We start from the raw sequence: 52,738 nt of genomic DNA on the forward strand, positions 1-52,738 counted from the left end.
AGAAAAGGCCTTTGACAAAATCCAACACCCTTTCCTGATGAAAACACACAACAAAATAGGATTAGAGGGGAATTTCTTCAACATAGTAAAAAGTATATACACAAACCTAAGAGCCATTATTGTTCTCAATGGAGAGAGGTTAAAGGAATTCTCTTTGAAAACAGGAACTAAGCAAAGATGTCCCTTATTACCTCTCCTATTTATATTGTATCAGAAGACTTAGCAATAGCAATAAGACAAGAAAAGAAAAGGAAATAAGAGGTATCCAAATGGGCAAAGAGGAGATAAAGTTATTTCTATATGCAGACAATGTGGTGGTACACTTAGAAAACCCTAAAGACTCAGAAAGAAAATTATTGGACATAGTGGACCCATTCAGCAAAGTAGCAGGATACAAGATCAACATACAAAGATCAATTGGATTTCTGTACAGTGACAAAGAGAATACAGAGCTGGAGCTAAGAAAAACAATACCTTTCACAATAGCTTAAAGATTAAATACTTGGTAGGTAATAAATCTAACCAGAAGCACAAAGGATCTCTATTCAAAGAAAATTACAAAGTGTTACTACAAGAAACAAAGACCTGGAGAAATGGAAGAATATTCCTTGCTCATGAATAGAAATACTCAATATTGTGAAAATGATGAAACTATCAAAGGTAATTTTCATGTCCAATTCAATCTCAATACAAATACGAATTCTATTTTTCAATGAGATAGAAAAGGCAATCTCCAATTTCATTTAGAATGGAAAAAGGCCACAAATAAGCAAAGTATTCCTTAAAAAGAGAAAAAAGGTAGGAGGCATCTCCCTCTCTGATTTCAAATCCTACTACACTGTCATGGAGGTCAAGACAGTGTGGTACTCATACAATGACAGACACACATAGATCAATGGAATAGAATTGAGAACCCAGAAATCAGTCCATTACCTATGGACAACTGGTTTTTGATAAGAAGATAAAATCAGTTAAGTGGGGAAATGACAGCCTTTTTAACAAATGGTGCTGGCAAAATTGGAAAACTATCTGCAGAAAACTCAAGCAAGATATATACCTCATTTCACACACAAAAACCAATTCAAAGTGAACCAGGACCTGGGTATAAAACCAAGGACTATAAACTTCATTAAAGAAAAGCTTGGAAGAACTCTAGAAGTCCTAATTCATAACATAAACAGTCTCCCAAGCATCCTGAAAAACCTACCACCAGGAGAGGATAAAATAGACAAATGGGACCTTCTAAGAATCAAATCCCTATGCACATCCAAAAAGTTCTCCAACAGGGTAAAGAGGGAAGCCGCAGACTGGGAAAAAATAATTGGCAGTGACATGTCTGATAAGGGACTTACATCTAGAATTTATAGAATACTTGAGCACCACAAGATAAAGGAAAACAACCTAGTTGCAGAATGGGAACACAATATGGACACTTCATCAAAGAAGACATTCAGATGGTGAACAAACACATGAAGAAGTCTTCAAAATCCCTAGCTCTAAGAGAAATGCAAATAAAAACAACTATGAGATATCATCTCACCCCAATAAGAATACCAAAATTCAACAGAGCAGCAAACAACAGATGCTGGTGAGGTTGTGGAGAAATTGGAACCCTTATTCCAGTGGTGGGAGTATAAAATGGTGCAACCACTATGGAAGTCAGTATGGTGCTTTCTCAAAAAAGAGTTGGAAACAACCTAAGTACCCACCAACAAATGAATGCATAGAGAAGCTGTGGTATATTTACACAATGGAATACTATGCTGCATTGAAAAACAAGGAACTCATGAAATATTATGCAAAATGGGTGACCCTGAAGGACGTTATGCTGAGTAAAATATCTCAGTCACAAAAGCACTAATACTGCCTTAGTGACACTGTTGTAAAATGGGACTGACATCAGTTGGGGGGAACCTAAGAAAAGAGGGGATAAATAATGTGTACTGCATTGAAACATATGAGGGAGAGAACTGTTTTAAAGGGATATAGGATTAGGTATTATTTTCATGACAAGATTCCAGATAAAGAAATGCATAGTAAAGTGGTCTGTGGACATGGTGGGGGTGGGGTAGGGTTGTATAACAAAGAATTTTTTTTCTTTTCAAAGAGAAAAGTGAACTCGGGGAGAGGGATGGGCAGGGAGGAAAATGTGCAACAATGAATGAATGGGGGCAAATTAAAATGGGAAGAATAATATGTGTGTGTGTGTGTGTGTGTGTGTGTGTGTGTGTGTGTGTATATTTCATTCAAAAAAGAGTGATATGAGTGTGCCGCTTCTTAGATGCTAGTAAGTTTTCTCACTTGTTAAAACAAAAATCCCATAAATTATTTTCTTCAAGACAAATTAATATCAACACAAGAGTTATGTAATGACTTTTTTTCTTTTCTTTCATGGTTTCCCAACTTAAAAGTATCAGTATCTGTACTATCTGCTTTAATTGCCAACATCTACGACCCCCTTCTACACTATAGCATGCCTCCAATTCAGAGCTCATATGGCAAGAGCGCAATACCATTTTCAAACATTTCTCTGATACTTTCAGTAGTGTAATGATACTCAAAATAAACTTCGCCGCTTTTTCAATGTGATGGCATTTTTATAAAGGAATATTTAAAACCTGCATTTCCATTGGAGAGAAAAAACATCAAACAGAAAAATAGGGAAACCAAGGGAGAGCTGGTGGCCTAGTGGCAAGAATTTGCACTGCAACCCCCTATGCATGCGGTTCAAATCCACCAAATGCACCACTGGAGAAGGAAGGGCAATCTCCTCCTGTGCCAATTAGATCTGACTAGAAGTACACAACGAGAAAGGAGAAAAAAAGAGAAAAGAAAATATGAAAACAGTGCATCCACCTTCTAGTCTGGAGAACTGAAAACACACAAAGAGCTTCCAAATAATTTTTATTGCTTTTTACAAACAAGTCAAGAAAAAAAAAATAGATGCATATTTTACCTACAAATTATAAAATATTCATATTATTTAATATTTTTCCATAAAGGTACTGATAAAAAGACAAATTTAAAGAAAGACATAAACATTGAGAAAGCAATTCAGTTTTACAATACCATTCAAAAGAATAAAATATGTAGGAATAAATTTAAACAAGGCAATAAAAGACTTACTGAAAATTACAAAGCACTGCTGAAAGTCCTTTTTAAATTGAATGATATCTCATATTCATTGATTTGAAAAATTAATGTTGTTAATATGGCCAGACTTCCCAAAACAACCACTATCAAAATTCCAATGGTCTTTTTTAAAGAAATAGAAAAGCTGATCTTTAAATTAATACAAAATTGAATAAGACCCAGAATAACTAAAGATAAAACAATCTTTTCTTTCACCCTTAAAGATTTCAACTACTTTATTGAGAATCCTTCTCTTGTCTGAATTTCCCAATGTGTAGTTAAAAGACAGAGCAATTAACAGTTTTCTATTGGAGTTATCTAAAATGGAATGCTCCAAGATAAAAATTTTGTCATATTTCCATAAAACTAGCCTAAAGATTTACTTCTTCCTTTGCGCTTTTAGATCTGGCCATTGATGTCACCCATCATCACTCCTGCACTGGAATTTCCAACTCAGAAGAGGCTAATTAGCAGTGAACATGTTCTTTATTTTTAAAAAAGTCCTTTAGAAAATGGAAACCACTTGTCAGCGTTCCTTAAGAAGTGCAATTGCCTTTTTTGTCATTTGATTGTAAGGTCAGTGATTCTGTTTCTAACAGTACAGTTTAAGTGAAACCACACGAGTAAAAGGGGAGAAATGCTGGGGAGCGAGGGCTTGACATAGGGAGTGCAGGAAGCTGTTCATTTTGGATGACATTAATTCACAAAGTATACTCACTTGAGTTTCTCAAATAGCCCTCTGAGGAAATAAAGACTTTAGTGTTGATTTAGATGAATGTTAAAATAAAGCTTTCCTCTCTGAAATTAGATTATGGGGTAAGCCAAGCCAGACCATCTTAGCAGATGATACAAGCTATAATTATTTTGGGAGGTTTCAATCACTGTTTTGGAATTGAGACCTAAGACTTTCTTCCTTTCTATTCTTTATGAGGGCTTTTTATAAGATATTTTGGAAGAGATGTTTTAGGTAGGAAATATCAGCTTTTGAAAGAGAAAAGTGTAATTATCTTTAGAATAAAAAGCCCATTAAAAGAAGAGTCTTAAACAGAAGGGTTTTCTTGGTATATTTTACTATGCATTGTTTTCATATGGGCAGAGAAAGAGAAGAGGTTCCTATAATATCTGTAAGCTTACCCTCACATTAGCCCACATAAGAAAGAAAAGAAAGGGCTGGGAGGAGAGGTGCTCAAATCCTCTCCAATGGAGCTAGTCTAGCGCCAAACCCATAATTAACTTTACATTGATAATCACTTTCTTGGTCTAGATGAAATAGAACAGCAGCCTTGATTCTTAGGGTTCAGTCAGTGTCCCCTCTAAAACAACCTTGGGATTTTTGGACCTCTATGTAATTAAACATCCATGTTTCAAAACATATTTGTGTGATGATACAATGTCTCCTTCCACTTATCACCAAGTTGGGGTTGTAGCATGCTCTTACCATAGCCATCAAGTTGTTTTCTGACTCACATTGACCCATGAGTAGAGCAGAACTGTGCGCCACTGGGTTTCAGTGGCTGATTTTTTCTGACTTAAAAGGATTACTAGGACTTTCTTTTGAGGTACCTCTGGGTGGACTGAAACTACCAACCTTTATTTAGGTTAGCAACCAAACACATTTACTGCACTATCTGGGGCTACTAGTTTGTAACATGCTCAACCATACTGAATTTAATTCTTCCTACTATGTGAGGATGGTACAGGATAGGGCAGTGTTCAGATTGCCTTCTCGAGGGTCACTGTAAATCATACTCGACTCAACAGCACCTAACAACAACATGTGCCAAAAAAGGAGCTCCTGTGGTGTAGTATATAACCTGTACGACTGATGACCAAATGTCAGCAGTTTGAATTCACTAGCTGCTCCACAGGAGAAAAGATGGGGAGTCTCATCCCATAAGGATTTACACCCTCAGAAGACTGATGGAAGGGTGCTCTGAGTTCAAATTGAAGGGACAGCAGTGAATTTTGAGTACTATGAGCCAGGCATTGAGTGGAGTACTAGGGATCCTTCTGATACTCTTACCAATTTTAGATATAAAATTAAGAAGAAAATGGTAGGGTAGAGAGGGAATCTTGGAGGTTGATGGTGAGTGGTTACTAGGGTTAGTAAATATACATACTTCAGAGGGTTTTTCTGATTCTCAAGTTATTACTAAGAACCTGAAACTTAAAATGTCCCTTAAAATGCCACCACAATCAGGAAAGACCTTGACCCCTACCCCATGGTAGACAGGCCAGAAGCAGTTCTTTCCCATCTCCAGAGCCAATGCTGTTCAACAGTCAAGATGCTGAAGAACAAAAACAACAACATGATTCACTCTGAAACCACACCAGCTCATCCCCAAATCTCTCACCAAGACACTGTTTTTGCTTGGTTGTTGTGGGTATTTTTTTTAGTGGCAATAGCCATTGTCTTTTTATGTGTACATAGAGAAGACAGGAAGTCGGAGGTTCCCATATCTCCAAGACATAGTTTTAGAATCAAGGAATCAAGACGGGCCCGGGCTTGTTGGCAGTGGCAGAGCGCCCATGCCTTATTTCCACGCTGGCCCCATTCCCTAGTTATTTGGGATCTTTGCCTTGAAAAGAAAGTTTGAAAAAGTATCCAAACCCTTCTAATAAATGCCCTGATATTCCTGCAATTGGTAAGTGTAAAAAATTAGTATAGAGAACCAAAACCAGCATCATGAAATTGTAAGGATCATCGACTCCTGAATCATTGCTCAGTTTTGACTCAGTTCTACCACTTAGAAGCTGAACCACACCTTGGGTTAAGTTACCACCCTCTCCATATCTCAGTTCCCAAATCTCTAAAATAGGGTTAAGACAGTAACTACCTCATAGGATTTTTCTAGGAATTAAATGAGCTACTATATAAAAAGGGTTTAGTATTTTAAGAGTAGAAACAGAAACCTAGGGAAAAGTGCCCTTTGAAGTTTGCAAAGCAGTTAATGCTGTTTCAGCACTCAAGTCTACTCTCATTCTAGGTAGGTTTGAACTCTGGATCATAAAATACACCAACCTCCAGGAAGCTTTGAGACTATATTGGGGGCTGTGCTCCAAAACACCCTAACGAAAGCCTGCTCTCAAAGCTGAGCCTAAACCAGATGGAGTGGGGAAGAGGGTGCAGGGAGCTGTATTTGCAGTTATTTGCCTAGCTTGGTTTCCTGTGTTTTATTCATGATGTCTATGTAACATCACAGTCTAAACCCTGTTCAGATTTCCATGACTTGACTCTAACTTTAGTATGAGCTCCATATAGCTCTCAATTTAATGGGCTCCCTCCCAGGCAATGACCACATGATGTTTATGTTTCCAGTTCACCAAATGAACCAACCTACAGACACAGATTGAGCACCTGTTCCATATGGAACTGTGCTAAATACTTTGGTTCTTAATTAGAAAAAGGTAACCTAATCATAATCTATATCTTCTATTATTTATATTGATCATGTCCTTTCCAATTCAGGTATGTTCATAGGTTTCAATCAATACAACCTTTCAAAAACTGCTACATTTTGATTAAAATATATATTGACACTGTGTAGCTCAATGGTCTTAAGCTATATGGGAGAAGCAGTGGTTAAATGCTTTGCTGGTAGCTGAAAGGTCAGCATTTGAACCTGACCATCTACTCTGCAGGAGAAGCTGTGGCAGTCTGCTTCTGCAGAGTACAGCCTTAGAAAGCCCATGGAGCATTTCTCCTCTGCCCTACGGGGTTCCTAAGAGTCAGAATCAACTAGACAGCAGCTGTTTTATTGTGAACCTGCAGTTTGTAATAGTGGCTACACGTTCTGGCACTTTACATGGTGGATCTCTGTCCAGCATCATCGAGGGCAAAGTTTCTTTTCCTTGCAGCTGCTTCGCTGTTTAACTCTGAATCTGACTTGTCCATGTTGTGGCTCACGCTTATGGCTGTGGAGACATCCACTTTCTCTGCAGCATCTCCATTCGGCTGAAAAAGGATAGGAGTTGATTCTGGAGGACGTTTCCATTGTGGTCTTGTGACGATCCAAAAAATGAGGGCTCCAAACACCAGAATCAGAAGACCCAGGGTATTTGTGAAAACCCCTTCGGGTGGAAACGAACTGTATGGAGGATTGTTCCTAAGCAAAATGAGAACACGTCCAATTAGCATTCAGATTGAGCAGCAACATTCAAAACACTGAAACAAATGTACCTGCTTAAACAGCACACTGGTAGACCTGGCACATAAATTCTCTTAATGAGATGGTTAAGTTGTAATCCAATCAATAGAATACTAGGAAAAGGTTTTAAAAGTCATAACTGTGGTAATATATTTATATAATATTTAAATATAGTATCTGGAGCACCTATGCCACAGAACTGAAAAAAGATGAAACAAAAATTACACGATTACAATTAGAATAAAAATATGTACTTCAACAAGGCTGAAAAGGAACATTTAACTTCAATACTTGTTTCAAAAGTGTGGCAAATATTTTGCGGGTTTTGGACTTTCTTCCACACATTTAGTAATCATTTTATATGTGTGATATTTTTAATTATATATAATAACATAACAAAATGTTTAATGGTCAGAATTTTTCTTTTAAATTTTAATGACCTTGAAAACTGTATTTCCCAAAGACCAAGTATTTAACACACCATAGCTTAAGTATCACAATGAGGAAAATGGTGCAACTTACAGGGAAAAAAGCAGCTTTTCTGTAAATCCCATAAGTGCTGTTGCAATCACTGTTCCAAATAAGATAAGTCCAGAATAAACATGTATGGGCATCAGAAAGGCTCGGAGAGAAAGTGGTGCAAAAGGAAGCAAAAAAACGAAGAAACCTAGAAGAAGCTAAAAACACAAAAAAGGGCAAAATATTATCAGTGAATTTTAAATTGTAACTTTATTTTAAAATTACTGTTATAAAAAACAATGTGTACCATAGGTAAATAAGAGTATAAAATGGAAAGTAAGTTTCCTAATTTCTAGCTCCACTATCCAATGGCACACTTCTTATAATTTTCTCAGGCATCCTTCTAAACATAAAAGCATAAACGAAAACAAATCCACTGACAAAGAGTCAATCAGGCTCACAGTCACCTGGTAGGACAGAGTAGACCTGCCCTCATTGGGTTTTTGAGGCTGTATATCTTCATGGGAACAAACTGTTACACTGTCTCCCATGGTGGGTGGATTTAAACCTTTCAGTTATTGACTGTACCATCAAGACTCCTTGTTATTCAAGTATCTACCAAAATTAGATCTTACTAGATCTTATTAAATCTTCTGTATCCTGATATTTTTCTTTAACAGTATATCTTGAGAATCTTTCCTATCAACATCTAACAGCAGTGGGTGAATTCAAACCACGTGCTTTTGGGTTGACAATGCAACTCTTTACCACTAGACCAATTGGATCATTTTATTCTTTCTAAGTGACTCTCTTATATGCTATCTTAAGGATGTAGTATAATTTCTTTATTCAGCTTTGTATTTATAAACATTTCTGTTTCCAGTTTTTGGTTATAACTAACAAGATTACAGTGAACACTCAGGTTCTTATATATTTTTATCTATTTCCTAAATAAGTTGTTGTTGTGTGTCGTCAAGTCTGAACCGACCCAGAGCTGACCCTCCGATGGGTTTTCATGGGAGGATTTTACCCATCTTGTTTCCACAGAGCATCTGGTGGATTCAAACTGTGTGGCTTTGGGATCGCAGTGCAGTTTCTTACTACTATTTACTCAGTTCAATATGAAATGTTAAATGGAAATAAATTGCCAATTCTGTTTCATGAAGAACAAATGAGTTCTCCAGAAAAGTTATCACGATTTCCTTGATAATTAAATTATTAGTAGGATACTTCTTGAAGTAATGACAGGAAGATTTATTTAGAAACTGAAGTCACATTTATTATACAGTCAAAGCTTTTGTTTTGTTGCCCAAATTCCCTGTCATTATGAGCTTTGTCTTCAGGAGAATGAATATGATTTAGTAGCCAATTACCAACTCCATAATGATGTCCTCTACCCACTTCTTCCACATTTTGATTTGCTCCCTGGGTGGTGCAAATAATTTGTACATGGTTACTAACAGAAAGATTGGTGGTTTAAATTCATACTATACCACACCCTTGAGCAAAGATCTACCTCTATATACAGTAAAAAGTCAGGGGGTGGGGCTATAAGCAAGCAAAAAATCCATTGCCATCATCAATCCCAATTTATGGTGACCCCATGTATTGCAGAGCAGAAGAGTTTGACTGTTTTCTTGGCTGTAATCGTTACAGAAAGAATTCACTGGCTTTTGTTCCACAGAATGCTAGGTGGGCTCAAACTGTCAACCTTTGGGTTGCTGGTTGTTGTTATGTGCCATTGAGAGGAAACAATTCATAGCTGATCCTTCAGTGGGTTTTAGATGCTGGAAATGGCATGAGAGGAAATTTCCCATTGTTTTCCTGCAGAGCAGCTAGTGGATTCAAACCGCCTGCCTTTAGGTTGGCAATGTGACGCCTTATCCACTACACCAAATCACTTGCACTGCACAAAATCCTGTGGAGTTCAGTTCTACTTGATACACGTGAGTTACCATGAGTCAAAATGGAGTTGATGCTTTGTTTTGTTAAATTTGAGATCTACCATTCCTACAAAAAAAAATTACTGAATAAAAGAATAGAAGGAGGAGAAAAATATTAATATCACACTTCACCTTTTCCAATTGAAATAAAAAGACAAAAGGGAATCTAAAAAGGATAGACACAGAAGGAGGAGTCCAATGCCTAAAATATATTCAGAATCAATTTACTGGCAACCAAATAAATGGATAGAAATGAAAACTGAAGGATAGGGTCATTTACATATTTTGTTGTGCACTTAATATCACAACTGCTTGAAAGCATGAGTAATGGCTCAGAGGGAGCCTCCTTGGTGGCTCAAGATGTTCCTAATTATCTTTCCCTGAATTTGGTGATTATGTGATAAAAGGAATATTTCCTGATGTACTTGCCTTACTTTCTATAGAAAAATGTGCCTTGGATAAGTCACTATAAAGAATTTAGCAAAAAGATATTTCTGTGAATAAGTTACTGTATCTTTTCTGTGATTTATCCATAGAATGTATATATCCCACAATCCTGTGCTTCCATCCCTTTCCATCGCTAAGATTCTTACTGTTTTCTCTTATTTGCTTCATGATTTTTTGTGTCTGTCTCCTATAATCCTTTGTGGTTCAATGATCTAGGTAGATAGAACATGAGAAAATTCCTTACAGAATGCTCATGCTTTCAACACCTCTAAATTTTGCTTTCACTGTTAAATGATTTTGTTGTTTTTGTTTTTTTTACTGCAAAAAATGCTTCCATTTTAAAGTAAGATTTATTTCTTTATTTTTAGAAAATTACTTTTAAAAGGAAAGTTAAAAAGTCACCATAGAATGTTTTATTTGGGGGAGAACCAAGATGGCGGCAGCTGAGGAAACAGTGTAAGGAGCTGGAGGAGCAACAAGCTGCATAGAAACGGGCCACCATGGCCCTCCACAGTCCCCAGTTTATTGATAACTGAACAATTAAGTAGTTGATTACTGGTCTTCAATACGGATCAAGGCTCAACATCGAGAGAACAAAGATTCCCAAAAAAGAATGGGTGAGTCCCATGGCTCCCAGCCCCCACTGCCAAGCCCATGCTACCACCACAGCTCCCTGAGGCCTCCATGGCTGGACCCCAAGGATCCCCTCACCTGGGATGGATGACAGGCACCAGAACCCGAAGCTGGTACAATGGAGCCTCCACACTGCTGCAGAATAAACTTATTCTAAAATAAAATCTCAGAACCAAGATGGTGGCAACAAGAGACACAATGTGAGGAGCAGGAGGTTCTGCAAGCCGCACGGAAGCAGGCCACACAAGTTATATTTACCAAAACAGCCAGACAGTTGATTGCTGGTCATCAGCGTGGACTGAAGTGCAACATCAAGAGGATGGGGATTCTCAAAGGAACATGGGTGAGTCCCACTTCCTCCCACTGCCTGCCACCGAGCCCGCATTTCCGCCACCCCATGAGACCACCATGGCCAGGGCTCACAGGTCCCTTGGCCTGAACCAGTTGGTGAGTGTTGGGCCCCAAGGCTGGTGTGACAGAGCTCTGGCACGGTTGGGGACTGCTGGTGCCAGAAGCCGTGGGCCTCCAGCACAGGAGGCGGGGGCAGCAGCAGCACCATGGAGCTGTGGGAAGTCAAGGACTTGATAAAAGGAAAGCATCTTGCTGTCAATGAAGAAGATTTCCTTGGACAGGCTGGGAAGAAGAAAATCAACACAATGGATTGATAAGGGGTATGCTATGGGTTGTCTATGACTCATTGACACTTAACAATATATCAAAGGTTGCAGTTCTCCTCAATACACCACATCTTTTGATTTCTTGACTACTGCTGCCAAGAACTGTTTAGACCTAGGGCGGGTCTGTTCATCACTCTCAGAGCCCCTTCTCCATTTGTGAAGGGGGAGAGTAGTGATGTCTACTTTGAATTCCACTTGGTGGAGGGGAGGGGGTCAATGATGGTGCCACTGGAACTGGGGACACTTTCCCTAGCTAAGGTCTACAGTGAGGTGCAGGGTCCAGACCTGGAGGAGGACTTCGGTAAGGGGGGAGAGGTGCCTCTTGGGCCATGGGGTATACCACTCGACCTCTGGGGAGAGCTATTCAGTCCCCGGGGTGTGCCATTTGGCCCTTGGGGTGTGCTGTCCAGCCCCTGAGAAAAGCCTTCAAGTCTCTGGGGGAAATTGCCTAGGGTACAAAAAGAATTTTATCTAAGCGACTTTCCTCTACCTTCTCCCCCAGTACACCTGTAAATAACAACTCCAAATCCCTTTTATTTTTAACCCACAAGTTTGTTCTCTCTAGGTTTTCTCCCTTTCCTATAGGTAACCTTAACACTAGGTTATACACCAGACCTGAACCCTGAACCCAGTTCCAGAGACAAAAGGGAAATAGAACTGCCAGCTAAGGAAGAAAAGGAGGATGGAGCCTCAGGGTTCAGCCAGCCGTCCCTACTGGATCCACCTTGACAAACACTTTGTAGTCCAGAGGGCAGTAGATATCAGGAAAATATCTTCTAACTTAAGAAGAAGGCATGTAGCTTCAACCCAAGACCACTAATAAAGTGTTAAAGTGAACTCCCATTCCCCCTTCACATCAACGCTCCTGTTCAGCATAAAGAAGCCAGAGAGTCTGTGCCCCAGTCCCAAATGAGAAACCCACAAGTGAATAAGACAATTTCTTTGTTGGGGGGTGGACAAATCCACCAAAACAAAACACAAACTAATCACCTTTGGATTATGCTTATCATTAGTCTATCTCTGCTGTTCCCCTACAGATCTTTCTAATTTCCTTCACCTACTCCCCCCACCCACAAAATTGTGCAGCCCTGTGATTTCATCCCTGCCAATCCTCAGTCTTCTGCTCCCAACCATCACCCCTGTGGATCCCCATACATGTTTTAAAAACAGGAAAAAGGAAAAAGAATGTTTTATTTTGATTAAAGATACTCCAAATCAACTTCCTTATAACCTCCTTATATTTTCTTCTGTTCAGCCTCTAAATAAATTCCTATATTTTTTTAATCTTGGAATATTTTTAAAGCAAAAATTTTATCATCTAATTAAATTATTTAGCATGTTCCAGGACTTTCCACTATTCCTAGACTAAAGTTTAGATTCCCAGACAGGCCTCCCAAGCCTGCTATCCCTCAGGGTGTGTGCTGGAAGGATACATAGCATATGTGAACTCTTTTACAGAAGCCTTAGTGGCATTGTGGTTACAGCATCTGGCTGCTAATGAAAAGATCAGTGGTTTGAACCCACAAGTACTTCTATGGGATAAAACTGAAGCAGTCTACTTCCATAAAGATTTACAGCCTTGGAAACTCTATGAGCCATTCTGCTTGGACACAGGTATAATCTATTGACTAGATAGCGGTGGATTTCTATACTCCTGGCAGGAATATAATTGGTGTCAATATTTTAGAAAACAATTTATCAGGATCTTGTTAGATTGAATATAGAATTCCACTCTTAAGTATATACCTAGAGAAACACTACATAGGAGTACCAAGAGACATATATATGATTGTACAACGCAGCAATGTTTGTTCCTGAACACAATTAAAATAAACCAAATAGAGGATTAATAAATTTGTGGCATAGACATACAGTGGAATCCAGAAGGAAAATAAATTAGTTACAAGTAAAGGAATCAATGTAGTAGAATCAGTAGAGCAGAAAAAAATGGAGGACAAAAAAAATCACAATGTACTAATAGATAAAGCATAGATAGTATGAGGTAATTTTTAAAAAATCTGTTCAAAATATCAAGTCTAAATATAATGCATCCATTTGGCAAGTAAAGAGCATAGTCATTTGTCAACAAAGTTGGGTCTCAAAAATCAGGGTAGATAGATAGGGCTGTTTGTATATAGGGTTGCTATGAGTCGCAGGCAACTAGACGGCACATAACAACAACAGGCACAAATGGCTAAGCACCCAACTAATAAACAAAAAGTTGATGGTTGACATCCACCCAGAGCACCTCGAAATAAAGGCGTGATGACCAGCTTTTGGAAAGTCTCAAATGTGAAAACCTTGAATTGCAATTCTTTCTGCATACATGGGGAAGCCATGACTTTGAATCAATGGCAATTGGTTGCCAATTGTTTTGGTGGGTTTTTTTTTTAATTAACTGAAGGTATTTACAGGTGATGAAACCACAGATTACTCTCTATAGCATGGGTGGGCTTCATTCATCTAGTTGAAAGCTCTACAGGCAAAATTTAAGATTTCTGAGGGGGACAGATTCTTCCTCAAGATAGTTAACAACTATCTTGCTAATTTTCGTGTCTACTTTATGGATTTTAAACTTGCCAGTTCCCAAATCTTATGAACCAACTCTAAAATTATCCAAAATCTCTTTCTACCATATGTATATACACCTTACTATTCAGATATGATATGATATGATATATTTTTTTTTTACTGTGCCTTGGGTAAAAGTTTACAGAGTACATTAGTTTTTCATTAAGCAAATATATGTATTTTATTTGCAATATTAATTGAAAATCCATCAATATAATAGCATTCCATTAATTTAGGTTTAAATACATGCTTACAGTAGACACACCTACAAGGTGAGTAGTAACACCAGAGTGACACTCAGACCTTAGAACAATCAACCATACAAGAGCAAAGATAGTTGCCCAAGCATAGAGCTCAAAAGAGCAAGAAGGGAGAGGAAAGAGAGAAGAATGGAAACAGGAGTCACAAAGATGGTTATAATGTGGAAATTATAATCAGTGTCACAAAACAAAAATATGGGGAGTAATCAAAGTGATAGATAGGGGAGGGGTGGGTTAAAGAAATGGGAAAAACAATGCGTACAAACTTTGTAAACAAACTAGCATAAAATGTTGTTGTTGTTATGCGCCATCGAGTCGCTTGCGACTTATAGCGACCCTATGTTCAAGAGCTCTAGACACTCTTCTATCCTGTGCCAACCTAGCCATCTCAAATGCACTTATTCCCATCTCTCTAGTCACCTAATCGATCCATCTCATCAAAGGTCTTCCTCTCCTTCACTGCCCCTCCACTCTGCCAAACATGATGTTCCTCTCCAAGGACCAGTCCCTCCTTGCAACATGCCCAAAGTATGTCAGATGAAGCTTCAGATTCCTTGACTCCAGGGAACATTCTGGCTTCACCCTCTCCAGGACAAACCTGTTTATTCTCCTAGCAGTTCATTGTATATTCAACACTCTTCTCCAGCACCACAGCTCAAAGGCATCAATTCTCTTTCTATCAACCCTAGTCGCTGTCCAACTCTCTGATGCATAGCACGTAATTGCGAAGACTATAGCCCGGATCAGGCGCACCTTAGTCTCCAGCCTGATGTCGTTGCTCTTCAGTACTCTTGAGAGGTCCCTCACAGCCGACTTTCCCAATGCAATTCGTCTCTTGATTTCCTGGCTGCTGTTACCAAGAGTGTTGACTGCGGAGCCAAGTAAACTAAAACTGTTAACTATCTCAATCTCTTCACCGTCCATACTGATGCTGCCAATTGGCCCAGGGGTGAGAATCTTCGTTTTCTTGATGTTGAGCTTCAATCCATATTGAAGGCTGCAGTCCTTGACCTTTGGCAGCAAGCACTTCAGGTCCTCCTCAGTTTCAGCAAGCAGACTGTGTCATCTGCATAATACAGGTTGTTGATGAGTCTTCCACCAATCCTGATGCCACATTCCTCTTCGTATAGCCCAGCATCTCGGATGATCTGTTCTGCATACAGATTAAAAAGGTATGGAGACAGATACATCCCTGACTAACTCCCTTCTTGATTTTGAACCATGTAGTGTCTCCTTACTCTGTTCTGACAACTGCCTCTTGGTCCGAGTATAAGTTTCGCATTAGCACAGTCAAATGTTCTGGGATTCCCATTCTTCTCAGAGTCAGCCACAGCTTGTTGTGATCCACACAGTCAAAAGCCTCTGCATAGTCAAGGAAGCACAGATACACATTCTTCTGGTATTCTTTGCTTTCTGCTAAGATCCATCTAACGTTAGCTATAATATCCCTAGTACCACGACCTCTTCTAAATCCAGTCTGCACATCTGGCAGTTCTCTGTTGACATATTGTTTCAAACGTTTTTGGATAATTTTCAGCAGAATCTTGCTTGCATGGGATATCAATTATATTGTTCAATAATTTCCACACTCTGTTGGGTCACCTTTCTTTGGGATGGGAACAAATATCGATCTTTTCCAGTCAGTGGCCCAGCTGGCTGTTCTCCAGATTTCTTGGCAACATTTTATATTACAATAACCCAACCAAAATACATACAGAAAGTTGAATGAAATACCAGTTTGCTCTATAAAATGTCCTTCAAATCATAATTAAAAGATCTGTGAGGGTTTTCTTTTCTAAAGAGATTTTTTGTTAAGTGAAAGGAAAAAGAACTAGTGGACCAAATGACCCTCAACCATGTAACTCTGAAACCGAAGAACTAGATGGTACTTTAGCTACCAGCCCTGGTCACTCTCAAAGGGATCACAATAGAAGGTCCTGGAGAGAATGGAAGAAAATGTGGAACAAAATGAAAAAATATAAAAAGGGCCAGGCTTATGGTTTATTGGAGACCGGTGTAACCCCTAAGTGTATAGCCATTCATCACCCTTTAAACCTGGAGCAAAATTTACCCCTGTGGATTAACTTTTAGTCAGACAAAAGACAGGTCTATAAAGTGGCCAATACCACCAGGGAGGCACATATTCTTTAGAATACCGATCACAAAAGAGCAGCATTTGTCCAAGGTGAAAGCCCAGGGAGCAAGAAGGAGCAGGCTAGAAGGATTAAGGGAAAGGAGAATTAGAGGAAGGAAGTAAAAAGGACAATTTTCTTGTAACTGTTTCGATTAATTACTTCATTACTTAATCTTTTCAAGTACATCTTATTCATCTGAAAGTTGGACAATGAATAAGGATGACAGAAGCAGAATCTATGCCTTTGAGTTGTGGCATTAGAGAAGCACAGTGAATATCCCATGGACTGCCAAAAGAACAATGAGTCTGACTTGGAGGAAACATAACTGGGGTGCTCCTCAGAGGCAAAGAGGCACTTCATCTCACATACTTTGGACATTTTGTCAAGAAGGGGCTGATCCTTGGAAAATTACATAATACTGGGAAAGGTCAGTGAAAGAAAGAAGACATCCAGCAAGACGGGTTGACACAGTGACTGCAACATTGGATGTTAGCATATCAGAGATTGGGAGGTTGACGCAGGAGAGGAAAGAAAAGCTCACTTCTGGTGATTACAGAGTTGCTATGAGTGTGGTCAACTCAATGGCACATGACAACAATGATAACATTGCAATTAGGTTATAAAACAAGATGCATAGAAATGGTTACATAAAAAAAAAAACCAGTTTGCGTTGTAAACTTTCACTCAATTCGCACACTAAAAAGCAGGGGTGAGGGAAGCAACACCACCATCATCACCACCACTCTCCCCTCAAAACTGCGTGTCATTATACATGTATCTGTATGTGAATATATGCATATTGGTCTATATATGTATATACTTAGATATAATGTAGTGAGCTGTGCTGTTAGCTGAAACTTCTCTGGTGGTTTGAATCCACCAGCAGCTTTTTGGGAGAAAGATGGACAATATCCTCCTGTCTGACTTACAGTCTCCGAAAAACTCCTGGAGGGTCAGCTCTGAGTCAGCTCAAACCTGACAGCATGACCTTGACTTTTGATAAGTATATATGCAGGAGCCCTAGTGGTATGGTATATTATGTGTTGGATCACTAACCAATCAGCAGTTAATGACCACTAGCCACTTGAAAGGAGAAAGATGGCCATGAATTGGAACGGGCTCATCAGCAGTGTGTTTGGAATTTTTTTTCAATGTGTTTATAGATATTGTGGTATGGGTGCGTGTGTTTGTGTTATTTATGTATATATAAACCATAGACATTATATAAACCACAATTATGGATATTTCTAAGACATAATCAAACACTTTATGAGCGTTGGTTTTCTGGATTTATGGGATAATTCAGTCAATTTACATAATAGAGTTCATAAACTTTATGCTGTACATCATAATTTGGCCATTAGTATCTAGGTTCTTAAAAGCTTGTGAGAAGCCATCAAAGACACAACTACTGGCCTTAGCTTGGCCAGAAAAAGGGGGCCCTGGTGGCATGATCTGTAGTGAGCTGTGCTGCAAACTCAAAGACTCCAGATGCATCTCCAGAGGTTTGAGTCCACCAGAGATTTGAATCCTCCCAAGAAGAAAGAGAAGACTCTCCTCTGGTGCATTTATGGCCTCAGAAACCTGATAGAGGGTCAGCTATAAGATTTATCTTGCAGGCAAATGAATGAATAAATGTCCAGAACAAAAAGAGAAAGCAAGAAAGCAAAGCCTCAGAGAAGTAGAATCGACAGAAGTAACAACAGTCTACATAAAACATGGCCTCATTTATCATGAGACCAGAAGAACTAGATGATGTCCAGCCACCACTGCTTCCCATTTGGGACAAGGCCACAATAGCTGGATCTAGGTAGAATGGGAGAAAAATGTGGAACAAGTCAAACTCTTAAAAAGTTCCGACTTATGGACTTGTTGAGATTAGAGGACTCCCTGAGAACATTGTACTGGGATACTCTTTAAAGCGTGAAACAAAATGAGCCCTTGAGGTTATCTTTTACTTCCATAAGATAATGGCTAATAATAATTAAGCCTATGAACTATGAGTATGGTGATGCTTAAAAATAAAAAACACCTATATGACACAAAATTGTAATAGTGACCCTAAAGCAAAAATGAGAAAGCAAGAGGGTATAGAAATGAGATTACTGGAAGCTAACCAACCATGAAAGAATGGATGATAATGTTGACACATTGTGAAAAATGTGCTCAATGTCACTGAATAGTTTGCAAAGTTGTTAAAAGGAGACCTAAGCTTCTGTTAAGGTTAAGGATTTCTGTTACATGCTCACTGAAAACAAATTTTTAAAAATAAAAAAACAAAACTGAAGGTAAGATGAAGGAAAAATAAAAAAGATTATTAAATTTTTTCACTGTATCATAAAAATCTAACAAAGAAATGAAGTTCATATCTTCACACATAAAATGAAACCTAGGAAATGGAAGCAACAGAGAATGTTGGATAGAAATGTATAGTGTTCGCCAATGCTAGTTCTTTTAGCATATGGAACTTAAAAGTCTAAGAAATGTCAGTCTAAGAGGTTAAGATGAAAATTTCCCTGCAGACATTTGTCAAAATTTAAATTTCACATTCAAGTTCTCAGTCTGTGAATTCTGCAATGCCAGTGGCTCTTCCAGGGAAATATTTATAATGTAAACAAATTAGCCCCAAGGAGTCATAGGACCATAACACTTCCAGGAAACTTGATCTTTAGAGAATAGTTACAGGATTTTTCTTCTTTCTATCTTGTTTATAAACACACTGATTCACCAACCTGTAAGACGTAAAGTATGATGACCGCCAGTCCAACCCAGCTGTGCAGACTGTACATATTAGGGATTTTCATGGTATTGTGGAAATCAAAAGCTGCCACCACAGCAGTAATTGCAAGAATGGCAGCAATGGCGTTTAAGCTTGCATGAATTAATTTCATCAGGAACTTGCTGCATTTCCAGGTCCATGGCAGTCTGTATACGATGATGGCTAAGGAGAGAGGGAAAAGAACAGAATGTTTTTGTTGGTTTGTTTTGGGTTTTTTAATTTTGTTTTACATCAACCCAAGATGACCAGTTACATGAACTGGACATTACCTTTCTTAAAGACTTTCCTCGTGGCCTCTGCTTCCCTCCACCACCCCATGTCACCCTGTCTCTCCAGTGTCTCCTGCCAACTTTTCTGTGTGTTCATGTGGGTGTTCCTCAGGTTCAAGGCCACAGCACTTCCTCCTTCTGTACCCTTGATGAAGGTGATCTCATTCACTCCCCCACTAAGATGATATCCATATGCCAGAAACCCAAGCCCAGAACTTTCTGCCAAAATCTAGAGCCACATTCTAACTGCTTAACTGACAATGCCTTATAATGCCTCCCAAATACCTTAAACATAATACAGCCAAACCTATTTTTTTAAAATGTTTTAAATTTTATTTTATTATTTTTATGTGAACCACCAAGTCAGATCTGACTGGTACAGGAGGAGAATGCACCCTCCTTCTCCAGCAGAGCATCTGGTGGATTTGAACCACTTATCTCTGGGATTGCAATGCAGTGTCTTGCCACTAAGCCACCAGAGCTCCCTTAAACCTAAATTTTTTATGATCTATTTTCCCCCGTCCGACAATACAAATCTAGACAAAAGATTGAAATAGATATTTCACAGAGGATTATATCCAAGTGGTCAGTAGGCATAGAAAAGGTAAACAGCTTCATTATTCTTTAGGAAATGCAAATTAAAGGGTAAAGACAATAGGTACCACCCACCTGAATGGATAAAAACAGAAAATACCAAGTATTGGAGAGGATGTGATGTAATCAGAAAGCTCATGCTTGCCTGATGAAAGTATAAACAAGAGCAAACACTTGGAAAAACTGGCAGTACCTACTTAAGCTAAATTTATGCATCTTTACAATCCAGCCACTCCGCTTTGGATATATGCCGTAAAGAAATAGATACATACATACATCAAAAGGCCTGTATTGGAATAATATTAATAGTACTATTTATAGTAGTCCCAAATTGGAAACTTCTCAAATGCTCATCACCAACCAGAACAATCAATCAATCAATCAATGGATATTTTCATAACAGAGAACAATATACAGCAATGAATAACATATAAGTATACATAAGGATGCAAATCAACACACGACAACCCCAAGAAACCAAAAACAGATAATTATCTCCTAGATGAGCAATCTCCTCCTGTGCAATTAAATATTTCTGAAAAACCGCCGGAGGGTTCAACTATGGGTAGGTTCTGACTTGATGATACACAACAACAACAACATGATTAAATTTATATAAAGTACAGGTAAAACACATCTCATAAGGTTGTTGTTAGGTGAAGTCGAATTCCTAAGTGTTCTGGTTTCGACTAGATTTTTTTCTTTTTAGAATTCCATATATTTTTTTAAATAAAATTTTTATTTTATACTGGTTTACTTACAAAGTTTGTATACATTGTTTTTCACACTGGAACTTTCCCCTTCCCTCCACCCATTAATTGTGCGACCATATGATTAAAAAAACCCCTTCTGCTCCCCTCCCCGCCTTGGAACCTCATACACATTCTACAATAATGGTCTTACATAGTATTTGTCTTTATGGGACTGAGTTAGTTCCCTCAGCATAATGCTCTCCAGTCCCTCCCTAGTTAGGTAGTAATTTACAAAATTATTACTGCGTAGTATTCAATTGCGTGAATGTACCATAATTTCTCAACCTATTCCATTTTAGTTGGACATTTGGGCTGTTTCCATGTTCTTGCTATGGTAAATATTGCTGCTACAAACATTGGTTGACAAGTTTCTGTTTGTGCCTCAGTTCTCATTTTCTCAGGGTATATTCCAAGCAGTGGAATATTTGGGTCATAGAATTCCTATGTTCGGCTTTTTGAGAAAACACCAAACTGCCTTCCAGAGTTGTTGTTCCATTTTACAATCCTACCAAAAATGTGTAAGAGTTCCCATTCAACATTATTTGATGCGCTGCTAAATTTTGCCACTGTTACTGGGGTAAGATGTTATCTCATTGTGCTTTTGATTTGCATCTCTCTTATTGCCAGTGATTTTGAGCATTTCTTCATTTGTCTGTTGGCCCCCTAAATGTTTATACTACATAGCATAGCCCCTTCAATCAGTGTGCAATTGATTTTCATTCTAAAGATATTTTTTATTAATATTAAGGAAAGTTTACAAAGACTTTGGATTTCCATTCATTCATTGTTGCACTTTTCTCCCTGCCCACCCCTCCCCCGCAGTTCACTCTTCTCTTTGAAAAGTAAAAGAAAAAATTCTTTCATTGTTATACAGTCCCTCCCCCCCGCCCCAAGTCCAATCCACTGGGCAGCTGTAGTTCTGGACTCCTGTCATGACAATAATACCTAATCATATATCCCTTTTAAACAGTTCTCTCCCTCATCTGTTTCAATGCAGTTATTGTTTCAATACATTATTTATCCCCTCTTTCTTAGTCTCCCCTCAATCCTGATGTCAGTCTTGTTTTACAACAGTGGCATGATGCACTATTTGTCCTTTTGTGACTGAGATATTTCACTCATCATAATGTCCTCTAGGGTCATCCAGTTTACATAGTATTTTATTAGTTCCTTATTTTTCAATGCAGCCTAATATTCCATTGTGTGAATATACCACAGCTTCTCTATCCATTCCTTTGTTGATGGACACTTGGATTGTTTCCAACTCTTTGCTATTGTGAACAAAGCTGCAATAAACATGGGTGTGCATAAAGATAATATTCTACTCACCCTCAACCCTCTTCTCTATGTCAGAAAAAAATCTGGATATTTGCATTGTGGACAGAAAAAAATTTAAATAATTCTTCCTTAGAAGATAGATTCAACTATATCGTCAGTACTCTTCTTAATTCCTAGCAAGTTTTTTGGGGGGAGGGAAGATAAAAGCTTCTCTCTACCAAAAATATCCATATTTGTGTACATAAAACATCGTAGTATCAACACCATTTTGACCTCTGCACGTGGGCACTTGGCATCCTTCTCAGACCACTCAACAAACAACTGTTTCTTTCTTGGGACTAGCTTCTTTCTCTATCAACTCTTTTTGCTATTTAACAACAGCAACAAACCCACCCCCCCAAACCCTATCACAGTATCACTTTAAGGAATTATTCATGCCATTTCAGGTAACTGTTGTGAAGTGCCATCAAGTTGAGTATGACTCATAGTAACCCTATGAATGATAAACTTGAACCCTATCCTATCCTGTGCCGTCCTCATCATCTCTGACACATCTGAGGTCATTGCTGCAGCCACTGTGTCAATCCATCTTATTGAGGGTCTTCCTTTTTTTTGCTGACCCTCCACATTTCCAAGCATGATATCCCTTTCCAAAAAATATCCTCTTCTACCAATATGTCCAAAGTATGTGAGATGAAGCTTTTCCATCCTTGACTCCAACAAGCACTCTGATTTCACTTGCTCCAAGACATATGTTTGTTCTTTTGGCAGTCTATAATTTATTCAGCACCACGCCACAATGCAAAGGCATTGTAGATTCTTCTCCTATCACCCTTATTCACTGTCCAGCTCTCAGATGCATAACGGCAAGTGATTAGAAAGGCTATGGCCTAAAGCAGGTGCACTTTAGTCTTTAGACTGACACCAAGGCTCTTCAGAATTTGATGAGATCACTGATAGCAGATTTTCCCCATGCTACTTACGAATGCACTAGTATGCATGTCTTTCTAAACAGATTATACTTCAGGTGGAATCATAGCTAAGTCCACCAAAATGAAATGTGAACTCTGCTCCTTTAAAACTTTCAGTACAAAATGTCAGTTTTCCAATATTTTGATGCTGTTCCAATGCTTAACAGTAGGGTTTAAAAAGTGTTTTCCCAAATACCAGATTATTTTTGTTGTTGTGTAACATCGAGCCAGAACCGACCTGTAGATAATACCATGGCACGTTTTCAGAGGCAGCTAATTGCATGGGAGGAGATTGCCAATCCCTCTCCAGCAGAGCAACTTGTAGGATTCGAACCGTGTGCTTTTGGCATTACAGCACAGTTTCTTGCCACTAGGCCACCAGACTGGAACCTTGCAATATGACCTAATTTGTAAATAGTCTTACCAGATAAAATCCGTTAAGATGAGGTCATACCAGAGTAGGGTGGCCCCTAAATTCAATGTAACTGTGCCCTTTATAAAAGGAAAGAGGAAATATAGGCATGCACAGAAGGGAAGGTCATGTGAAGAGAGATAAAAATTAGAGTGTTGCAGTTACAAGCAGAATAGCCAGCAAATAGTATCCTTCCTTCAAGTCTTCTGACAAAGCATGGTCCTGCCAATACTTTGATTTTGAACTTCTAATCTTATAATTATGAAAGAATAAACTTTCATGTTAAGTCACTAGTTTATGGTAATTTCTTCACTTGATCTTAGCCAAAAGGCTGAGAAGCGATTATGGTAATTTCTTATAGAAGGAAGCCAGGGAAAATGAATATAACAGTTTTTACCATCCAGATATTATCCCTTTTACCTAATCCACTCCTTCCAGGATTAATATTTTCTAATTTTAGTGCTGTAAATCACACAGGAGGAGATTGCCATCTTTCTCCCTTAAAGCAGCTGGTAGATAAAAACTGAGTACCTTTGAGTTGGCAGTACAACTCTTTACCACTAAGCAACCAGAGTCCCCCTACACAACTGGAAGTCAATTAATAAGGATGCAGATAAAGCAATGCTTTTGAGTTGTGGTGCTGGAGAAGATATTGGATATTCCATGGACTGCCAAAAGAACACATAAATATGCTAAGAAAGAGCAGTGAGAGCGTTCCTTAGGGACAAGGATAATGAAACCATGTCACTTACTTTGCTCATATTTTCGGGTGGAACCAGTCCTTGAAGAGAGACAACATGCTGGGGAAGGTCAAGAAAAGAGAGAAAGATCCTCAAGGAGATGGATTGGTACAGTAATGATGACACAATGGGCTCACGCATTACACAGATTGTGAGGATGGCCCAGGCTAGGGCAGGGTTCAGATCTGTTGTTCATAGGATCACTATGAGTCACAGTCTATTTAAAGGCACCACAACAAATTGTGGCTAACTTTGAGAACAATGGGAATCCCAGAACATTTGATTGTGTTTAATGTGAAACCTATCCTTGGTCCAGGAGGCAGTCATCAGAACAGAGCAAGAAAACACCGCATGGTTCAAAATTGGAAAGAGTGTATGCCAGGGATATCTCCTGTCTTCATACCTTTTCAATCAATATGTGAAACAGATCATCCGGGATGCTGGCCTTTATGAAAAGGAATGTGGCATCAGGATTGAAGGAAGACTCTTCAACAACTTACATTATGCAGGTGATACAACCTTGCTTACTGAAACTGAGGTGGACCTGAGGGATTTTCTTCAGAAGGTCAAGGACGGCAGCCTTTAATATAGATTGAAGCTCAACATCAAGAAAACAAAGATTCTCACCAATGGGCCAATTGGCAGCATCATAATAGACAGTGAAGAGATTGAGATTATCAACAGCTTCAGCTTGCTTAGCTCCACAATCAACATTTTTGCTACCAGCAGCCAGGAAATCATAAGACAAATTACATTGGGGAAAATCTGATGACAAGGACCTCTCCAGAGTACTGAAGAACAGCAATGTCAGTCTAGAGACTAAGGTACAGCTGATCCAGACCATGGTCTTCACAATTACTTATTATATATCGGAGAGCTTTGACAATGGCTAGAGAGGATAGAAGGAGAATTGATACCTTTGAGTTGTGGTGCTGGAGAAGAGTATTGAATATACCATGGACTTCTATAACAGTTTCATCCTGGAAGAAGTGAAACCAGGCTGCACCTTTGAGGCAAAGGTTTTGAAGAACCATCTGACCTACTTTGGGCGTGTTGTCAGGAGGGACTACTCCTTGGAGAGGGATGGGAAGGGTGCTTGGAACGTCATACTTGGAAGAGTGTAGGGACACAACACAAGAGAGGTATATCTTGGATAAGACAGATTGACATGGTGACTGGAGTAATGAGGGTAGAAATGTCAGAGACAATGAAACTGGCTCAAGATAGAGCAGCGTTCAGAACTGTTGTACATAGTGTCGCTATGAGTTGGAGTCAACTTGATGACGTATAACAACAACAATAACAATAATAATTTTAGTGTAGATAATGGTGTAAATGGTTAATTCCCCCAACTTCTGAGTCCACTTAGAGCCACTTTAGATTCTTCTGGCAAAATACTTCCTCCCAAAAACTCAGTCATTGAAAATCCGATGGAGTGCATGTCAATGGCAGTGCACACCCTGACACACATGTCCATCATCAGTTGGAATCAAATCAATAGCAACTGGTAAATATTAATGTGTATTTTATAAATGTTTATTGATTTCTTGGAGACAAGAAGACTTTGTATCATCTCTATACTCATTGCATCTTTTCAAATCATTTACTGCAACAAGAGTTTGCTTTTTAAAGCTGTAACTTTTCAAAGGGTAGGAAATGTGTCTTGGATCTATTATCCTCAGAGCCTAAGACAATTTCTGACTCAGTCTAAGAATATATTTTATAATTTCTTTATTTTTAAATAATTAAAGGTTCACTCTCAGTTCTAAGAAATTCTAAAAATTCCATATATTCTTCACCCAGTTTCCCCACAGTGACACCTTAAAGAATAGTATATCACAACTAGAAATTGACAATGATACAGCTGACCCTCCTCATTCAGACTTCATCAGTTTCCTGTGCACTCATCTGAGTGTGTATGAGTCATAAGTGGTTTGTTTGTTTTGTTTTGTTTTTACATAAGTGAATGGAAAGCACTTTCTACAGAATTATCAAAAGTCTGGAAATTAACTTGATGTCAACCCCAACATTGCGGTTCCCCAGCCCCACTGCTCCTCCCCTTGTGCTTTTGCTCATCTGATGACTCAGATGGCCCACACCCTTATGAGTCTCTGGGGAAGCAAAGGCCTCCTTACTCAACGCTTTCTTGATTTTTTTATCCATAATAAAGTGCAGTTTTTGAAGTCTGTGTGATCAAGCAAGGGTAAAATATAAATGTACTATATGAAGGTCTAGTAACAAAGTCCTAGGTAGTAGCATGAACACCATAAATGCTCTATATGTTACATTTTAATTCTTACCTCAACTCTGTGAGGAATGTGATACATGTTTACATGTTATCACTAAGAAGAGGAAGCTGAGGTCCACTAGGGTTAAGTAACTTGCCAGACCTCAATTACTGTTTCTTAAAATCATATTATTATTATTATTTATTATTACTAATAAGCCCGGGTGGCACAATGGTTAAGTGCTTAGCCACTAATTGAGAGGACAGCAGTTTGAACTTATCAGCTGCTCCAAAGGAGAAAAAACCTAGCGGTGTGCTCTGTAAAGACTGTTGTCGTATACTGTCAAGTTGGAACCCACCCAGAGTTGACCCTCCAGCAGGTTCTCAGAGGTCGTAACCACAAGAGAAGGGATTGCCCATCCTTATCCCATGGAGCAGCTGGTGAATTTGAACCATATGCCTTTGGGATTGCATTGTAGTTTCTTACCACTAGGGCACCAGAGCTCCCTCTGTAAAGATTACAAGATTACTTTCATGTGGAATCAATTTGGTAACATGTAATTACAACAAAACATTATTGTTATCATTGTAGATGAGTGAACTTGAACATTTACATATTAAATACTTGAAGAAATTCTCAAGATGTGTGTGCTTCCGAATGAAGTTATGAACAATAAATCATAATTAATTTTTCTTCCTGACCGGGGATCCTATTAAAGGAAAAATTTCCAAAATCTAAACCAACTTCTGAGGTTAGGAGTCAGGAGTGATCACCATGACTGAAAGGGGTTACATAGGATTTTAAGGGCAATCCTAGGGCATCAGGAACATTGTGTCTTGATGGAAGTGCTTGTTACATGAGTGTGCTCAAAACACAAAGGCCCTGTTCCCAGGGAAGAATTAATACTGTTCTGAATGCTACACGCATCAAAGAAGAATATGACAAAGTTTCCATAAAATTAAAAGCTTTGAGTGCTGAAACTTGATTCTAAAATCTTTTTTTGTTGTTGTTGTTTCTTAGAATGTTTTTAAATTGCTTGCACACTAGCTTGCTTTCTCTAGCAGTATCAGAAATGAAACAATGTGATCTTTTATTCACAATTAATGACTAATAAAGTCACTGATAAAACACCCTCTGTTGTCCTACCACCATGAATGGGAGGCCCTCGAGGGATGTGGAGCAGGCGAGGCATTTGTCTTTGATCCAGATGGGCCTGTCATGTTGGTGTGTACTTGACCAGCTCTAGTACTTTTACCATTTCTTCTGACAATTCCTTGCTTAGGTCAGAGTTCCTGCTCCAACTTCTGCCATCCATAACCTTCCCTAAACAGAGCCTCTGCTTTCTAGTTTATGAATATTTATGTTTGCAGAAATCTTAACGTTTTTAAATGTGGGTAGTGAGTGCATGAGGAATTTTCTGATGGTTCAAAGAGTTCATGAGTATTTTAAAGATAAAATATTTTGTACACTTTAACTAAGGAGGCACCTCGTGAAGCTTGGAGGGACGCTCTCGTGAGTGAGGTAGTTGTTGTGTGGAGTTGTTAACATACTTTTGCACACAGCGCTGATGAAGAGTAGAGTGTACTTGAGTATGCTCTCTGGAAAAATGAATGGGAACTACAAAATATTACAACTGCATAATATTTGTTTAAATGCTTAAAAAAATGTATAAATAACCTTACTGGTGGACTTCAGGAGGAAAGGGCAGCCAGCCATAATGAGTCAAACCAAGAAGCTTAAACAAGAAGCTTTTCTCAACAGTTAAAAAACCTGCCTGGAGGGTTGAATTTAAATATTTCTTGCTTCTTTGGTTTGGCACTTACCTACACACCATTCCTGAGGTTCAGTGAAAAGGAAGAAAAGGCCTCATAAGCCCGCAAGGAGGAAAAATGGTACAAAAACAGCTACTTCTGACTAAAACAAGAGTTTTCTGTTAAAGGTTCTAACTGGCAAGGCCATGTACTCCAGGACATCAGGTGAAATGTGAATACATACACTGAGAATATATTTTAAATCCTTTAAAGGAAAAAACCCTGTTGACTGTATAGTATGTTAGTGTTATCAACAACATACCAGTATATGTACAGTTTGTCTTTTGACAATAATCAGTACCAGGAAAATACAGTTGCTTGGATTTGACTTGCATTATCAGAAAATGTCTCAGCTCCTTACTGAATAATGAAAATTTAGAATATGTGAAATAACTTATTCTCAAATGTAATTAAACCCTTGTTTGATACCAGCTTTCCATGCTTATATCGTTGCAAAAATATTTCTAGACAAAAATTTGTCTTAGAGCAGGGCCATGTAAATTTGGAATTTGACAAAGTGTATATGTGGAGGTGAGCTGGGTAGATATGAAAAATGTGCCCAAACATGTTGTTGTTTTTGTTATGTGCTGTCGAGTCGCTTGCGACTCATAGCGACCCTATGTACAACAGCCCTAAATTCTGCTCTGTCCTGTGTCAATCGCACTGTCTCTGACACTCCCATCCCGATTACCCCAGTCACTGAATCAATCCACCTCATAGAGGGCCTTCCTCTCCTGCGCCGTCCTTCCACCCTCCCAAGCATGATGTCCTTCTCCAAGGACCGGTCTCTTCTTATAACATGTCCGAATTATGTTAGATGGAGCCTCAGAATCCTTGCCTCCAAAGAGCCACCCAGTTTAACCCTTTCCAGGATGAATCTGTTTGTTTTCCTAGCAGTCCCTGGTACTTTCAATATTCTTCTCCAGTGCCACAGCTCAAAGGCATAATTCTCCTTCTGTCCTCCCTGGTCATTGTCCAGCTCTCTGATGCATAACAAGTGATTGCAAAGAAAATATGCCCAAACATAGAAACTATTTTTTTTCCTGTATACATCTTGCCATTTTTGAGGAAAGGAGCATGTTTGATTCATAACCAACACATCCCCAGCACAAAACTTGGCACACAGTAGGCATTCAGCAAGTCTACATTGGGCAAATAAATATTAACATAATAATGTGTTCACTATTCCTCGGGAATTAGGCAGATTTATTTAGAAGGCACAAGTAAAAAACTCAAGATAATTTTTACCACTGACAAAACATTAGCTAGTATAAGACTCAATGGTCTTTGCAAAGAGTAAAAAGTATTCTACACTTGGACCCACTCAGTATCTCTAGGTAATGTTTAAGAGACTGCAAAAAAGAAAACATGTTATTTAGGTTGAAGTGCATTGGGATTTTAAAATACCTGCAAATTTTACTTTAACATAGAGCACCACACACTTTGTGTCACTTGCTGGGTAGGTTTTGCTTTGTTTTCTTTGGTAGAATGTTCAGAACAGGATTGACAACCTTTATAACTCAGTCCTGTATGCACCCAAGAGTTAACCAGACTCTATTCAAAAGACCTCAGGTCGAAATGAAAGAGCAGAGAGCTTGCTTAAATAAACTTTTTGAAAAGATTCCTGCAGTGGCTATCAAAGAGAATCTGGGCTTTGAAACACGTCTGCACATTCGAACTGCCCCACAGCATGAATATCATGAAACTGAGAACCTTTGGAGAATGAAAATGAAGGAAGTGATTCAGAAGACTTGTTTTAGAATCTTGAGACTAGAAGCATCACTCTTTGAAGTGACTGAAATCCTCAGAAAGAGGACTACTTGATACGAGATGCATATATATAAAGAGAAAACTTCAACATTTATAAATAGCAAAAAAATGTGTTATTAGAGAAATTAGCTGTATTTTTGTGCCTCATAAATACATTGTGACTGTACTGGCTCTGATACTACCTGTTTGACCTTAGCCAACCATTTGATCTCTAAAATGAAATAAGGAGTTGGAACTTGAGATTCCAAACGAACTCTAAATATTTAGAACCCAGTGAAATTTATATTTCTTGTAAAACTATCATAAGCATTTGCTAACCAATTTAAGTGGGAACAGCTTGTAGGCAGGGATGCATCTTATTCATTTGTTTCATAGGATGTACAAGCAGTGCTTACTTATTGTTTGCTAAAGAGCAAGGTAAAAAAGAAAATAATTGAAAGAATGAATGCACACATGAACAAACTTAGACAAAGACAGTCAAAGTTTGTAACTTTAAATTATGTTTTTAATTTTCCAGAGGCTTTTCTCTTCTGTCTATAGCAAGGAAAAAAAGTTCTAAAAGACTTTGGTTTATCTTTCTTGAAAGGAAATCATCCTACTTTTTGAGGGAAAATTTAAGAACTCAACATAGTCAAAACAGAAAAACTTAGCATAGTCATTTCCAAGCTGGAAGATTATGAACTAGATTTGGTTTAAAGTTGTATTTTGTTTAATCAGCACAATGTTTTGTGAGGTTGTTGTGGTTTGTTTTTTTTAATGTGGGTTGCTTTCTTTTAATTTATTTGAATGCATTATTGAGAAATGTGGATTCTCTTGGAAAATGGGAAGATCTGGTAAGCCCACACAGCAACAATCCTCTGCAGCAAAGTAGAAGTTTACTGTTTTGCCAGAGGCAAATTTCCAGGAGTATTCACCCCTCCAATAAGACACAAACCTACACTTTTTTGCACAAGAAACAGGTCTTTGGTTAACCGTCTGTGTCTGATCCTAGTAACCAGGTGGCTTGTCATCAGTGTGAACAGGCAGCAATATTTATGACAAAAAATGACCTTTGATTCGTAAGCATTTGAACTGGGAGGAACAGTGAAAAATCTACAGATACTCAGGGGGGATGCCATATTTTGAGCTCCCCAGAAAGCAGGAACACTGATAACATCAGATTGCTTACAAGGTCCTTCCAAACAAAGCTATCGTAAGAGACACTGGATCCTGTGGGTATGGAGATTTGAAGCACTGTCCCACCTCCTCCTCACGCTAATGTGTATCTGCTCTCCTGGTACCTGAGCTGTCTTCAGGCAAGAGGCGAACATCTGAGGAGACTGCTTCTGCTAAAAAACTGCATGTGATTCTGACTGCTCAACGTGTTCCAGTTCCCACTCTGGTGCTGCCAAGAAAGGTCTTGGTAGTCTCACAGGTCTGAACTCTCACAGAAAATTCATTTTACCTATTTACTTTAGAGGGAGCTCTGGTGGCCTAGCGGCAAATTGCTGTGCTGCCATCCCAAAGGCACACGGTTTGAATCCACCAGCTGTTCCACAGGACAAAGACAGACAATCTCCTCCTGTGCCTCCTTAAACTGCCTCTGAAAATCTAAATCTTGAAGATCAGCTATGAGTTAGTTCCAACTTGACAGCACATAACAATGTACAAGAGGTAAGCTTTAATGGTGTAGTGCATAACATATGGTGAGGTTGGGGGTTCTAATATCCAGCAGGCACTCCTCAAAAGATGAACAGTTTTCTCTGCTAAAGATTTACAATGTGATGGGAGGTCAACAGGAGTTGGAATAAGCTGGGTGGCAGCAATTTCTCTGCTTTAGAAGGTGTTCTTGTGGCACAGTTGTTTCATAGTGTGCTAACTGAAAGGCTCACAGTTCCTGGAAAGATTTCCAGACTAAAATCCTGGTGGAAAGTCACCATGAGTCAAAATTTACTTGATGGCAATGAGTTTGGGATTTTTTATTGAATTTAATTTTTAAGTTCAATTCTTGACAGTGTGATCTTTGGCAAAGCACTGACTAAACCTAGTGATATAGTATATAATGTTTTAAATTGTTAACCAAAATTTCAGTGGTTTGAATCCACTACTTGCCTCTTGAGAGAGAGAAAGATGAATTGTCTTCTCCTTAAAAGATTTGCCGCTTTGGAAAGCGACTGAGGGTCCCTATGAGTCTGCATGGACTCAATGGCCAGGGAGTTTGGTTTTATGTGCTTATCTCTCAGAACTGTGACTCCTGGAAAAGAGCAGGCTGAATTGCTAGTAATTTCAGAAGCAGTTTATGAAGTGTCTATTATGAACTATATACTGTTTAACAGGTGATCTCTGGTGGCAGAGTCAGCAAGGAGTTGCTCTGCCAACCCCAAAGCAGGTAGTTTGAATTCACCAGCTTCTCTGCAGGAGAAAGATGAGAAGTCTCCTTCCATGTGATTTACAGCTTCTAAAAATCTGCTAGAGGCTCACCTATTAATTGCTTCTGACTTGATCACATTAAGTGTGTGTTTTACATGCTCTGGCTACAGTGATAAAGTATGAAAAAAATTTTCCCCATAGGAAGTTTATTTTGAGGAGGAGGAGACAGATACATTAAACTAAAACCAAATGTTCTGCTGTAGAGTCAATTTCATCTTACAGCAACCTGTAGGAAAAAGAATTCCCATCAGGTTTCCAAGGCTCTAAATCTTAATGGAAGCAGACTGTTGATATTTCTCCCTGGGAATGGCTGATGGAATTGGACTGCTGAAGTTAGTAGTCCAACATTTCATTCACAATGCCACCAGGGCTCCTAATAAGTTAACAAACCATTGCAAATGCCAATCAGTTGTCTGTATTTGGATAACATTGTATTTTTAATTAAGACTCTAAGATTTTCTAATGACTTAGATGAGAGGTATGAAAGAAATAGTAGATTCAGGGATGACTGTAAAGATTTTCTACTGGAAGTCAAGAAGGATAAAGTTTGCCATTTATGAGAAAGAAAAGGCTATGGGAAGGATGGTTTGAAGAATGGGAAGATGATAGTTGAGATTTCGGCTTCTTGGTTTGACATCCCAGTAAAGAGTTTGAGTAGGCAGATGGGTATTTGGGTCTGCCATTCAAGGGAAAAGATCTTGAATGGAAATAAAAATATGAGTAAGTTCAGTGCATGTATGGTCCTTAAAGTAAAAAAGTCTGAATGAACTTACAAAATGAATATGTAGGAAAAAAAGGAGAGTGGTAAAAAGACTGAACCTTTCAGGGGCACTCAAACCTAAAGCCATTAGAGAGTCAAGGAGCAACCAACAGAGATTGAGAAGGAATAGACAGCGGGAAAAGAGAAGGACCACATTGGTGAAGGGTCCTGGAAACCAGATGTAGAAAATGTCCTACAGCAGAAAGTGATCCCTCATGTCAAACGCTGCTCTCTTGCTAGCATCTCACAACAACAGTCACACAACATGAGGACTGAGAATGACCACTGGAATTAGCAGTGTGGAGGTCATTGGTTATTGTGTTAAGAGGAACTGTGATAAATCATGGGGAAAACTCCTTGTTGGAGTGGATCCAAGAAAGAATAGGAGAGGAACTGGAGACAGCTGGTGCAGACTTGTGAAAAGTTTTATAGTAAGAGGAACACAGAAATGGAGCAATAGCTGAAGGAGGATGCAGGATCATGCATGCAGTTTTTGAAAGATAAAAGAAATTATAATATGCTGCAAATAATCCAAGGGAGGAAGAATTTAATGATGCAAAAGAGGTGAGAATTACTGAAGTGATGTCCTTGGGTCAATAAGAGGAGCCCAGAGATTGTGTGGTGGTAGCCTTCTACCAAGCCTTCCAATAAAGATGGCTTTCCGGTGCAATATATAATGGTCTTGGAATTTGGTCATAAGACATAATTATAGGATTTTGTTGTTGTTAAGTGCAGTCAAATCACCTGTAACTCATAGTGACCCTATGTACGATGGCTATGAACCCTGCCCTATCCTGAGCCAGTCTCACTAACTCTAACACACCTAATCCCACTGCCCCAGTTACTGTGTCAATCCATCTTATCTGGGTCTTACTCTCCTGTGCTGTACCTCCACCTTTCTAAGCATGAAATCCTTCTCCAAGGACTGGTCCCTCATGGCTGCATGCCCAAAGTATATAAGATGGAGTTTCAGAATCCTTGACTCCTAGGAGAAACTTGGTTTCACCCTCTCCAAGACAGACCTATATGTGTTTTCCTGGTGGTTCATGGTATGTTCAATACTCTTCTTCTGCACCACAACTCAAAGGCATTGATTCTTCTTCTGTCCTCCTTAATCACTGTCCAGCTCTCTGATGAGTAGCAAGTAAATGCGAAGACCATGTCCTAGATCATGCACATCTTTGTCTCTAGATTGACATCATTGCTCTTTAGAACTTTGGAGAGGTTCCTGATAGCATATACTTCCTCAATGCAATTTTTCTTTTGATTTCCCGACTGCTAGTGCCAAGAGTGTTGACTATGGAGCCAAGCAAGCTGAAATTGTTAACAACCTCAATCTCTTCTCCATCCATTCATCCATCATGGCAAATTGATGATCCATTCATCCATCATGGCAAATTGGTGAAAATCTTTGTCTTCTTGCTGTTAAGCTTCAATCCTTAAGACTGCAGTCCTTGACTTTCAACAGCAAATGCTTCAGGTCTTCCTCAGTTTCCACAAGTAAGGTTGTATCATCTGCATAATGCAAGTTGTAGATAAGTCTTCCTCAAATCCTAATGCCACACTTCTCCTCATAAAGTCCAGCCTCCTAAATGATCTGTTCTGCATGGAGATTTTAAAGGTATGGAGACAGGACGCATCCCTGACACACTCCTTCCTAATTCTGAATGCAGTGTTTCCTTACTCTGTTCTGACAGCTGCCTCCTGTTCCAAGTATAGGTTTTGCATGAATATAAATGTTCTGGGATTCCCATTCTTCTCAAAGTTAGCCACACAGTCAAATGCCTTTGCATAGTCAATAAATACCCAACTGCTTTTAAAAACTACTCTTAATTTATCTTCTTTTAAATGTTACTTAAATGTAGACATGTTCTTTCACAAAACCAATCTGAGGTTATTATATTACTCAATTTCTCTTCCTTCAGTTTATATAATAGAAGGTCTACATGTGGGAAAAATAAGAAGTGCAGAGTTGCCAAGATTTCATTTGCTAAATTTAGATACCTGAATTTTCTACCTTTTACTAAAGAACACATTCCATTTTGTAGAACCTTTTAAAAGGTCAATTGCCACTTTGAGTGTCTTTTCTGTGGTTTTCTTTTCAAGATTTGTTTCTCTGATTTCCAGGCAGTATACTTATTTCATGTGAAACATTCTTTTCAGAGAAGCACAAAGCCTCTCCTAAAGTTCTCTTTGAAACTCTTCCTCATTCATGTCAGTCTGTTACCTAGATTTCCAGATCTTAAATTTTAGTGTAGTTTTGGATTTCCCATAGTGTGTTGTACCTTTTTTCCTCCTGAAGTAAACTTGGGGCGGGGGGTGTGCAAGCATGTGTATGTGTAAAGTGAGGGAGAGATAGTTTCTATTTTGTAAATTTTTACATTAGGTTTCCTTACTTCTTAAAGATATTTGGAATTTCTTGTCCTCAGAAAATTTCAAATACTGATTGTGTATTTCAATAAAACTGTAAAGCATTTTAGGTGTATGGTAATAACTGTTATTTTAGCCTCTCCTCATCTGCAAATATTTTGTATATTCAGAATCCCCCCCCCATTAGAGCATGATCTTTAGTAGAGATCTGAAATAGCACAGCCTTAATTTTCCTCTGGAAGCATTTACACACAGCAAAAGCTAGTGTTCTTCCCTCTCAGCCTGTAAAATCAACTATTCACTCCGAGTTCTGGTAATGCAATGGTTAATCACTTGCTTGCTAACCGAAAGGTTTGTGGTTTGCATGAAACAGAAGAGGAAAATTTCCAAAATAGCCACTTACATATTCATCCCTAAATGTGTATGAACAGAATAAGAAAACTTGAAAGTTCAGAGAAATGGAGAAACTTTGTAGGAACACAAGTAATGGGTTCTAAAATACATAAAAAGTTTTAAAGTGTATTTTAGAAAAAGTTTTTTAACTGTGCTTAAACCTTACCTTAGCTTTCAAGAACAGTGCTCTTATATAATATCTATCCTTTTGTAACTGACTTATTTCACTTAACAAATGTTCTCTAGACATATTGAGGTTATGCAATGTTTTGTAATTTTTTTTTGTCCTCCATTCTTTGAATATACCATAGTTTCTTTATCCATTTGTCGCTTAGTACATACTTGCGTTGTTGCTGTCTCTTTGCTATTGTAAGTGATACTGAAATGAACATGGGTGTACGTATGTCTGTTCATGTGGCTACTCTTATTTCTTTGACATATAATAGTGGGATTGCTGGATCAAATGATACTTTTATTCCCAACTTTCTGTGGAAGTCTCAAACTCTTTTCCATAGTGGCTGCACTATTTTTAATTTCAGGGATGGAAAGCAAAGGAGAGGGAGTAAAAACTAATCAATATATAATAGGCACAATATATAATAGGCTCTGGTAGCCTAGTGGCAAGAAGCTGTGATGCAATTCCAAAGGCATGCTGTTCAAATCTACAAGCTGCTCCATGGGAGAAGGATGGGCAATCTCCTCTCATGTAATTAGCTGCCTCTGAAAACCCACTGGAGGGTCAGCTATTGGTTCACAATGGTACACACCACAACAACAGACACATAATAAAATGGGTGAAGTGAAAAGTAATATCACATGAAGGACAATCAGCACAACATCACTAAAGAAAGGGAATACACAGAAAGTTTTAGAAGGATTAGTGAAAATCAGAATCACAGGGAAGAAGTGGGGAAAGTGCAACCACATTGTGGGTACTGGAATTAATCTTCAAGAACAAAATGTGTATAAATGGTCAAAATTGGAATTTGCTTTGTAAATGTTTATTCAGTTCACAATAGTAATTTTTTTAAAGCTAAGCTAAGCTAAGGTTTAAGTGCAGGTAGATTTGTCTTGGAAGGCTACCACAGATAGGAAGGTAGGCAGAGGAGAAGACATGTTGGGCTGTAAATGATGAGAGATTTCCCATCTTTCTCCCGCAGTGTAGCTGATGCCTTTGGGTAAGCAGGGCAGCTTCTTATTCACTAGGCCACCTGAGTTCCCTAAATAGATAATAGACTCTTGGGGGTGGAGAGAGTAAAGAAAAAGGGTTTTTTGTGCCTTAAAAAAATATTTTGCAGAGAAGTAAGCATCTTGCTATAAAAGCAGAGAAATGGGCTTTGAAAATAAAAGTTGCTGAAAAGACTCCTTACTCTGCCTAAGTTAATCAACTGCTTTATGCTTCAGTTTACTCTTAGTAACACCTGCGAGATAATGTACATAGTGGACATATTGAAAGCACTAAGGAGTGTTAGCCAATTCTGTGATTTTGTCTCCTTTGGTGAGTCAGGCAAAAAAGTACTGTCACCCTGATTTCCTTTACCCACAGTTATGAGGGGAAAATATTCCATAACTTCTGGAAATTTTCTTGGTGTTAGAAAGTGCTATAAAGAGTTGATTGGAACAAATGAAGACATTGTTCCTACTACTGTGAGCAAATAGATGTGTTGATAGCTCTGGCTATGCTCAACGGCTCCATCAGGAAAGTGTGCTTCTGGTGACAAACTTTTGGAACTTGAGCCTGTTTTTCTCATTCTTGTCTAGTGGCGAAATTGGTGGAAATTATGCAACATAATAACTTGGAATGACAGCAGTGTCCTGATGCCAATCTCGTACCAGAGAGAAGCCTTGAATCAACCTCTGGACATTAGTAATGCCTTCAACAACATCCTAAAGCCGAAGAATGAAGGCTGCCCCACCTGTAGTCTGCAGTACATATTTTAATTGGTAATAAAATGGCTTTCTGTAGGAATTTGTTGTTTGTCTATTTGGGGTGAATTAAATACTGGCAGAAAAAAAGGCGGCCTGCTTAGGGGCGAGGCTACAGGTCCCAGCCAGTGGACACATCTTCCCTAATACACACCACTTTTTACTTCTTTCTAAATGCATTCTTCTGCCAAGGCCTTGGCTTCACTCTTTGGAAAGTGGTTATAAACAAATAGTTCTTGTACCACTACTTCTAAGTTTCCTCCAGCCAAACAGCAGCCGAAAGAAACAGTTAAGACATTCTGAGAGGACTCATACAAATGACAACAAAAACTGCCATCCACCAGGCTCTTTCCTACCCAGGCTAATCTCAAAGAATGCAGGCGGAGGAGGGCTCCTTGCCAGCCAGGCACCGCCCGAAGCAGAGAAGCACAAGGGAACTCGCTCCTGGACAAAAGCACACTTGGAGCCGTGCTCCTTTCCCTCTGGGCATTTTGGTGTACCTCAGGCACTACAGGGCTGGAATCCAGGCCAGCGCCCCACAGGAAGCACCGCACCGCAAGGAACTTCTCCAGTCAAATCAACAAGTTGGATCCGAGACTATCCCATGACCAAGCAGGGGAGCTCGACACCCTTTAGAGTCCAGGTCCTTAGGAGTGACAGACAACTGGAGTGGCTGCTTCACACACCCTGAGTATTTGGCTGACCTGCTCTTCACCCGGACAGATCTGAAGAGGTTACCAGACAAGCCTCTGGGCCCCGTTTCCCCCTCGACGCCCTCCTTTCCTAATCTGCAGCCTTGGAAGCAACTTCAAAAGAAAAGCCTCGCCTGCAGATGGTTCCCTTCCCTAGATGACACTGGATCCCTCCACAGGGAGCGATTTTAGGAGGCCAGCTGACCGTAGAGACCCAGCTGCCCGGTGCACTGGCTTGTTTCTTGCGCAGTTTCTGGTGTTTGCCACCAGGGCGCCTCAAAGGCGTCGCAGCCACCTGCTGCTAAGAGTTAACCGAGTGGGGCCAGCGCCGGGGACCAGCTCTCCTCTGCTTTCGCCGCCCCTAGTCGACTCGCATTGCTATTCCCCGGCCCCGACACACCCCACCCTAATTCCTTCACTGGCCCTGTTGACTTTGAACTTCTGGCGTCCTGGCACAGGCATGGGGCCACCCAGACCCCGTTCCCTTGCGCAGCCACATCAGCCCCACCGGCGCTCGGTCAGGGTCTCCCCTCACCATCCCCCTACACGTCCTGAACCCTCTCCCCTCTTCCCTGCCCCTGCCACCCCTTTACTTCCCATCGGTGTCAGTACCGATGCCCTGGATGAAGATGAAGCCGGTGACCAGGAACACTGGGTGCCAGTTGAACTCTAGCGCAGTCCCGTCCCAGCCGAGCCCCTCCCGGTAGTGGAGGACCCAGATGAGGGTGAAGACGACGGACAGAAAGCCGAAGAGCAGCGCCGCCACCAGTAGCACCAGGAAGCCTATGTAGCACTCCATGGCCATCAGTGTCCCATACTCCGCGCAGGGGCCACAGAAACTGCACAAGGCGGCCACCGCAGCCTCCGGGTACTGGCTCAGTGATGGGACGGGGTGGTGGCTTCCAGCAGGCGTCTCCTCCTGGGGCGGGGCCCGCCTGCGGAGGGGGTGGGAAGGGCCTCCTGGGGGTGGGCACTAGCCCCTGGTCGGGTCCGCCCCCTGGGATCTTCTGCAAAGAGCAAGGCTGCTGGGTCCACTCACCGACCAGGGCACCACTCTGAGCAATTTCCTGGTCTCTTATTTGTGGGAGGCTGAGTAGGGGAGAGCGGTGGGTGCTCTCGGTAATCAGAAGAGGGGGACTTGTAGGGTGGGTGTATGTGTGCATGTGTGACTGAGAGGGAGGAGGAGGGAGGATGAAAAGACACACACACACACCCCAAGGATGTGCCAAGGAACTGCCTGTAGAATGGTATGGGACAGCTGTGGACTTGATCTTCCCTAGTTTTCAGAAGAGAGGCTAGCACCCCCTGCATTTGCCTAGAGAGGGATCAAATGGATCGTGGAAGTGTCCGTTTGCTTGAATCAGAAAAGTCCCACCTTAGTCAACCATTTTGAGTAATACTGCATAAGTTCCTTGTTTTTAAATGCAGCATAGTATTCCATTGTGTGAATATACCACAGCTTCTCTAGCCATTCGTTTGTTGATGGGCACTTAGGTTGTTTCCAACTCCTTGCTATTGTGAACAAAGCTGCAATAAACATGTGTGTGCATATATCTGCTTGGATGACAGTTATGGTCTCTTCAGGGTATATTCCCAGTAGTGGAATTGCTGGGTCAAATGGTATCTCTATTTGCAACTTTTTGAGAAAGCGCCATACTGCTTTCCACAGGGGTTGCACCATTTTACACTCCCACCAACAGTGAATCAGGGTTCCAGTTTTTCCACAACCTCGCCAGCATTTATTGCTTGCTGTTCTGTTAAATTTTGCTATTTTGACTGGGGTGAGATAATATCTCATAGTTGTTTTAATTTGCATCTCTCTTAGGGCTAGGGATTTTGAGCATTTCTTCATGAGCTTGTTAGCCATCTGAATGTCGTCTTCGGTGAAGTGCCTGTTCATATCCTGTGCCCATTTTTCTATTGGATTCTTTACCTTTATCTTGTTGTGGTGCTCAAGTATTTCATAAATTCTGGATATAAGGCCCTTATCTGATATGTTATTACCGAATACTTTTTCCCAGTCAGTGGCCTCCCTTTTTACCCTGTTGGAGAATGTTTTGGATGTGCATAGGGATTTGAGTCTTAGAAGATGCCATTCATCTACGTTATCTTCTCCTGGTTGTAGGTTTTCCAACACTTCCATGATACATCTTCAAGGATATGAACATGTACGGCTAAGCACAATTGATAACAGTGCATCTAAATTCCAAAATCAATCTCCATAATAGTCTATGTGTTTCCTACTGCCAAGGGGGCCATTTGGAGTAGTGAGAGAAGACATTCACCCTGAAACGCACAGCGTCCCTTTTCAGCAGGAAGTAGCTAAGAGAATACGCCATCCCCTTTTCCTTATGAATCAGGGTGAAGTCTCTCTCAGGGAGGAGTGATAGGGAATGGCAAGGGACACACTGATAAAGGAGATTAATCAGAACTGGCTTTGACAAGCACTGTGGCAATTGGACAATTAAAACAGACATGGGGGGGAGAAAAACGAACTGGGGATGAGGGTGGAGAAAACAGTGCAACAATGAATGAATGAAAACCCAAAATCTCTGTAAATGTTCATTAAAACTAATAAAATTTAATAAAAAAGAAAAAAAAAAAGGAAAAGTCCCACCTTGATGAAGTGAAGCTCGATCTCCTCTTTCTGGTTTCCACTGTACACGATGAGTGTTGACAGGGATTTGTTACTTTTTAAAACAATAATTTTTTAATTTTAATTAATGTTGAAGAATGTTTACAGAAAAGTTAGACTTTCATTCATTAGTTGTTACACATTTCCCTCTCTCCTCCTCCTCCCTTCCCCCTGCCCCACTTAACTTTCTTTTTTTAAATAGTCGTTCATTGTTGTACAACTTCCCCCTTCCCCTTCTCTTTCCTCCCCTCCCCCAGTTCTCTTTGCAATGCACCCCTTATTCTGGACTATTGTCTTACGTATAATACCGAACCGTTTATTCCTTTTAAACAGTTCTTTCCTACATCTGTTCCAGTACAGTGTTCATTATCAATCCAATCTTTGAAAGAAAAAAATTCCAGGTGCCAGACTTCTACACTTCATTTGAGAGTGCTCAGTTCCTGCCTGCCTGTCCCTTCAGTTCCAAGTATCAATTTACCAGATTGTCTTCTGGTCATTTGGGAAAAAACCCCTTGGATATGTATGAAGGATGTGAGGATGATCTGGAATGGAAAGGACAGATTTGGGGGCAGGGAAGCATGGATGTCAAGCCTCAGTGGTAGGATAGGATTAATAGCCAACATTGAGTGATGTCAGTCTAGAGATCCTGATCCCGGCCATGGGCTTTGCAATTACTTACTGTGCATCAGAGAGCTGGTCAGTGACTAAGAATGACAGAAGAATCAATGCCAAGTTGTAGTGCTGGAGAAAAGTTTTGAACAAACCATGAGCTGCCAAGACAATAAGCAGGTCTGTCCTGGAGAGTGTGGAAACCAGGCCAATCCTTGGAGGCAAGGATTTTGAAGTTCTGACTCATATATTCTGGGCATGTTGTCAAAAGGGATCATCCTTGGGAAAGGACATCGTGCTTAAAAGGGTGAAGAGTTAGCACAGGAGAGGTAGGCCCTGGATGAGATGGATTGACATAGTAACTGGGGTAATGGAGGTAGGTCTTTCGGATACAGTGAGGTTGCCTCAGGATAGAGCAGGACTCAGAGTTATTGTGTACAGAGTCACTATGAGTCTTAGTTAACTCTATGATATGTATCAATAATAAGTGAGAGATTGAAGATTTTTACCTTTCTCATTATTTTTCCTTTAGTACAGAAAATAAGTAAATGGAAGTGAAAAAATCACTCTCTCCCTCAAGGCTTTCTGTCAATGAATCCAGCCTACCTGAAGAGCCTGGAATATTTTTGGCTATAAACTTCTCTCTCAGCTCCTGACATCTCCCTTTTCACAGTTACCTGACTTTACAGTTCACCTCTGCCAAGGTATCTTCACTGAGTTATCTCTCGTCCCACCAACATCTCCATCCAGTTCCTCCCTTTGTCATCTACCAAGATCGAGTACAGTGATGTGTTCCTGGGACTGTCCCCTTTCCCAGAATGGCCCCTTGAGAAGCATTAACTCCAGTTTACCATTTATTCCTACTTGGCATATAGCAGTTACTAAGTAAACATTTGGTGAGATATTTTAATGTGATACTGTGTCAGTCAGAACCCTGGCAGGAAACAGATGATACACAACAACTGAGATGTTTACTAAAACACAGAACTATTTTCAAAGACATGGGTGGGAAGTGGGCTGGTGCCATACCTAGGCCTAAAGGGAAGGCAGTTCCTAGAATCCAGAGCGAGAAAGAAAGAACTGTGTGGAGATGGCAGTCCCACAGCAGCTAAGGCCTTGAGCTGAGCGTGCTGCCAGCCTGAAGCAAAGAAGAGAGAGAGGAGGGATTAATATTCCAACCTTACTTTCCTTCTGCCTCCAGTCTCCACACACCACTCTCTACTGGCTGAGCCTATTCAGAAGTCAGAGGACCACTGACGCAGTCCGTACAGATGAGCCAGCCAGGGAACAGAGCAGAGTGGAGAAGGTTTGCTTGGTGAATTGGGGAGGACTGAAAACAGCTGCTGCAGAAGATCCAAGACTACAGCCCTCAATATGGATTACATCTCAACATCAAGAAAACAAAAATCCTCACCATTGGACTGCTAGAAAACATCATGATAAAATGGAGACAAGATTGAAATTGTCAATGGTTTCATCTTCCTTACACCCACAATCAGCACCCTTGGTACCAGCAGTCAAAAAATCAAGACATGTTATTGTTGTTATGTGCAGTTGAGTCGCTTGCGACTCATAGATACCCTATGTACAACAGCCCTAAACCCTACTCTGTCCTGTGCCAATAGCACTGCCTCTGACACAGCCATCCTGATTACTCCAGTCACTGAATCAATCCACCTCATAGAGGGCCTTCCCCTCCTGCACTGTCCCTCCAACCTCCCAAGCATGATGTCCCTCTCCAAGGACCGGTCTCTCCTTACAACATGTCCAAAGTATGTCAGACGAAGCCCCAGAATCCTTGCCTCCAAGGAGCAGCCTGGTTTAACCCTCTCTAGGATGAATCTGTTTGTTTTCCTTGCAGTCTATGGTACCCTCAATTCTCTTCTCCAGCACCACAGCTCAAAGGCCTCAATTCTCCTTCTATCCTCCCTAGTCATTGTCCAACTCCCTGATGCATAACAAGTGATTGCAAAGACCATAGCTTGTATCAGATGCACCTTAGTCTCCAGAGTTACACCATTGCTCCTCAGTACCCTGGAGAGGTCCCTAATAGTAGACTTTCCCACTGCAATGCGTTTTTTTTATTTCCTGGCTGCTGGTACCAAGAGTGTTGACTGTGGAGCCAAGCAAACTAAAGTTGTTAACAATCTCAATCTCTTCACCATCCATCCTGATGCTGCCAATTGGTCCAGTGGTGAAAATCTCTGTCTTCTTAACATTAAGCCTCAATCCATATTGAAGGCTGCAGTTCTTGACCCTCTGCAGCAAGCATTTCTTGAGCTCAAGACATGTTACAGTGGGAAAATTTGCTGTAAGGGACCTCTCCAATGTGCTTAAGGGCAATAACATCAGTTTAAAGATTAAGGTTAAGGTGGCCCAGTGGTAAAAAGCTGCACTGTAATCCCAAAGGTACGTGATTCGAATCCACCGGTGTTCTGTGAAAAAAGGATTGACAATCTCCTCTCATGCAATATACCACCTCTGAATACCCATTGGAGGGCCAGCTATGCGTCGGTTTCAACTCAGAGACATACAAGAGCAACAGAAACATCCCGACCATGGTTTTTAAGTAATTACCTGCTATATCTCTGAAAGTTGAACAATGACCAAGGATGACAGAGGAAGAAAATTGTGATAATGGAGAAAAGTACTGAATACCCCATATACTACCAGAAGAACAAACAAATATGCCTTGGAGAAAGCAAAGTCAGGGTGCTCCTTGGAGGTAAGGATGATGAAGCTTCATCTCACAAACTTTGGGCATCTTATTAAGAGTGGTCAGTGTCAATCCTTGGAAAAAAGACATCATACTTGGAAAGGTGGAAGGTCAGTGAAAAAGACGAAGACATCCAAGGTGGGAACAAGTATATGACAGATGATGAAGTCGGCACAGGACAAGCAGGACAAGGCAGTGCTCACATCCATTCATTGTTCATAGGGTTGCTATGAGTTGTAAACTACTTGATGGCACAAAACAGCAACAATAAACAGAACATACTGCCAAATCTGTTGGTTTTCTTTTCATGGATTTTTTTTCTTCTTCTTGAGTATTGAAAACATCTCCTTTCTAGTTTTATGCTATTTATTTTCATCTGTGACCTTTAGCTACTAATTCTGTATCAACATTTTAACTATCCCCTTCTCCTAAATAATATCTAGTTCTTGTACCCAGTTACCTTCCTTCTCTGGACTGAGTACTTCACTCCGGTCATGAACTGATTTTGCTCCACAACAGCAAATGAGAATGTAGGATTCCAGAACCTAAATAAACCATTACTGAATGATACCACTGATGTTGATTTAGCTTAGAGCTATAAGACAAACTGAGGACATTTAAAATGTCTCTGATAAAATGTATCGCTTAGAAAGAAGACATTTTTTGATAATTATTATTATTACTTTTCAGAAGTATCCAAGCCCTTTGAATAGTAAATCTATGATTTAGTTACAAAACATTTTGTTTATAGAAATCAGACTTTGAGCATAAATTTAGGAATCATTGCAGACTTTATTCAATTATAAAATTGAATTATGAGTGTAAAATGGTGCAACCACTATGGAAGGTTATATGGTGCTTTCTCAAAAAGTTGCAAATAGAAATTCCATTTGACTCCGCAATTCCACTACTGGGCATTTACCCTAAAGAAACCATAACCACCACCCAAGCAGATATATGCACACCCATGTTTATTGTGGCTTTGTTCACAGCAGTAAAGAGATGAAAAGAACCCAAGTGCCCATCAACAAATGAACGGATAAAGAAGCTCTGGTATATTTACACAATGTAATACTATGCAGCATTGAAAAACAAGGAACTCATGAAATATTATACAAAATGGGTGACCCTGGAGGACATTGTGCTGAGTAAAATATCTCAGTCACAAAAGGACAAATATTGCATAGGGCTACTATTGTAAAATGAGACTGACATCAGGGTTGAGGGAAAACAGAGAAGGAGGGGATGAATGATGTATATTGCACTGAAACAGATGAGGGAGAGAACTGTTTAAAAGGGATATATAACTGAGTATCCTTGTCATGACAGGAGTCCAGAATGAAGGCTGCGTAGTGGAGTGAGCCTGGGAGGAGGGATTACATAACAATAAAAGAGTTTTTCTTTTCTTTTTCAAAGAGAAGAGTGAATGGGAGGAGGGCAGAGGTGGTGGGCAGGGAGCAAAGTGCAACAATGAATGATTGGAAACACCAAGTCTCAGTAAACTTTCATTAAAATTAATTTTAAAAATTCTTATTAACTCACAGTTGTCAATTTGGAACCTACTCATAGCTGACCCCCCAGCAGTTTTTCTAAGGCTGAAAAATCACGGGGGACAAGATTTCCAATATTTCTCTGGTGGAGCCACTGGTGGATTTGGCAGAGCCTTTGAGTAAGCAGGTAGTTTGAATCCTCCCCATCCACTCTCTGAGAGAAAGAGGAACATTTTCCTCCTGTGCAATGTATGGCCTCTGAAAACTTGCTGGGGGGTCAGCTATGAGTTGGTTCCCACACGACAGCACATAGCAGCAACAACAACATACTAATGGAATGCTGCTGGGTTGCACTAATAAAAGCATGGCTTTCAAATCGAGGGAAGGAACCAGAGCGCCTGCTCTCTGCTTGCCAAATATTGGCACTGTTTTAGGACTTTCACTACCTTTTCAAGAATTTTTCACTGCAATGTCTAGCTTTTGATTAGTCACTGCTTTGCTATTTTGCTCCAGAGGGAAGAGCAAGAACCCATAGTGAAAGATTATGCGGAAGCAGACGTGGCTTAGCTTTAAGACTTTCCTAACCAGAATAGCTCAATATGAAAAGCTTCCCTCAGGAGAGAGAAAACAAATTGCCACCAAAGTATTTAACCCTATTACATAACCTGTCAGCTCTGCTCTCAAACGGATCCCTGATGTGTGAGTGGAGAGGAGTGCTGGGAAGGCTGATGGGGTGGGCTCATGCAACAAGATGACCTTCTAAAATTCTGTGACCCTTGAAAGATCTACACATTCACAATGATTTTGTTGTTGCTGTTGTTGTTCTTAACATAGACATTGAAGTTAGAGTAAGGAGATAGGACATGCTCCGTCCTTTGCTTCCTTTCTGTCCTGAGGACTGATATCTGAAAGCTGTATCATCAAGGCTTTTTTGCTCACTAGTGTCAACTGCTTTTGACTGGAGATTAGGGGGCAGGAGATGAGCGGTCAGGAGGATAAAGAGGTGAATTGGTGAACAACTGGGTTGTCTCTCTGCACCCCTTCGCTAGGTCACGGATTTTACAGTGACTGCAATTGCAGTGCAGCCAGAGTGCTCCTTCGAAACTTCTTTGAGCGCGTTATCAGGAGGGACCAGTCTGTGGAGAAAGATATGCTGCTTGGCAAAATTTGTTGTTGTTGTTGTTGTTGTTATGTGCTACTGAGTTGGAACCAGTTCATAACTGTCCCTCCAGGTTTTCAAAGGCTGTAAATTGCACAAGGGAAGATTTCCCGTCTTTCTACCTCAGAGCATCTGGGGATTCAAACCACCTACTTTTACACTGGCAACACAACTTTTTACCCACTAGGCCATCTGAGCTCCTTTGGCAGAGCACAGGGTCAGCAAGAAAGAAGAAAACCCTCAGTGAGATGAATTAATGTAGGGTCTACAAGGATGCTCTCAAGCTCAGCCGTGATTGGAGGACAGGATTGGGATGGAGAGGGTCAGTCATATTCAGTTGTACCTAGAACTGTACACAGAACTCACAGGGATGTGAGTTAGAGCCAACTCAACCACACCTAAAACCAGCATTCTGTTTCCACAGTGACTTTTATGGCTGCTGCTGTAACAGGTGTCTAGTAAAACTCGCATCACTAGGGGTGTGAACTGAGCCAGGTGACGCTGTCAGAGGAGGTGGCAGCAAAATAATTACCTATAAAATCTTTGTGCGATGTTTCAGTCAAAATGTATTACTTTTAAATAGAAATATTTACTTAATTAGAAACAACAATAAAGTAACATTTTTCTATTAGGCTGGCTTAAATGTATCAATATACCTACAAAGCAAAAATTCTGTGATAACTTACCTTTGAACCTTCCAATGCACTCTGTTCAAAGCTGTAATTATTACCCAATTACAATGGGTTTGAGTCATGTTTCATGTGCATGCATACAAGCAGGTGCCAGTGTCATTGCTACTTGGTTTCTAGTAGTCATTGATTTTTATCAAGTTTTCTGGTGTATTATTTACATTTGTCAATCTAATACACAACTAATACAGTGCATCAGTGCCTTTTTTGAGAATGACGATATAACTAAAGAAAAAGGAGAAACAATTTTGAAAAAGTTTTCTGCTCACTTATGAATAATGTTGTAACTAACAATTTTATGCAATGTAAAAAGATTATAGAAAAGAATTTCATTCTGAGCACTCATATAGTAAGTATATCTATGTAATGAACAACTATATTTGCACATTTTATTCTATGACTACGGAGGGCTCGTGGCTTGGTCTGTAGAGAGTTGTTGTGTTAACCCCAAGGTCGCATCTTTCTGGAGGTTTGAATCCACTAGCGGCTCATCCTGAGAAAGATGGGCAATGTCACACGTAATTCACAGCCTTAGAAAACCTGCTGGAGGGTCAGCTATGAGTCGGTTCTGACTTGGCATCAAAGAGTGAGAGTTCTATTCTAGGATCAAAATTGATAACAAATATAAATAAGGATTCTATATGGTCTGATAGCGGAAGGAATGGGACACCATGACAACATGGTTAACTTCACTGCTTGATCCCAATCCTAGTGACACCATTGCAGTAACACCATCTGCCTTTAGATATTGGCTTCTTGCATTCTTGTTAGAGTTGCTTAACTCTGCTTTCACTTTTTATTAAACTCATCAATTAAATTCTTGGTCCAAACAAGCTGATTTATGTGGGGCCTGGAAAAAGATTCTTGGCAGCCACTACTCCTTGTTACGGCAAGGTGCCACCAAGTCTGCTTCAACTCACGCTGACCCTGTGTATAGAAGAACAAAACAGTGTCCAGTCCTGTGCCACTACCCTTGTAATTATGCTGTGCTTGCGTCTATTCTTGTTGCCACTTATGGAGGGCCTTCCCCTTTTTTGCTTTAACCCTCTTATTTTTGCAAGCACTATGTCTTTCTCCAGAGCCACCCCACCCCCGCTCCTCCAGTAAGATGCTCCAAATTCATTCAATAAAGTCTCACCATTCTCATCTCTAAGGGACATTCAAACTTCACTTCTTCTAAGAGAAAAGGGTGGGTTGGTTTTTTTTTTTTTTCTTTTGGCATTCCATGATATAGTCAATATTCTCCAACATCACAGTTCAAAGGCAGCAATTATTCTTTGATCTTTATGAATTTATTCCCTTTCTAACTCTACCCAATTGTTTTTTAAAGACATTTTATGAAAAGGAGATTATAAGACATGAAAGAAGATCAATAGCAGAAGGGATATGCTCAGACACTTTCTTTTCCTCCCCTTAAGTAGATAAGAGTTAAAGAAATCTAAAAACTGTTCCAGATGGTTCAGATGAAGCCACTTACAGCTGACACTGACTCATGATGTGAGCTTTGCCAGGGAAGTGATAAAGTAGCCAGAGCTACTGTTCTTGGAGAAGAAGATAGTCAAACACATGTTAAATAAAAAAAATATATAATGGTGTTTATTTCTCTCTTGTGAGAGAAATTAGGTGGTGAGCCATCTTGGGAAGAAAACGCTTTCCTCTTGAGGTGTTTTTCCTGTGAGCAATCTAGGAAGGAGATAAGCCCTAACTCTTGCTTTTAAGACTTGACTGTGAACCATCTTCACCACATAAACTGAAAAAGCTCTTAGTTCACCCTCCTTCAATTGACAGAACTTGAGCAGGGGTTGTATTTCATACATATATTTACCTGGTCATAGCTGAGAAAGCCCAATCCTGGAGGAGGTACGAGGTAATATTTCTCTGAGGCAGAAAGAGAAGCTATAAAATTGGGGAGCAAATATGCTGCTAAGAGGGAAGGGATCTCAGAAGTCTGACTGAGGAAGGAGAGTGCCTTGAACGGTGCTCAAGCAGAAGGCCTAAATCAATAGCTCCTTGTCCCCATGCTACATGAGAAGAAGCAGATTTGACGAAGGCAATAGTCTTGCTCCTTTCACACTTGTCAACCTGGCCCCTTAGTTACATTTTTAAAAATACTTCTATCATGTCTAGTATGAGTGTGGGGATTACCAGCAGGACATCCCCAGCAAAGAGCCTGGTGATTCTTCCTGGTCTTCTTAATTGTCTTGCTAGAAAAAAATTAAACTCATCCTGGTCCTATTTTCCTCATCCAGACATTATGAGTTTAGTCTTTATTCAAGCACAAGAGAAATAGGATTACATTTCTTTATTTCCTCCACTGTTATTTACCATCTTTAACTCACAGCTAACAGGAAAAGGCCATGTGAGGAAGAAAAGAATGGGGCTTGGACACACCTAGCTAGGTTCTATTTACTCACACTCTCTCCATGCAAACACATAAACCCTAGATGAAAATGTAAGCATGACTGTAGGACTTCTTTGCTGCTGTTCTGCTTTGGAATGTTCATAAGAGAAAACAACTGACTGACCAATTGACTAGAAGATTCATGAACCTGAAATAGAGTCAAAATTGGCAAAGAAAGGAATGTTCTTGAGCACTTTTTTATAACTAAGCTTTCTTCTATACAAACTAAATTTTATAACTCCATTGGCCTGTTTGGATGGAATAGTGTAGCAAATGAAAAACTTAGCCATACTATTTTTAATGAGGGGGTAAAAAAACCCATAATTTTGCCTTTACAGAACTTTTATGGGATACATCCTTGTTTGGCTTTGTAATGACAGCACGACAGGTGCTAATTATAATCCTCTCTGCCACTGATGCAATTTTTAAAGGCATTCATAGGCAGAGCAGCTCAAAAATAAGATTTTCAGAATTCTGGCTCACAAATCTCAGGGCCTTTATTGAATTATGATGACATCTTAGATATTAAAGAAAAAAAGCTCTGAAGTTAATACTAAAGAAGACAAGAGAGGTTCTCGTAATTGTAAAATATTTGGCTCATGCCTTAAACAGACTTTGCTGCATCTTGAGAAACCTTGATAGTAATTTCTGTTAGCAAGTAGAACTCTTAAAAAGACAAAGGCTGCATAATGGAGTGGACTTGGACGGAGGAATTGCATAACAATGAAAGAATTTTTCTTTTCAGAGAGAAGAGCGAACTGGTGGGGAGGTTGGGCAGGGAGAAAAGTGCAACAATGAATGAATGGAAATCTAAAGTTTCTGTAAACTTTAATTTAGGTTAATAAAAATTTTTAAAAAGGGAAAAAAGGAATATCAAATGGTATATGTCTAGATTTTATAACTTTTCCAAAAGTTTAGCTTGACATCTGTCATTTATTTAGTGCTTCCAACTGATTCCCCTGTCAAGTGAATCTCAGAAAACAGTGTGGAATAAAGGAATATAAAGTGCTCAATCTATTATTACTAGCTCACTGGATGGTGGGATGAATCATGGAGGCCAAAAACTGGGTTGCAGTTTCTTCATCTAGGACAGGCAGATTTGAACTAAATCAAGGTTTCAGAACCTGGAATGCGGGGGGGGGGGTTGAGGGGAACAACGTCTTTGTTTTCACTCACCTCTAACTGAAATTCAGCAATGCCTTCAAATATGACCACAGAAAATAAAACCTATTAGGGAGCTTTAATGGCTTAGTGAGTAAGATCAACCCAAAGGCAAGGGGTTTGAACCCACCACGGCTTCATGGAAGAAAGATGAGCAATCAAGTTCAAGCAATTTGCAACTCTGAAACTTGCTAGGGGCTTAATTATGACTTAGTGGCAGTGAGAGTAGAGAAAGTGCTTGCATTAACTGTGCCCTTACCAACAATAGATATAATTGACATGTCTTAGTGGAATTTTGGGCAAGCCTCAGTTTATCATTTATGCACAGCATTATTTCAAAGCACAATGATTATTTGCACTGCAGTTAGATCTTATCAACATGTTGATAATGAAGTATTTGTGTTATATCACAAACACAGTTTTACAAACAATTTGGTACCTCCTTTTCTGTGTATCTTGTTTCTTTGTCAATGTTAAGTTTATGTGTTTGCAAACAGTATTTGAAAGAGAAGCTCATATGCCTTTCTAACCTGCTAAAGGAGGTCATGGCACAGAAAAAGTTGATAACCACTGGGATGAATAACCTGTGATGTTCATTCCTGCCTTAGATGCTACCTTGAAAAGCTGTACCCAGATATCTAGAAGGCTATTAAAGAAATCAAACTCAAGTCTCATAAAGTTCTATCATTATCCTACAAGGATAGTAATAATATATAAAATATTAAACCTTGATAGATCTCTTGGAGTGGGGGGGGGGGGAAACAACCCTAAGAAAAAAAGGATGTCTTCTTAATCCAGAGCTGTTGATAAATGCTAAATTGTCCTCAGTGTATTTCATTATAGGCTCCTCTTTACTTATTGGTGGATGTATTATTCTACAACTACATACAAGCCTGGTAAGAGTATCATTCAAGCACTGTTTGTCCTGTGTGTCTTGTCTCTCATCATTCCACACCTTTCTCTTCTATCCTGGCTCTCTTTCTTCCTGGCACTCATTTTGTGTAAGAGCTCAGATACTCAGACCTGTCATGGTCAGGGACCCAGATTGAGATTTACTCTTCTTCTACCCTCTACTAAATAAAAAAAGATTGTGCATTTCCTGCTAAATGTTCATGATCAATGGTAATATTGATGATAAAAAGAACAATCACCAATACTGTCACTGATCACTTGTTATATTCCAAGTGCAATTTTTCAGTAAACCTGGTGTAAGCCCTGGACATACTTTGCGCCTTCAAGAATTTTCCCGCCCCTTCCTGTGTTATCTATCAGACCTCCTGTGATCTTCCCTTTCATGGTTTTCTTAACATCACAGTTTA

The 52,738-nt window shown here is 39.8% G+C and overlaps 1 protein-coding gene across 1 annotated transcript; it reads right to left on the reverse strand.

Moving 5' to 3' along the window:
- Positions 1 to 6,934: 6,934 nt before the first annotated feature.
- LOC102850203 (cytochrome b reductase 1-like) lies at positions 6,935 to 39,364 on the reverse strand. Its single transcript, XM_006878845.1, has 4 exons — positions 39,172 to 39,364; positions 19,138 to 19,346; positions 7,803 to 7,957; positions 6,935 to 7,238 (listed from the first exon to the last, which is right to left on the reverse strand). Exons 1-4 carry the CDS (start codon positions 39,362 to 39,364, stop codon positions 6,935 to 6,937), a joined length of 861 nt encoding a protein of 286 aa, XP_006878907.1.
- Between the last annotated feature and the right edge of the window lie 13,374 nt (positions 39,365 to 52,738).

This window comes from Elephantulus edwardii, unplaced genomic scaffold (genome assembly GCF_000299155.1).
Source record: "Elephantulus edwardii isolate Elephantulus edwardi_28Jun2011 unplaced genomic scaffold, EleEdw1.0 scaffold00001, whole genome shotgun sequence".
Taxonomy (NCBI): Eukaryota; Metazoa; Chordata; class Mammalia; order Macroscelidea; family Macroscelididae; genus Elephantulus; species Elephantulus edwardii.

Bases quoted from the DNA above. Each gene is read 5' to 3' on its own strand.
- LOC102850203 (XM_006878845.1), bottom strand. From the start codon at position 39,364: ATGGCCATGGAGTGCTACATAGGCTTCCTGGTGCTACTGGTGGCGGCG. The intron at 19,347-39,171 runs GTACTGACACCG...CTCTCTCCTTAG, and splicing joins CATCTTCATCCAGGGCATCG to CCATCATCGTATACAGACTG. The intron at 7,958-19,137 runs GTTGGTGAATCA...TTGTGTTTTTAG, and splicing joins TCATACTTTACGTCTTACAG to CTTCTTCTAGGTTTCTTCGT.